This window comes from Stenella coeruleoalba (assembly GCF_951394435.1).
Source record: "Stenella coeruleoalba genome assembly, chromosome: 1".
NCBI lineage: Eukaryota > Metazoa > Chordata > Mammalia > Artiodactyla > Delphinidae > Stenella > Stenella coeruleoalba.
Genome location: NC_137169.1, coordinates 174,715,390 through 174,787,478, shown reverse-complemented (window position 1 = coordinate 174,787,478; position 72,089 = coordinate 174,715,390). Strand labels below are relative to the sequence as shown.

The window sequence follows — 72,089 nt, the reverse complement described above, 5'->3', positions numbered from 1 at the left end:
AGGAGATTCTATGCTGCCACTTGTTCCCCCGTCAAGTTCGAGTGACTCGGTTGTTTAAATCTTGTGGCAAGACACCTGGAAGCTATTTATCTTTTTCCTAAGGACTCATTCACAGGGTAAAAATGTAATAATGTTCATTTACCATCACTCTATTGCCCTGAAAACCAGATTGCTGCTAATTCAACGTGGTGCTGATTCAGTCATCATATCACTGAGGCAACATTCTTCTGCAATAGCTATTTATGTCCCAGCACCATTTGAAACACCCTTCAGATCTTTTTTGAAACGTTCGAGCCCCACAGAGGCAGCCTGATCTGATGAGAACAGTGTTGGATGTGAGTCTAAGGACCACATGTCTGAAGGTGAGCCAACCACCTTGGGGTCATGCCTTCCCAGCTCGAGTGATACTTGCCTTTTCTCCTCAGACTTGTTTCAGGACAAACCAGCTCACCTCAGCTCTGGAACCGTCTCCTGCTCACTACAGGCAGGAAGAAGGTGGAGAGACAGGTCAGTAGCTGAACATCTGATAACATTTGCTCCAGAATTGTCAATGGCCTGGCATGAGAACTCAATCATCCTGCACGGCTTCTCTGTGCGTCGGTTTCCCCAATCAAGAATGAGGATATTTACCCCACGTTGAAATGAGGCAAATAAATGATGGAATGAGGATAATTACACAGTAGTGCGTAATTATTAAGTGGGCTGGACACCCAGCCAGCATGAAGCCAGTAGAGGGGCAATACTGTGAGCCCATTTATACAATGAAAAAGTCCTTGGGTTTGCTTCCCCCCCACCCTCTCCTTCCAAGGTCCTGCTTCCTCCCCCTTCCCAGGTACCCCCATGAGAGTAGCTGATAAAATGCTTATGGAGGACTTCAAGTGCCTGGTAGATCAATGCTACATGAATAGAAAGTTTTATTATTATGCAAAACACCGGAGAACCGGCTTCCCCAGAAATCATCACACACCAGGCAGAGAATAGATGAAATAATTTCCTTTTCTTACTTCTGATCTCTGGCTGAAAGCTTCTCAGTCATTTAAGGAGGATTTAATCCACTAGTGGACTGTCCCCATTTGAGGACTGCAGGGCTAAAGTTAGTACTGACCTGAACATAACAACCACAAGGGGGAAGAGACCACAGTTTCTCTCTACTGCTGCAAACCAGTCACCTGCCAGTTTGCACACTTGTTCCTTCCCCAGAGTTTGGGGGACACAGTCTTCCACCAGGATTTCTCCTTTGAAATACCTTCAAGCCAAAGCAGGCTTAGGAAAAACTGCTCTCTGGCCCTTCTCCCCACCCTTGATTTTCACTGCTTTTCTTCAAAGGACCTACTCCTACTCATTGGCACAGGGCTTCACTCTCAGCAAGTTATACTGTAGCCCCTTTAAAGACCCTCTTGTAAACAGAACCAATTTTAAGGCTCTGGGGAAGAGTCTTGCTAGGGGCTAAAAAAGAACTTTGGAGGCTAGCGGACCTACTTTTTCCCTTCGAATTGCTCCACAAAAGTAGCTGCCAGTTCCAGCCTTCATGATAGTCCATTTTTAAAGGCTACGACTGTATGGTCCAGAGAGGAAGGACCACGAGAGGGAGTAGACACGAGGGATGAAGATTAACTGATTGAATTGGGGGTGTTTTGCTTAAGAGGGATCTCTCAAGGAGATGCATGGGTGTTTTCAAGTATGTGAATGCATGTCATTGCAGTTTGGTTTTCATGATAATCAACAACAGAAACTCATTCAAGCTAGCTCAGGTAAAACAGGATCAGTACAGAGCTTCTAAGGAGACTCCTAGGGATATCCAAGAGATGGAACCATAATAGGCTTGGGCCTCCTAGAAAAATGGTGAGAGAGTGGGTTTGAACTTAAGGTGGTCTAGACACTATAGGAGCAGAAGCTCAAGTGCCTTCTTATAGAAAAGTCACCTTTCACATGACTCATCTGGCCCCATCTGCTTCTTCCTCTAATAGCTAACAAATGCTTTCCAAGTGGCTGCATTTAAATACCATTGAGTGAGAATCTCAGTGGCTTGACTTACTTTTTTAAAAAGACTTTCTTTTTCTAGAGCAGTTTTAGGTTCACAGCAAAATTGAGAGGAAAATACAGATATTCCCCATACACCCCCTGTCCCCACCCATGCATAGCCTCCCCCATCATCAACATCCCTCACCAGAGCAGTACGTTTGTTACAACTGATGAACCTACATTGACACATCATAATCACCCTAAGTCCATAGTTTACATTAGAGTTCACTCTTGGTTTTGCGCCTTCTATAGGTTTGGACAAATGTATAATGACACGGATCCGTCATTACTGTATCATACAAAGTATTTTCTCTGCCTTAAAAATCCTCTGCGTTCTGCCTATTCATTTCTCCTCTCCCACCTCCAACCCCTGGCAACCACTGATCTTTTTATTGCTTTCATAGTTTTGCCTTTTCCAGAATGTCATATAGTTGGAGTCATACTATATAATTCCAAGTGTGTAGCTTTTTCAGTTGACTTCTTTTACTAAATAATGCGATTTTAAGCTTCCTCCATGTCTTCATAGCCTGGTAACTCACTTCTTTTTAGCGCTGAGTAATATTCCATTGTCCGGAAGTACCACGGTTAATTTATCCACTCATCTACCAAAGGACACCTTGGTTGCAAGTTTTGGCAATTATGAATAAAGCTGCTATAAACATCCATGTGCATATTTTTGGGTGGACATAAGTTTTCGACTCCTTTGGATAAACACCAAGGAGCAAGATTTCTGAATCATATGGTAAGAGTACATTTAATTTTGTAAGAAACCATGGACGGTTTCCCAAAGCGGCTATACCATTTGGCATTTCCACCAGCAGTGAATTAGAGTTCTTGTTGCTCCACATCCCCGCCAGCATTTTGTGTTCTCAGTGTTCCAGATTTTGGTGATTCTAATAGATGTATTTAATTTACATTTCTCTGATGATATATGATGTAAGCATCTTTTTGTGGAGTACAGGCTCTAGGCTTGTGGGCTTCAGTAGTTATGGCACACGGGCTCAGTAGTTGTGGCTCGCGGGCTCTAGAGGGCAGGCTCAGTAGTTGTGGCGCACGGACTTAGTTGCCCTGCGGCATGTGGGATCTTCCCGGACCAGGGCTTGAACCCATATCCCCTGCACTGTCAGGCGGATTCTTAACCACTGCACCACCAGGGAAGCCCCCATTTTTTAATTAAATTGTTTGTTTTCTTATCCTTGAGTTTTAGAGTTCTTTGTATATTTTGGAAAACAATCCTTTACCAGATGTGTCTTTTGCAAATATTTTCTCCCAGTCTGTGGCTTATCTACTCATTCTTGTGACATTGTCTTCACAGAGCAGAAGTTTTTAATTCTAACAAAGCCCAGCTTATCAATTACTGGTTTTTAGCAGACCACCCAAGTGGTAAGTTATAGTCTAGTTATAGATTGCCTGGCTATGAATCAGGGATTCATCTCTCATCCAATCAGCTATAGCAAGAGGGTGGGGTTAAGTGGTATTAAAAAAAATTGCCCTGCCCTGGCATTCTGGGCTATGAGCAAGGCAGCAACAAGTTTTTCTCGAAAGAAGCACAGAAGGATGGGCAAACTAGCACGGAGGTAATGAGCATATAAGAGGTACAAACTATTAGGTATAAAATAAGCTACAAGGATATATTGTACAACTTGGAGAATATAGTCAATATTTTATAATAACTATAAATTAAGTATAACCTTTAAAAATTGTGAATCACTATATTGTATACCTGTAACTTATATAATATTACTGTACTTCAATTTGAGAAAAAGCGAGCATAATAGGTCCTGGAGTCATACTGCTTGGTTTGAATTCCTGCACATCACTTCCTTACTGGATAAACCTTGAGCAAGTCACTCATCTCTGTGCCTCAATTTGCCCATCTGCAAAATGGAAAAATAAATAAGGTTATTGAAAGTATTAATTAGGCAATCCACATGAAGCACTTAAAATAGTGTCCAGCATAGAGTAGCACTCAATAAATATTTGCTACTGTTTTTCTTGCCAGTATAGTGCTTTTCCATAATGTGAATACCCGAAGAGCTTTTAAAATGCAGATTCTGATTCAGTAGATACAGGGTGAGACCTGAGATTCTGCATGTCTAATCAGCCTCTAATCAGGCGATGTCAATGCTCCTGGTCTATGGCTCACACTTCAAATAGCCAAGCTCTTGTACCCAGGACACGAGGAAGAAGGAAGAGACTATTTCTAGGGAAAAGAACTAGAATAAAAGTCTTTAACGAAAAAAGCAAACTTCAGCTCAAAATAAAAAAGAACTTTCTATCAAATAAAATCATCCTTAAACGGAATACATAGGCTGCTTTGTAAGAATGAGTCCCCTCTCTGGAAGCAGGGCGGACTTCTCCAAAGTACAGAAGGCAAGCGCCAAAGGCCCGTGATTCCTTTAGGGGCCCCCAAAAATGTTTTAATTTTGATTTCTTTTAAAATCATAAGAAAAATGTGTGTGATAATAATAAATATATAATAATGAATCCAGCCTGGATTATAGTCGGTTTTATTCCAGTGGAACCATAAAATATAATTTTAAATATTTTTTATGAAGCAGAAGGACTACAAAGCAAATATGCCTGGGACTCATGAAAGTGATAATGTGGCCCTGACTGGATGTTTTCACAAGGATTCGAGCATGAGATAAAGAATGGAACCATAAGGTTCCTTCCAACTTTAAGAGTCAATATTTCTTTAAAATTCTATGACCTTGCACTGGGTCTGCCAGTCACAAACCTCACACCAGCAAAAGTTCACTTCCTGCCTGTCCCACATTCTCACATAGAGACTAACATTGCTTACTTACCATTGTCAATGAATTAGCATTTTACAAGCCACCCCTGGAATTTATCGTCTATCTCTACCTTCTCCCAGTTTGCTTCCAAAATAAAGTATGATTTTTATTTTTACAAAATGCATTTGATTCCAGAAGCATTTTGCAGATATTTCCTCATTTATACATAAATCACTTTGTTGAAGGAGGTGGAGTTTTGCTTTGTTTTCACTTTTAAAGAGGGAAACGAAGCCAAGAAAAGATTGAGACCTGTGCTTTGAAACTCAGTGGGAGATAGAAAATATGTGTCTAAGATGATAGCTATGTTTATGATGATTATTTTTAAAGCTGTGGGTGTAAAACATAGATTAAGCACTCATCAGTCACTTAGGAAGTGATTCTCAACCATTGATACAAAATGGAATTATTTGTGTAGCCTGGATCCTCCTGCAAACATTCTCAGAATATCTAGAGAACAGAGCCCCAGACCCACATTTTGAAAAGGCTCCCTGTGTGAGTCCTGCCATTATGAGGGTTTAAAACCACTGTGTCACAGACATGAGGAATACTGCAGAAGCCCCGGAAGGAGAAAGTTCCAAGGAGGGAATGGTTTGGCTTCTGAGGCTGCACAGAGATGCAGTAATAATGAAGGTGGAAAAACATCCTTTGAATTGGAGGGGACATTTGTGACTTTGGTGAGAAGAGGGACCGTGGGCCATGGGAGTAAAAGTCAGATTATAAAACATTGCTTACCCTATATACAGTCAGCACTCAACAGATATCTGAGGAATCATAAACTTGACAGATGAATGGAAGATGAGGAAGTGGGCATGGAGTATAGACTTTAAACCAGGGGTTTTAATCTGGGGTCCACAGATTCTTCCCACCAAGGGATCCATGGATAGAATTCAGGGAATCCATGAACTTGAAATGGAAAAAAAATTGCATCTTGATTTTCACTCACCTTTAACTGAAATTTAGCCTTTCCTTAGATTATGATTGTAGGTGTCATACTTAGATGGTAGTCACAGCAGTGCCTATTACTTTGTCACCTATGACAAAGCTATTTTAATACCACATTACAGTTGATATAATGCTGCAAAATGTTGTTTACAGTCATCACTACTACTTTGACATTACAGGAGTCATTAGACCCACTTCAAGCTTTGGTTATTTAATATATTAATAGAAAACATATAATAGAATGAAAAAATAAAATATAAAATAAATACACTCTGTGCCAGGATAAGTGTCTAACTTAACTGACAGAAGTTTCCTTCTAGATCTTCCATCCTGAGCCCTCAGACGTGAGACAGGGGATATTCTGTTCCTACGCTACCCAAATGGTAACGTTATATTTGGTATCCTGCCAACTCTTTCTTATTTCTTGAAGGTGAGGGCTAAGGACAGGGAGTAGTGAACAAGGAACTCCGGAGGAAGGAGGAAGGAGAATCAAAGGCAACCCATAAATGCCAGGGGCTGACAACATCCACACTCCCGAATGCTGTATCTCCCTGCCCTACTCCAGCCCTGCTCCATCTCACTGTGCACTGTTCACTTCCCTGCCCAAATAGAAAAAGGCCACTGGAAGACAGAGCAAGAAGACAGCATCATACAGCACTCCCCAAATTCCAGCCACAGATGAGGCTCTTCTGGGCAGAGCTTTCACAAGGTCCCAGTGAACTGGGAAAATTAACGACAAGGTACTGAGTATGTTACAAAACTAACATATCCAATTTCAAAGAATGTTCTTTGTTCTGAAATTATGGCTTTTCTATATTTTTATATTAAAATGTCCTTTTGATCAATCAGTACTGATATTAGATAACACTTTGTTTTATATTTTAATATTCTTATTTAGTAGAATAAAGTATTGTAAAGTCCTGTGTCTATTCCCCAATTTTTAAAACTATTGTTATCATTCTTGAAATCCACAAGGCTGGAAAGCACTATCTTATGCATTCTGTTTGTCTAATTCACTCTTCTCCTTTTAGAGATGAGTTCCCAACAAGCAATGGGACTTCTGTGCCAGCACGTGGGTTTAGAAGCATACGATTTACAGCCTAGTTTTGAGACTTGGGTTTGACCCCTGCCTCCGCCCTTCTCTACTTGTGTGACCTTGGGCAAGGAACTTAATCTCCCCAAGCCTCAGTTTCCTCATCCATAAGTTAATATACATCACTTTGTATATTGCTAAGTAAAGTTGTTATTATGACTGTTACCACCATCATCATTTTTATTATTATAACTGAGTATCACCTGGTTAATAGCAGAACTTGTCTTCCACACTGGGTTTTGGATTCCACACTGGGCTGACTCCCTGTCCAGTAATCTTCAAACCATCCAGTGATTGACAATTCACACTTAGAGAATCTATGTCAGATCGTGTCTTCTATTTAGCTCAAGAAACATTAACCACTTATTTAATATTCCTGCCAAAACTGCGTAATCTGACTCTAGCCATGAGGGAGCATCAGACAAAACCCAGTTTGAAAGACCTCTAAAAAATAACTGGCCTAAATTCTTCAAAAATGTCAATGTCATGAAAATCAAAAAAAGGCCAGAACACCATTCCAGATGTACGATTTTGTATTAGATTCTGGACCACATAAAAAAGCATCACTGTGAAAAGAATTGTTTAAAAAATTATGGAAACAACTTGCAAAGTGTGAGACCCGTAATTAGATAATAGTATTCATTGTTAACTATCCTGAGTGAATATTCTTCTTAGAAAATATATGCCGAAGTATTTAGGGACAAAGGGGCATGGTTTCTGAAAGTTGCCAAGAGGTTTAGAAAAAATGTAATACATATATATAAGAAGATATGCTATATAAATAATATATATATGAAATATATATACAGAGAGAGAGAAAGAGAAAGGTATATATATAGAGAGAGAGACAATGATATAAACAAATTTGGCAAAACATTAAAAGTGTCTATTACATGTAAGTCACTATGTAGAACAATAACACCTGATATCATACAGGACTTTACAGTTTACAGCATACTTTCACATGACTTCCCATTTGATTGGATTCTCACTGAATTACCAGTGAAGTACGATGAAACCACGTCTGCACAAACTATGCGAGGGTACCCAACGTTGACCGGGCCCAACAAATAATAAGTACTCAAATTATTATTCTACAGCTTTTCTTCAGGAAATTAAAGCAAGCTTTCCTTCGTTATCTGTTCATTTTTCACTTCCTAAGGCAAGAAAGAGAGGGGAGGGCTCCCGACAGAAATGAGTAGGGGTGATGTTAACTCTCCAGATTCCATCATGATGAGCAGGGATTCGGAAAACACTCAGCAGGAAATTTAACCAGGAGCAGGGGCTCAAAACACAAGCACCCATAAACAAATGCAGCCTCTATCTTACTTCTGAAAAGATGAAAGGAGGATAGGTAGATAATGAAGGCAGTTAACACTTATCCAACATATCAGGCTCTTACTCAATTTTCAGAACAAATTTAAGAGGCGAGTAATAGTATTAACACCATTTCCTGGGTGAAGGGACTCAGGCTCAGGTGAAGTGAAGGAACCACTCAAGGTCACACAGCTACTGAATATCTTAACCAGCTGGAGGAACGAGTATCTCAGCCCAGGCTTCTCCAAGGTCTATTTCTTTCACCCTTTGCCACATAATGCAGCTCTTCGGTAAGGTGAATGATTGCCAATATTTTTTCCACTCCCCAAAATAGTGTTTTCTAAGCTGAAATAGACAACCATTGATTAAATCCAGCAGCCCTCATTAATCAGTTTCTTGAGTGAAAAATAAAACAGCAGGTTCCAGCATTTTTATTCTTAGCTCCCTTACTAGGAGAAAGGAGAAGGAAGGGGAAAGGAAGGAAACTAGCGTCCAAACCCAAGATGACTGATTCAAACCCATCTTTAGCTGCCCCTGGATTCCCACCCACACAGCCCTCGACCAGTTCCATGGCACCAGAACTTCGGCAACTCACTCCTGAATCCGTGCAGGATTTCCATGCCCTAGAACCATTTATTCCTCCACAGTGAGAGGGCCGTAGGATGTTGTGTCCCTAATATTAACAATGCATTTTCCCTCGATGGCAACTGGCTAAAATTCACAGGTGACGATGACAGTGCTCGGCCATGCAAGCCCTCTGACCACCTCACTGGCCCCTCACTTGTCCAGGTGTTCCTGCTGCTTTTGATTACAATACTAAGGTCTCGATACTCCTTCCTGCCGCCACACAAATGCCCGGTGATTCATTCAGAACTGACACCCAAGCCTTCATTGCTCACTGCTGGAAAAAGAATTTCGGAATTCTCTCTGGGAGTTCTAACGTTTCCCCATTTCTCTTTTGTGCTGATAAATTCTGGAGAGCAGTAGGGATAGCAGTAAGACATCCATCATCTCGTGGGATTTAGAAGCAGCGTTCTCAGCCAGTACAACTGCACACTGACTTTAACCGCTATCTGTGGATCTCAGCTTTCAGGAATATGGTCTGGATGTCACCTTCTTTCCTCCTCTACGCTAAATGCTCTAAGAAAGGCATTCTGAGTCTCACCATCTAAACCCCAGGAAAGGGGAAAGCTACGACTAAATCCCACTGACAACTGTAGATTCTGGAAGGAATGCAGAGAACTCTTATTTCGTTTGCTAAGGTAAGTGGAAAACACTTGGGTCTTAAAAGTCCATGGACCTTGAAAGAAGACAATTTAAGCTAAAATCTGAGGCCGTGAAAGTATTTGCAAATGTTAGCAAAATCTGTGCCAAACAAATGTTCTATCTTGCTGAATTTCACTAATAATTTCTGAATTTCTTCTAATAATGTTCACTGAGTATTTCCACATTTTCTAACATGACCCTTGGATTGCCAATAAGGCTAGTCGCTTTTTATCATTAATGGCAATCTGAGTTTGTGAGTCTTCCTAAAACTTTCAGTTCTTCAAAAACTACTTCCAGTTCTTCAAAAATAAAACTCAGCTGACTTAACCATCATTCTGTGATAATTACAGCTTTTGATTATGCGAGGGGATGGCTTAGAAATGGCGAGCTGCTATACCCTGCGTCTGACAGGACAAAGCAACCCTATTTCCTTTGCATTTAGCAAGTCCTTAAACTAGTGGCCTCCAAATATTTTTCACAGGCACCCCCCGCAAATGTTAAGCATGCTCCCTGTATGCTAGGCTGTAATAACAAAGAGACCCAAATATGTACAATGGCTCAAATACACAAAAGTTTCTTTCTTCGTTTGATAATAGCCTGAGGTGGACGTTCCTTGTGAGTGAGTGGCTACCCTCCCAGCAATGTTTCCGGGATGCAGGTTCCTTCCATCTTGTCTTCCAACACCCCCAGGACCTGGCCATTTTCTGCATCTAAGCCAGCAGAAGGGGAAACAGTGCAAAGGAGGCATGCCTGCTTCTCAAAATCCTTGGTCCATAACTGATATATAGCCCTTCAACTTACCTCCCGTTGGGGAGAACTGGGGACAGCTACTTACAAGGGGTTTGGGCAAGTTGCCTCTGGCTGGGCAGCAGCTTCCCAGCTTCTATATATTCTGGAAGGAAGGACAGATTTTGGTGAACAGCTAGCTGTCTGCCATAACTCTGTTGATTCTTTCCTTTATTCAGTCACTCTTATTTATTTATAAATGGTATACATATGTGTATATATGTATAAAGCACTGTACTAATATGTATACTGTAAAGCATACACAGAAATGTACATTAAAAAGGATGAGAAGAAAAGTTTAAATAGAAATTTTGAATGTTCCTCCTGCAGCCCATTGGGTTATTCTATGTCTCCCCTGGTCAGGATTCACCCCCTAGGTTTATTGCTCTAGACTCTAGGCAGTCCTGGAAGTCAGGCAGCGCTCTTCTAGAGGAGAGCTGTAGGAAATGAAAGACATCGCCCTCCCCTAGTCTTTCCCATCTTTGCAGATAGCACCACTCACACAGCTGCTCAAGCCCCAAACCTAGATATCATCTTCAATTCTTCACTGCCCTTTCCCTCCATACCCAGTCCCCAGCTGGTCCTGCTCACTCACCCTCCCAACCAGATCCAGAATCCCCACTCATTTCTCCACCTCCATGACTCCAACCCTACCCCAGGCACTATCATCTCTTATCTGGACTCTGTGACAGTCTCTTGTCCTCAAAATCCACCCTTCATGGGACAGCCAGTGTGATCTTTAAAACTTTTATAGACTAGGTGACTGCCCTTCAAACTCTCCAATGGGTTGATACTTCATATAAAATCCAGCCTCCATATCCAAGCTTACAAGGCATAGTAAGAACTCAATAAATATCTCTTAACTATTGTTGAATGTATGCATAGTAAAAAAAAAAAAAATGCTGGGCTTCCCTGGTGGCGCAGTGATTAAGAATCCGCCTGCCAATGCAGGAGACACGGGTTCGAGCCCTGGTCCGGGAAGATCCCACATGCCACGGAGCAACTAAGCCCGCACACCACAACTACTGAGCCTGCGCTCTAGAGCCCACGTGCCACAACTATTGAGCACACGTGCCACAACTACTGAAGCCTGTGTGCCTAGAGCCCGTGCTCCGCAACAAGAGAAGCCACGACAATGAGAAGCCCATGCACCACAACAAAGAGTAGCCCCCGCTCACCGCAACTAGAGAAAGCCTGCACGCAGCAACGAAGACCCAACGCAGCCAATTAATTAATTATTTTTTAAAAAGGTCTGAAAAACACATGCCAAACTGTAGTAATCTTTACTCTTAATTTGCTCAATGGCATCCTTCATAATTGAAAATAAACTTATTTACATTTTGTAAAGAAGAAAGAGGAGAGGAGGAGGAGAAAAAGAAGTGAAAGAGAACTTTTTCCAGTAATCTTAGAATGGTAAATTTACCATTGGAGTGGTAAATTCCACTCTACTGACCAATAATTCCATTATTCTTGGAATTACTATTTTCCCCCTCTAATTCAAGCAGATTCTAGCTTACTTGCCTTATAAGAGGTTAGCAGCAAAATAGAAAACAGAAAAGCTTTCCTTTCCTCCCAAATAGCAGAACCCATTGAGGAGAATAGAGTTTGATGAAAGAATAAAAGTCTCAGAGGGAAACTGGGGAGGGGGGGATTTCCCTCCAAGAAAAAGAAACAGGGGCTTCCCTGGTGGTCCAGTGGTTAAGACTCTGCACTTCCAATGCAGGGGGCATAGGTTTGATCCCTGGTCAGGGAACTAAGATCCCACATGTCGCACGGCACAGCCTAAATCAAGAAAAAGAAAAAAGAAATAGCCCTGGGTTAGGGGGAAGAGAGACAGATCTAAGGACCTTGGAGAAAAAGGCCATGTGAAGCCTCGGGGAAGCTGGGAGGCCGTGTTCTCACACAAGGCTCCCAGACGCCTCATGGGTTTCAGGGTCCCAAGAGCCAAAGGGGTCCTGTGGGTTCAAGACAGCAGTAGTCTCAATGGAACCAGTATAGAGAACCGTCCAACGCAATCTGTTGGCCCTGCATAAGACCTCAGAACCTTGACACACTCATGGGAAGTGAGAGAGGTTAGCCCAGAATGAAATTTTCTGTCAGTCCAAGAGGTTGGGTGTCCAGAGTCAAAATTAAGTTGATTTATGGAAACAAAAGAAATGTCGTATTTCTTGAATAGCTTTATTTGTGTCCAGAGATTTATACCCACTATCTTCTTACACGAAAAAGTGCAAAGGATTTATCACCTTTGTAATTAGCTCCGATTCAACGTCATTTCTATAATAATGCAACTCTTACTCATGTGCATTCTAATATGCTTTCCTGGAGCAAGAAGGTGGAGTAAAAGGGTTCTGGGGTGGTGGGGGGGAGATGATGCAGAATGCTGGTGCTGTCCCAGAGAATGCATCTCACGCGTGCACATTAGCTGGCGTATGTTTCAGTGGGCAAAAGGCTGAGAGCCGGAGCTCTATACCTGCCTCATTCCGACTTGATTACAGTTTGTTGTTTGCATCCCTAACCAGGCTTACGACGTAACCTCGGACAGAAGGAGACGACACGGCACGGCAGGTTTTCGACTAAGACTGTCTGGGATGGAACTCAAGCTCTGCCAACCCAGTATGTGACGTGGAGCGGGTTTCCTAATCCCTCTGTTTCCTCGTGGGGGGATAATAATGTTCTTACTTCGTGGGATTACTGTGAGGATTAAATGTGATAACAGGGTTAAGGTGCTTAGCACAGTGCCTGTCGCATGGTCAGTTCTATTCAATGATAACCGTTCCTACTAGCTTTTACTATAGTAGGCACTTGGAAAAGGCTGAGTGAATGAATGAATGAATGAATGACCTACCCTCCAGTGTATTAAGAACAGAAAATTACCCAAGAAGTATGGAATTGGCCAAATTATCCTCCATTCAGGGCTGTTCTAGGCCAAATACTGCTACGTTTAGTGTTGCTGCTAAGGCACGCACATTGGGCGCTTGTCATCTATCCTGAGGTGACGGTGAGATACTGCGTGGGACACACAGTGGCACTGGTGACCAACAGCCGACCCTGGCAAGAACTTCAGCCATGAGCAGGAATATACTTCCTGGTTGTCCCCAATAATTTTCTCCCAGAAATGCTATCTTCCGTGGGAATAAAGCTTGCAATTTTAGCCTCAAGTAGCATTAGAATAAATCAATTTCAAGAATAATGGGAAATCAAGACATTTGTATCTTTCTCCTGGGGATGTATTTAGAACCCTCAGCCAACAACTCAGCAGGGTGAACAGCTGGGCAGCAGCCATATAAAAAACATTCGGATTTTGAGAAATGGTGTTGACAAATTCCTTTCCTAATATCCTCTGGAAAAACCTCTGTGATGAACGAAAAATGATGCATGTATGATCAATGGCTCTGTGTTGCTTTCCCACCGAAACCCAAAACAAAATCATGGGATGTTCTCTCACGTGTCTGGGCCATTCATTGCCCATGCTGTTCCCTCAGCCTGGAATGTCCTCCACACACCCTCCTTCCCCACTCACCCCCATAATCCCAGCAAATCAGGGGTTAACAGCATGTGTTCAGATTCCAGCTCCAGGGCTTCCCTGGTGGCGCAGTGCTTAGGAATCTGCCTGCCAATGCAGGGGACAAGGGGTTCAAGCCCTGATCCAGGAAGATCCCACATGCCACGGAGCAACTAAGCCCGTGCGCCACAACTACAGAGCCTGTGCTCTGTAGCCCGCGAGCCACAACTACTGAAGCCTATGCTCCTAGAACCCATGCTCCGCAGTGAGAAGCCTGGGCACCGCAACAAAGAGTAGCCCCCACTCACCACAACTAGAGAAAGCCCACGCGCAGCAACGAAGACCCAACACCGCCAAAAATAAATAAACTAAATAAATAAATTTACAAATCCCAGCTCCACAGCTCCCTAGGTAGGTGACACTGAACATGTTATTTAACTTCTCTATTTCTCAGGTTCCTATGGGGATGATAATCATACCAACCTTGTAAGGGTTTTTGGAAAATTAAATAGGTTAATATATGGCAAATGCTTAGAACAGGACAGTTCATGGAAAATAGTAAGCACTACATAATTGGTGTCATTCTTGTTCTTCAAATCCTAGCTCCAGCTTGGAACTCTTGTGAAGGTTCTTTCATTCCCCTGGGCAAAGTAACATACCTCCTCCTCCATGCTTGCACTTTTCTCTACCGTAGTATCTATCACCTTCAATTACAACTGCCAATGCATATGTCTGCCTTGCCACTCTGCAAAAACGTGAGGAATACAAATGCCATCATTTGACCCTGAAAGTCTTCAGGACTTTCAACAGAGCCATGAACGTGAGAGATGTACAATAAATATCTGGTTAACATATGAATGCATTAGTTAAATGCTATTTAAGCTTTTCAGGCTTCCTATGCAGTCATTATTTTCCCCTCCTTGCATGAAACTGTTGAAGGACTGCTGTTTCTCGGGGTGCTTGGAAAGTCAAATGAGGTGCGGTTTTGAGTTTGTATGATAATCACTGGTATCATAAAAATTCATTCTCAGCACCATTAATAATGGTGGATTAATGTTATTACTGAGACAGCAGAATGACTCAGCCTAGCACGCTATCTCTAGAGATGAGGCTTAAAGTTTCCTCGGGAAGCTCTCAAGCTGCATCCCTACGGCGTTTCTGGGACATGGGACCAGTCGCAGTCCCGAGTGGAGATGTGGGAGTGGCTAGTCACAGACAATCTGCAAGTGGCCAGGACCTTGGCAGGAATGTGATCCAAGGAGACACAGAAAATAGCAAGCCCATCAAAGGCCAAGGGAATTTCCTCCTATGAAAGTGAGAAGGGGGTGAGGAAATACGTTTCCGGGCAGTTGAACAGAAAACATCCTGTCTGAGTTGGATGTCAAGAGAGCAACCGGGGAAGTTTCTGGCCATCTTGGGATGGCCGTGCGGAGCAGCTGGGAAAGCACCAGATTTGAAAAGAATCAAATCTCCATTCTTCCATTGCGTGAGCAAACTTTCTCCTCTTCAAAATGGAGAATCAAATGAAGAAAACTGCAAAGTGCTGGATAAACGTAAGAAATGATTCAGTATCGTTGGAAAAGGTCCCTTCACACAGAAACTCATGGGAAGGGCTCCCACCCTGAACAGAAACCCCTTCACCACTCTAGGGTCCAAAGAGATGTCTTTGCTTCCGTTTTACTTAAATTAGCAACTTTTTAAAAAGTTTAGAGGGACAAGAGGCTTAAAGCTTTTAAAGGGTTTATCTTGGGATAAAACTTTTTATTAGGAATCCCCTTTTTTGGCTAGTATAGCTTTGAAATATATGAAACTATATGGTATGATTTATGGCCTATGAAGTTTTTTTACCTTAAGAGCAAACATGTAAGATGCTAACTGCCAGGAGAGTGCATTGGGAGCTGTCTGCCTCTTGTTAACAAGAACTTATCTTGCACATCTCTTCCCAAATTCGTGTTTTGTGACACCACGTTGGTAACCTGAAATTAGCCATGGTGGATGTATTTAACCCTGGCAGTTGACAAATGCTATAAATTAGTTGCTGGGCTTTTTTTCTCTCCAAAAGTTGGCTGATCAGCACACCACTGACTGGAGGACTCAAGATTCCCCCAGCTATCACTCTCCACTCCAAATGCTACGAAAAGAAAACTGCAACCACACACACAAATATTAGACAGGGACACCACACAATGAGGACTGAAAAACAAAAACAAAATGAAAACCCCTGCTATATCAACTGTACATTCTTATCACATGAGATTCTGACAATGAGATGTCTTGAGTTTTTTTTAACTGAGAGGTAACTGTAATATGCCAGAGAATTTTGAATCAGCCTTATCTGGAGTTTCAAATGAATATACTCAAAAGACATATTACAGCTGGAATTCAAACACCTCAATTGCACATTGAGTATAATATAATGATGGAGTAGCCAGCTTTTCAAAATAGGTGATCTGTTATTTATTCCAGTTAACAAATTATGTGGTGTTGCATTTATAACCTTTCAAAACATAACGGTCAAATAAATGAATAGTCTTTGTTTTCTCTTACATGTTTTATCTGTTCTCTTAAAGTTTAAATAGATTGTTCCTTTTCTGCTACAACTCCAAACTTTATGCTATGTTCCCAAGGCTGTGACAGGGGAAGAGAATAATGCCTTGCATGTATAAGGAAGGCCCTTGATGCTTTTAGAGGCCTTTCTCACATGCAATTTTTTCAATGAATTCTTACATGCACCCTCTAAAGTAAGGTGTACCCATTTTCAGATGAGGAAAAAGATGTTCTTCATGATCATAAGAGCTGTGGACTCTGTACCCTATTGTCATTACTGCTACTGGCTATTGGACACTCACTGTCATAGCCATCAACACTCTGCCGCTAGAATGACTCCTGTAGGGGAGCAAAATTTGCCACCCCAAATTGTGTCTCTTTGGCATGAAGATTAATTTAGGCTGATTATTTTTGAAGCCCAAAAGACTCAGGAAGAACCACTGACCTTCCCCCTAACTGCCTAAAGGGAAGTAGACAGAGGACCTGTTCCAGTAAGGAGTTATCACCATAGACACCTATAGTATGAACTAGGGAGGAACCTGGGAAATTCTGTTCATACAAATTCCTCTCTTTATCCCATTGTCTCTGCATGGCCAAGCAAACATTTATTTATCAAACATTTGCTTTTCTTTTTTTTTTTACATATTTTTATTTATTTATTTATTTGGTCACACTGGGTCTTAGTTACAGCATGCGGGCTCCTTAGCTGCAGCTCACCAGCTCCTTGGTTGTGACATGCGAACTCTTAGTTGCCACATGCATGTGGGATCTAGTTCCCTGACCAGAGCTCGAACACAGGCCCCCTGCATTGGGAGCATGGAGTTTTAACCACTGTGCCACCAGGGAAGTCCCAAACATTTGCTTTTCCAACTCCATGTATATTGCCTTCCTCCCCTTTGTAGGTCCAAACCACTAACCCCAACATCCTCTTTTGTCTTTAGCTAAAGATGGTATTTAAGATGAGGGCTTTGGCCATTTTGGCGAGTTATTGAGTTTTCCTGGGTCTCTTCCATGTATACATGTTATTAAACTTTTGTTTGATTGTCTCCTGTTAATCTCCTGTCAATTTGATTTTTTAGACCAGCCAGAAGAACCTAGAAGGGTAGAGGAAAATTTCTTTCTCCCTGACACTACCAAACTGCCCCTGCTTCTCTGCGTCACTCTTACAGTCACAAAGCATAGGACAAGAGCTTAAGTCTCATGTTAAAATTTCAAGCAAACCAGTATCTGGTCTTTTTTTGGCTTCTGCTTTAGGTGAAGATCTTCCACCTAGCAAGACTTACAAAAAGGTAAATTCCCCAAACATATGAGGGAGTTCAAATTCAGGACAGTAAATATGATGATGATCGTGGGCATCTATCCTATTCACGACAGCCTATCATCTTTTGAGTCTCCTTCCTATATTTGGGGAAATATCCAAATTCTGAGTCATCATCACTCCAACAGAATGCGGGACTTCCCTAGTGGTCCAGTGGCTAAGACTCCCCACTCCCAATGCAGGGTGCCTGGGTTCGATCCCTGGTCAGGGAACTAGATCTCACATGCCACAACTAAGAGTTTGCATGCCACAACTAAAGATACCACATGCCACAACAAGTATCCCACATGCCACAATTAAGACCTGGTGCAGTCAAATAAATACATAAATTTTAAAAATTTTAAAAAAAGAAGTCAGAATGCAAATTTCCTGCCTCCCTTGCAGCTATGATTCAGGCACATGCTTTAGTTACTGCCAATCAGGGATGCCATCATAAGATTTTGATTCAGAAGTAAGCAACAAGGAAAGAAGTTCTGCATGGACATTCCATCTTTGCATCTTTGCTGGTGAGGGCGAGGCAGAGTTGTCTGGTTTTTCATGGTGGCAGCAGCAGTGGTGGCTATTTCCCAGGGATTGCGATGGTGATTTTCTGATGCAGAAGTAGCAGCTGTGGAGCAGCAGCAATTTTCCATTAGATCTGTGGCTTGGTTTGTGGCATTGTTCCACCAGGCTTATCTTCAAGCCAATTTTACAGTCCACTCAACTCTTCTATTATTCATCCAATATTTTTTAAATAAAATGCTTTTCCACTTATTCAGCAAGAGTCAGCTTCTACTGCTTAGAGAACTCTAACACAAGAACAATTATTTTTCTATTTCTCAGATGTGGAAACTGAGGCTTTAAGAGGTTAAACTGCTCAAGATCACAAAGTTAATCAGCAACAGAGCAAAGATTTGAACCAGGATTGTCATAATCCAAAACCCACATTGTAAACCAGAAAAGTTACAGCACAAGGACGTAAAACTGATGAACCAGAGTTACTGTTGTTTTTTAAAGTTAGAATAAATTATAGAAATACCTAGTTCTAACCTGAAGTTCTGAAAAATAAAGTGTAAAAGCAGAGGTCACAACCCAAACCTTCTGATCTGATGTGTTTTACAAGGTACCTCTCATCTTCATAATTCCATCATATTTTTGCTTTATACGTTTCAAGATGAATTTTTAAGTGCAGTTGAGTTCAAGGCATACAGGGAAGCTATTATTGTTTCTTGTATCCCACACCTTCCTTCTATATCCAATGCCCATCTTACCAAAGTATATGTTTTAGTTCTTTAGCAAGAGTCTAGTTTTAAAATTATTTATCATTAAATGCCAATATTTTCCCTCATTCTCGAATGATAATTCAGTTGGATATAGATTTCTAGGTTGAACATTATTTTTCATAAAAAAAAAGGGTGGATATGGATAGAACCTCTCCCTGCCTCCCTAATGGCTTTCTGATATAAGTGATGTGTGTATTTTCTGGACAGTGCTTTTAAGGAAATGGGCATGCATGCCCCTTCTCCCTTCCCGGCAAATTCACCCGCCACCACGACCCCTGCCTAGGATACAGACCTGAGGGCCAAGGCTAAAGAAGCCACGTGGGATCCTGAAATAGAAGCCACAGATTGAAAATAGCAGAGCCACTTTACCAGTCCTTGACATCTTTTATGGGAGAGAAATAAGTTTCTATCTGTGTTTTAGGATGTCTTTTTTAAAAGCAACTTCTATTATGTCTTAACAATTGTACCTGTGTTCTCTCCACCCTCCCCTTTCCTTATGTCTTCCGTGTGTGTGTGTGCGTGTGTGTCCATGCATGCACCACCTTCTTTTTTAAAATTTTATTGAAGTATAGTTGATTTACAATGTTGTGATGCATCACCTTCTCATTCTAACCTCCAATCCTGCTGTTCACGTTCGTATTTTTCTGCCTCATTATTTCTCTGTGTTTCATTCGGGGTGACTGCCTTAGTTCTTTCTTCCAGTTCACTTGTTCTCTTCAGGTGTCTAATGTGCTATGTAACATGTCCCTTTGAGTTTCTAATGTCAACAAGTACATTTTTAATTTCTGTACTTTCCATTTGGTTCTTTTTCAAACAAACCTATTCTTTTCTTCATAATAAACTATTCTTTCATTCTATTCTTTCCTTTATGTCTCTGGCATTTAAAAGAAACCTATTTCACAATTTTTCAAAGTTAGCTCAATTCTTAAGTTGCTAATTTTCCTGTTTATCTTCGGGGTGCCCTTCAGGGTGATTCATTTCATTTGGTATGTCATTTTTTATTAAGACTTCACCTTCAGCAGGGCTGTTTATCCTAATGGATCCCTGTGTGTTTAAGTTGAAGAAATACCCCCAACACATTAGTTTGTTTCTGGTGAAATTCTGAGGGTTCTGGACCAGTTTTTATGGTAATTTCTCAGGTTGACATTTCTACGTCCCTTAGGTTGTATAAATTTAAATTCTATGTTTATTCATGGTAAGGCCTGGGAGGCATTTACATTTTCCCACCCATGGCCCCACCCACGAGAGTAACTACAAGCTTCCTGCTTCTTCACAACAGTGGTCAATGTTTTCTCTAGTCCCTCCTTCACGGATGAGGCACCCTGCGTAGACTCCAGGATTTACTGACAGAACTCTGTCACAGGGTTGTCAGACAAAATACTGTACACTCAGTTATTTTTTTTTCACTTTTTATTTTATATTGGAGTATAGTTGATTAACAATGTTGTGTTAGTTTCAGGTGTACAGTAAAGTGATTCAGTTATACATATACATGTGTCTGCTCTTTTTCAAATTCTTTTCCCATTTAGGTTGTTGCATAATATTGAGTAGAGTTCCCTGTGCTATAGATTAGGTCCTTGTTGGTTATCCATTTTAAATATAGCAGTGTGTACCTGTCAATCCCAAACTCCCTAACTATCCCTCCCCCGCACACTTCCCCTCTGGTAACCGGTAAGTTCTTTCTCTAAGTCTGTGAGTCTGTTTTGTAAATAAGTTCATTTGTACCATTTTTTTTTAGATTCTGCATATTAGCGATCTCATACGATATTTGACTTTCTCTGTCTGACTTACTTCACTCAGTATGACAATTTCTAGGCAGGATACTCAGTTAAATTTGAATTTCAGGTAAATATCTTTTACTTTACATATGCACCATTCAACTTTTGGGACATACTTATGCTAAAAAAAAATATTCATTTTTTTACGTGTAACTCAACTGTAACTGGCATTCTGTATTTTCATTTGCTAAATCTGACAAGCTTAGTCACAGTGCCCTGCCTAAACCTGGCCTGAGGCCACATATCCTGTCTCTGCATGGGTCTCAACACCCCAGCCCCCAGATTCTCGGACCCACATTCAGGTCCAGCAACATTTAGCTACAGTTATCACACGGGTTCTGAGTTCCTTTTTCATACTGAGAACTAGACTATTTCCCTTACTTTTTGAATACTGCTTGTATATCTTTTCAATTGCTGCCATGTTTTATCCAGCCTTCTACATACAGGTAGTGGGAGAGAAGGCTTGTCCATGTCAGCTGTCTGCCATTTGTCAGAAATGCTTTAATTACTTGCTATATGCCACTCATCCTCCAGCTGAGCACTGTGCAATGCCACCCAATGGAAAGCCTGGAGCACAGAGGGTTAATTAACCCCAAGTAATGGGAAGACAAGGGAGTGTGCAGGGACAAGTCCTCACCTGTACTCCAGGGATACTGCTCACAGAATTTTTCCTATAGGATGGATTCTTCAAAAGGGAGGCAGACATGCCCCAGTTTTAGCTAAGGTTTGACTTCCCCCAAACCTGCGTATCCAAGGATTTCCTCTATATTTGGGAAGCATAAAAAAGGAAGTAAAATTCTGACTTTGCTGTGTTTTATTTTCACTGGGCCAACTGAAGATGAGAAGCTAGATGGTGAGGTAAAAATAGAAAATTACTAATGAAAAGGGGTTCAAACAAATATATTTGAAGACCTTAGTCAAAACCTAAAAAAATGTAAGACACTGAGTCATAGGATGAGAAAATAAAGAACTTTTGTATTGAAATGTTTCAGAGAAAGGCCCCTTTCAAAATAGTTCCAAATCAAGTCCTTAGAATAGAAAAAGAGTATTTTGTTTTCACTTTAGACATGGAAAATCCCGTGGACCAAAAATTCCAAAATCCTTTCCAGACATTGGTTTTCTTGTTCAGTGATTCCACATCCTCATGTGGGTTTCAAGGCAGTGCCTGATTTGTCTTTGAGCCCACATTCACCAAAGATCTCAAGTTTAGGCTTCTGACCTAATCTCCAAATGAAGTTTTACTTTCTGTTCTTGTGTTCAAGATAAACATTTAAAATACAACTTCTCAAACTCTGTTTCGGTGCTTTTTTTTTTTTTTTAGTATTCCAGACATCTTAAAAATTGATTCGTGTCCTGGGCTTCCTGCCCCGCCTCTGAAAGGCTTTGCTATTAAAACCTCATGTTGTGTGAGCCTTAAATAACGTGCGTACCTCTAAAATATCTCCTACCTGATGTAAGTTCAAGAAATAAGGTGTATATTCTGCTAAATAGGAATTGTTTCTAATTCAAAGGAGAATGGAACAGTGCTTCTGATGCTTGTCTCTTAGCCCGGAACTCCTCTGTTGCATGAGTTCTTCAGTTCCAACACCTCCACTTCCACTTCCAGCTGCTAGGTCTGTAGGAATCCCTATAGGATAGGCCTGCCCCACTCTAAGAAAACTCACCAGATGACAGTCCAGAGTATGACTACTCAAACTCTCAAAACAAACCAAATCAGAGGACCATGGGATTTTAATACATGTCTTACTACAGAGCAAACCGTGTAGCTTGGGAAACATTTGGAAATTACACAAAAGCATAAATAAGTGGAAATTCCATATATCTTCACCACTCAGGTAAGTTTTTCTGCATAAAACATATTTTTATCAAAAATGAAATCAGGGTTTCCCCGGTGGCACAGTGGTTGAGTCCGCCTGCCGATGCAGGGGACATGGGTTCGTGCCCCGGTCCGGGAAGATCCCACATGCCGTGGAGTGGCTGGGCCCGTGAGCCATGGCCGCTGAGCCTGTGCGTCCGGAGCCTGTGCTCCGCAGCGGGAGAGGCCACAACAGTGAGAGGTCCGCATAAAGAAAAAAAAAAAAAAAGCAATCATATTCTACAAGTTTTAGAATTTGCTTTTTTCACTTACCCACATTTTGTAAATATTTCCACTATATTAAATATTTTTCTACAGTATTTTAGTAATTACACATGCCATTTTCTAAATGTGTGTTAATTTATTTCATCAGTCCTTTATTTGAGGGCATTCAGGTTATCCCCAGCTTCTCTCAACTTTGTGATAATTATCCTTGCAGAAAAGTTATTCTTGCAGTCGGTTGTGATTACTTCCTTAGGATAAATTCCCAGAGGTGAAATTGACAAGCTGAAGCAAATGCACATTTTCAAGATTTGAGGTACACATTGCCAAATTACCTTCTAATCGGTTTGTCAGTCCCCCCAGTAGTATTCAAGAGTATCTCTTTACTTGCTTTAAGGAATCTGTGTAAACTAGGAAGTGATTATCTATTATGCAAAAGTATTCTTCATTAATGAAAAGGACTTACAACATAGTTTCTTTAAACACTGAACTCTCCTAGTGTATGTAACACATTATTCCATTTAAAATAAGTTTCAGAGGACATTTTCTGTAACACAATTAATAAAGAAAATAAGGCCTTTCTCAATTTGATTTTTTTTTTTTTTAATGGAGAATGCCACCTGTCAAAGAACTCCTTCTCTTTCTGTCCTCGCCCAGACTGAGAGGAGATGCCTGGTACAGCACAGTTATTCTGCTCTTAATCCGTCTTCTATTTCATATTCAGTTTCCCATCATGCACTGGATAAACACGGCAGCCTGACATGATGAGAAGCCTTTCCTGAAGACTACAGCCCACACTCATCCATCCCTTCACTGAACTCCTATTATACTTATTGTCTGTACCACACAATTAGCACTTTATTATATACTGTCTTGTTCTCTAATTGCCTACACCACACAATTTAGCACTTTATTATATTCTGTCAGATTCTGTAATTGTGTCATGTAGCTTTGTCTTGTCTCTCCATGTAGATTACAAGCACCAGGGTGGCAGGGACCCTGTCTGGTCTTGCTTCAGCATTTCCCACAGCACCAAACAAACACTGTTCCAAGAACAACAAAGTGAGCCTTTGACAAATGCTGGCTGGTTTACTGGTTGGTGGGTGGGTTGGGAGACTGGTTGATCTTCTAATGGGCTTTAAGCCAGCATCTGAGTTATCTAGAACGTGGAGTAGAAAACAGAGAAGGTGCTGGAGAACAGAACACTTGGCACCGTGGTCATTCCAGCCACTATCCTTCAGTCCAACCTGCCTCATCACCTAGCAAGTCATTTCGTTTCTCTCTACCTAAGTTTTTCTATGTATATAGAACAGGGAAACCAAAACATGTCACCAAACAATACCATTTTTAAGATCACGTGATGGTTTTCATCTGAAGATTTTACATGATAGCATTCTCCCATTGGGCAGGCATTGCCGTGTAGAGGAAAGAGGTCATGCTTTGGAATTAGAGAGACTTCTTATGAGCTGCGGGATCGTTAACAGATTGTTAAATAAATCTCTTTCTCTCTCTCTCTCTCTCTCTTTTTCTCTCTCTCAAACTAAACTCTCATTCTCATCTCTGAAATTATTTCAATGACTGTAATTATTTGTGATATTACCACTGAGTGTCAGTAAGCCTGCTGGAATATTCTTATTTTTTCCAATTTCTGCAAATGCTACACCTTGAAGGAAGTGTTAAGAATGATTATTATCATAATAAACATAATGAATACCTCTGTTTGTCTCACACACCAGTTGAAGAGTGTCTGCCTTTGCCGTGAATCATGGTTTTGCTTCTCAGAGAACAAATCATATAGTTATACAATTTCTTTCTCTTTCTTGGTTGAAGAATCGCTTATGCAGTGGTCTATCACATGACATCAGACTTATTCAACTAAATAATAAGCGAAGAAACACCTGATACCCAGCATTAACAAATCCATGCCTCAGTCTGTCACTTTCACCTCCCGCTATAAACATGTAGGGGGAGGAGCATTGAGTTAACCTTATTTCTCTGAACTAGGAATGATACAAATAAAATGTTCTGTCCCTGTGTATCATCTGCTTTTCCCCTTCTGATCAGTATGTTTTGCCATACTGTGCCCTTTCCTGTTTTTGTCTTTGTTTTTTCGATTGGCAAGTACACAATAAAATGTAACTAGTCAAATAGTTGTTCAACATGTTATTCTCTTAAAACAAGATCAGTTTAGGACTTCCCTAGCGGTCCAGTAGAGGAATTAAGAGCCCACACGCTGCGGGGCACAGCCAAAAAATAAAACGGAAAAAAAAGATCAGTTTAAGCCTCTCTGAAAGTGCTGCTCTAACCCTGGCTCTTCTCCACCTGAGAACGCAAGGAGCCTAAAGAGCTTTGAAGGGCTACTTTTGTAGGCTAGAGGACACCCTTTAAGAATAGCTTTCCTCCGTTTGGGTGGGTTGCCTGAGTCTCCCTTTGGTAAAGATGAGCTGTTTTCTTTTGGGTATCTGTGCTAAATGACTGTGTTCAATTTTTCTTTCAAAAGTATTTTTCAAGGTCTACCGTGTAAACAGGCAGGGTCTGGGTGCCGGGGAGACAAAGGTGACTACCACACAGTTAGAAACTCATACTTGAGGAACCCACAGTCTGACGGGGCCAACCGTTAACTACCACACAGGGAGATAAGTGTGAATAGAATGTGTGTGGTCAGGCTGTCAGCTTGAGCCCAGTGGTGCCCACCACTAAGAGTCAACTCTGTCTGATAAATCTAAGGGAGCAGTGGACCTGGTTAGGAGCTGATTAGACTGAAGGGAAGGGTTGGCTTGAAGATGCTTTTATGACACCTTGGGGGTGGAGAAAGGATAGGAAGGAATAGTCCTGGGGTGCGGAAAGGGGCATGGGAAAGAAAAAAAATCTTCTCTCCAACTTTGGTTCCCTGCCTAAGCTCCGCAGACTCATGTCTGAGCCTGTGGATGGAGAGCCTGCAGGTAGAGAGGGAAGGGGCTCAGTGAGACACTGGGTACAAGTCATGCCGCTTTGGGACCTGGGTGAAAAACGGTGGTAAAATGGAAGAGGAGGGGCTTCTCTCCATGTCTTTAGGCCCCAGGAGAGAGCAACTTTGGCTGACAGTGGCTGTGACAGTGGCTGAGATGAGACACTGCCCCCCAATGGCTTCATGGCAGGGGACACCAACAAGGAGCTGCAAGTCTCCCAGGGAACGATGGGAGGGAGCACAACAGAGGTACCACATGCCTCCCAGGAACACTGGGGGAGACCTGGAGGGAGGGGTGTCCACTCCACAGGCAGGTGGAGGCACAGCCAATGCAATGTGAGTCATCACCACTAAGATAATAATCATTACCAGCAGTGCTGCTGCATAGGTAAAACTTCATTAAACACAGGTCCTACACACACAAGTTGTATGAACACAAAAAAGTGCTTATCTCCTGGTCACAAGATTAAGCAGAGTGATACCTACACTAGTTAGTAATGGGACTGAGGTCTGGTAGGTGGAGAGATAGCAGGTCCAAGAAAAGTAACAAAAGGAGATTCAGACACCAACTTTGGGGATGGGGGTGGGAGTTCCGCCAGGCAAGCAGAGGGGCTTATGCAAAGCTCTGGGTGGAGGAGTTTCCCCGCAAGATGGAACTAATGAAGATGGCCCCGAGGCTGTAGACAGACTGGAGTCAGATGACTAGACAGAAATGTCCAGAACCAAATTCTAAGAAAAGACTTACCTTCTGAGCTGAACAAAATGAAATTCTATCCACAAGTACATGGTTCAATTGAAAGAAGAAACAAACAAAAATTCCAAACAGTACTAAAAGGCATGTTGAAAATTAAGTCCCTCCCTCCCTCAATCCCCTTTCCTAGGAGAAACAGTTGATAGCTGCTGGCATACACTAGTATAATCCACAGGTGATTAAAATATTTAAATATTTCCCTTCAGGTTGGTAAATAGCCACTGTTTTGAGCCCATGGAGTTGTGGCCGCCCAGAATTTCAACCAATCATTAAAGAGTTAAAGCTTAGATACTAGGGGGTCTCCAGCATCCCTCCAACTCGAAGGCCAGCAGCCATCCCTGTCTGCCAGTGCTGAACCAGTTGTTAAGTATTCTGAACATCACTGTTATCCTTCTAGATAACTTATTTGCATATACAGGTATATCCCTACAAACACCTTTACTTCTTTTAATACAGATGGAAGAATTGAATACGGTTCTGTGTTTTGCTTTTTTTACCTACTTTGGTCACCTTTACATGCATGACCAAATATAGACTGTATGTATTACTTTCAGAGCTAACATAATTTAGCTATAACTAACCTGAGAAATGGGGCACAGGAATAAAGAGTAACACTTTGGAATAACTTATGGGAGCTTTCCAGTAGACCCAGAAGAACTTGACCAATGAGGACAGTGGAAATACCACTGAAAGCTGGAATCTGAGAGTGCTGGACCAGGATAATGATGCCCTGACGGCTTGGATAGAAAGAATAAGGAGGGACAGGACCAGCAAAACCTCCCCAAATCCCCCTCCAGAGGCCATCTGGGCTCCTGTCCCTGCTACCAGCTGACAGAGGGGGCCTAAGCCTTCCTGAACCTGAACTATTAGCACCTAAATTCAGATATTATCCAGAATCAAACCAGCCTTGGGTAAAAAATTTTGAACTGCACTTACCTCAATGAATTCCTTCCAGGGAGTTTCCTTTCATTCAAAAGGTACATATAATAAATTTTCATAAAACAGCCGAAATGTATTTCTCCTAATTGCTCCATCTTCACCTCAAATGCTGAAAGGAAGCATAGAATGTTTTTTTTCCCGAGAGAGAAAATACTTATAGACTTGAACCAGATTTTTAAGTATCCTCTACATAACAAAAGGTCAAGACCACTGAATATACCTCTTCTTATAGTCATCTTCATCGTCAAAACCCAAAGGGCTAGTATGTGGGGTGGGGAAACAGAATTTTCCACGTCTAGTTTCTGTGTTTCTATACAGCTTTTTTTTCTCATTATTTTTTATATTAATGAGAGAAACAAGGATTAAAAACATTTAAAATTAAAGATGTAATCTGCATAGATTTGGGGGAAAGGAGGATGGGGAAATGGGAGAAAGAAAAGATTAGCTAATATTTTTATTGTTTACTGATATTCCCAGAAACTTTCAGTCCAGAAAGTATTCATTAAAAGCAATTTCTGCTGATAGACTGCCATCTAGTGGTGAGTTTTTACCTTACGCATAATATAAGCTGCTACTGGGCTTCGGGATGCTTTGGAAGACATGCTTATTTCTCTTTGAGATCTCTGGGGAACCTTACAGACTATTGTCACAAGTAGAATAGACTCACTTGTGTGTTTCCCAAAGGCCTAAGGTTCATGTGGGGAACAGCTAATGCAGGCTGAACATCCTTCAAAAGGAAGTCTTGCCTCTGTAATTATTTGAATATTGTCGAAGAAGCCCAGCCAAGGGCTTCCCTGGTGGCGCAGTGGTTGAGAGTCCACCAGCCAAGGCAGGGGACACGGGTTCGTGCCCCAGTCCGGGAAGATCCCACATGCCGCGGAGCGGCTGGGCCCGTGAGCCATGGCCGCTGAGCCTGCGTGTCCGGAGCCTGTGCTCCACAACAGGACAGGCCACAACAGTGAGAGGCCCGCGTACCGCAAAAAAAAAAATAAAAAATAAAAAAAGAAATGGGGGACAAAAAGAGGCCTCCGTGCCCTGGAGGCCCACAGGGCCCTGCTCGGTTTCACTCAGAGAGTGGTCAGCTGGGGAGGCATGGAAGCTCGTCAACCTTTCCCATGCCTTGCCCTATGCATCTCTTCCATCTGGCTGTGCCTGAGTCGTATGCTTTTATAATAAAGCGGTGATTTAGTAAGGAAAATGTTTCTCTGAGTTCTATGAGCCCCTCTAGCAAATTAATCCAACCCAAGGAGGGGGTCATGGGAACCTCTGATTTACAGCCAGTTGGTGAGAAGCACAGGTATCAACCTGGCTCTAAAGTGGCAGCTGAAGTGGAGGGCAGGACTGAACCCTTGTGGAATCTGATGCTCTGGGTTAACAGTGTAAGAACTGAGTTAAATTACAGGATACCCAGCTGGTGTCAGGGAACTGCTCCTTGTCAGTGTGGGAAAACCCCCTCCCTGACACACATACATTCAAATTGGTTCTAGAACCTTTCAGCAACCTCCCAAGAAGGTGAGGGCAACCTTTCTGGGAAACCACCCTTTACCTCAGTCCAGGAGCCTGGCTCCGCATCCTGCTCCAAGGATGGAACATGTGGCCAATCTGATCAATTACAGGGCTCTAGATCCCCCAAGCTCTTTCCTCTACATCCCCGAGTTTCAAACCTGAGTTGTAGTGAACAAAATATGATGTGGAACCCCAATATTTTTAAAAAACAAAGGAGAGTTGAAGGGAGTCAATGCCTCCAAACCCCACACTCCTGGCCTGCAGGTGGACGGACACTGTGCTCTCTGCACTGTGGGAAAAACAAAGTAATAGGAGCCAGTGCCTGCTTGGAGCACCATCACAGTGGTGTTAGGGGGCAGGAAACAAAAGCACGAAAAGTTAATAAAGGTGATTAAATAATACTGGATAACAAGAGATGAAATGTCACAGAGCCCTTGCCACTCATCAGAAAAGTGTCAGAGGACTTTAGGCCAGCAGTGAGATTTTATTGTCTCTCCCTTCTAAGGCCTACTCAATTGTCTAAGACAGGTGTCACCTCCCCCGCAGGAAGACTTTCCTGAAACACTCTCTTGCCTCATCATGCACACACTTACACATAAACACACACCCACTCAACTAGCCCACTGAGAGTCTCCCCTCAGGGCTTCTTAGCATCTTTGCACAGGTCTGTATTTTTTTTTTTAAATAAATGCCTTTCCCACAATTCACAGTAGAGGCTGTGAGTTTCTGCAGGGCAGATAGTGGATACTGGGATGTGCACCGCCCCCCATTCTAATGAGACTCTTTCTACCCTCCCCTCTTTCTTTCCATCTCTCCTTCCAAGGGTGTCAGCCCTCTATGACAACCTAAAGGCTCTCCCCACCTTTTCCTGCTCCCTCTCCCCAAAAATCTCCTGCACAGCAACTCCCATTTTAGCATCTGCTTCTTAGCAAATCCTAACACATTATAATAAGGAACTGCTGTGTACTACCAAATATATATAAACATTTATATATTTATATAAACATGTTATTTATTTATAAAATATTATATAAAATATATTCAGAATACTGGCTTATTGGCTGACAATATTAACCCTAATGGCTTATATCTTTTGGGTGTTGAAATACTTAATTTTGCATATATTAAAATGTGACTGAAAAAAAATACTAACATTGTCCCCTTGGAATATAATATTCTTTTTAACACTACAAAACAAATAGGTGTCACTAGGACTCTTTCTTCCTTCCTTCCTTTTTTACAGGATAACAGAATAGCAGTTAATAGTAACAGCTCCCAGACTACTTGAAATCAAACTACGGCTCAACCACTCACTGGGTCTATGGCCTTTGGCAAATCACTTAACTGTCTAAACATCGGTTTCTGATCTATAAAATGGGAGAATGCTTCCTCATCTGTAAAATATGAATTAAAAAAATAGTACCCACCACACAGAACTGTTTTATGAATTCATTAATGAATTAATTTCTGGTGCTGTGTGCAATGAAAGAATTATCCTAATGGATATAAAAGCACTTTGCAAACTAGAAAGCACTTTGAGAAATTCATTTTTTTCTAAATGAAACAAGCATCAGCCATTGCCTTTTATGGAAAATTGAGGTTAATTCACATCAGCAAGAGAAAGCTGAGGACTTGTTTATGGCTGTGTTTCTGATTAACACAGCACTTGATATTAGAAAATAAACTCTTGACGTTCCTGCAAGTGGACCACAAAATACCTGTTGTTGCAGGGCCCTGGACAGAAGAAAAGTTAAGACGGAAAGGAGCCCAGGACGCGGAAGTGCTAGGAAAGGCCTAGCAGAAGAAGGGGGGCTGCAGCTGAGCCGAGCCACGGGTGAGCACGCGCTGCGGGCACCCAAGTGCAAGTTCAGACGCTCGCAACTATCAGGAAGCTGCGACTGCGCGCCCATGTTCATTCAGGCGTTCGGGGGGCCCCCTCAAAAAGAGGGAACTCCACCTTTGCCTAACGCTTTGGGAGCGCGGGGCGACGCGGGGCGGCGCGGGGCGGCGCTACAGCCCCAAGGCCCCGGGGCGGGGCGGGCACGTGGTGCGCGGTCCCGGCGATAAAGAGCGCGGTTGGGAGCGCGGCGCGGAGCGGCGGAGGTGGACCAGCGGCGTCTGGGTGAGCGCGGCAACGCAGGCGTGGACTGACGGACGGACGGACGGATGGAGACTGACCGACAGCCAGGGAACGGGGGTAGAGGGCCGGGGCTCTGGACTCGGCGGTGGGCGAGGCGCTGACGGCCGGACGCAAAGGGCAAAACAGGGGAGCTGGGAAATGGAGCCTGAGGAAGTGTGAACGCGACACCTTCCCGGCCCGGGCGAGTGTCTGTACGGATGGGGTGGAGGGACCCACTTCCCTGGATTCTGTCCAGACCACAGAGCCGGGCCCGAAGGATCCTTTTTTCAAAATGATCAGAGGCAGCCACTGAGGGGAAGAGAGTTTAGTGATTAAGTGTGATACAATCCCTTCATTTGATGGGAAATTGTATTTCTGCATGTTTGTTTGTTTGTTTAGGTTCTCTATTTGTTTCTTCCTTTCCAAGTATTAATATTTCTCTCTCGAGTAATTCCTCATGCCCAGAGCTGCATCCTCCTCCTCCACCTTCCCCAGAGATTTTTTTTTTTTAACTTTTTCCTTTTAAGAGAATTTGACTTAGGCAACCTCAATTCTTTGCACTAAGGGTCCTTGTCTGTGGATAAAGGTGTAAGATTTCGAGAGTAATAGGCCCTGTCCAAGTGTTTCAGTAGTAACATTCTAAATTCACATTAATCCTTAGGCTGGAGAACATTCTATTTGTGGGTTTTTTTGTTGTTGTTTTTGTTTTTTGCGGTACGCGGGCCTCTCACTGTTGCGGCCTCTCCCATTGCGGAGCACAGGCTCCGGACGCGCAGGCCCAGCGGACATGGCTTACGGGCCCAGCCGCTCCGGGGCATGTGGGATCTTCCCGGACCTGGGCAAGAACCCGTGTCCCCTGCATCGGCAGGCGGACTCTCAACCACTGCGCCACCGGGGAAGCCCTCTATTTGTTTTTGATACAAACTATGACGAATTTGAAAGCATAACATTACCCAGTTTTTATTTAAAACTCGAATTTACAAAATCTGGACCATTCTCAGTTACGGTTGTTGTGATTTTTTGCCCCATCTCTTCCTGTAGCAGTTTCACAGTTTACAAAGCCAGCAGCCTTTGCTCGTTTACTTGGTGTATTGCTCTGTGCAAAGACAGATTTTTGAAGCTGTTCTTGCCCCCTGATGGCTTACACTCTAGACGGACGAGCCAAAACTACCTTGCTAATATATCTCTTATGTAAAGTTTTTAATGAAAAGCAAATGTTTGAGGGAATTCTGAAGAGTAAGAAGTTATTTTCATTTAGGGCATCAGAGAATGTTCTCTAGTTTTTAAGGTGAGTTCTGAAAGTTGGTTATACTGAAGGAGCTGAAGTGGGAGATGTTGCCATTCCGGGTGGGAGAGCCGGACAAGCCAGCACAAGGTAGGTAGCAGTGGGGACCAACTGGGCTAGTGCACTTCAGGTGTGAAGACATCTGTATGGAGACCCAGACCATGGAATTTGGTATTTGTCCTGTGGAAGCCAGGAAGAAGTTAACTGGCCTTTTTCCGGCAGGGCAAAAGCAAGATCAGAAATGTCTGAGCTACTGGGCGGTTACTCTGGCAGCCTGACTATTTTGAAGAAGAGAGTTGAGATTAGGACAGTGACTCCCAGGCCCCGTATCTTTAACCAATCAAACTGTATTTAAGTGCACTTAATTTGAGATATATGGATATCTATATCTATCTATCTATCTGCCAGTCCAAGCTTTTGACCATCCTAAGAATATCCTTGTAACTGCTCTAAATATGAAAGAAATGCAGCCAAAACACAAGAATATGGAAATCTAGGGTGTACAGCCTAGTACTTTTCAATTTAGGAGACTTTTAATGTGGAACCTAGCTCTCTGGACTCTTATCACTTGAACTTTCTTGAGTCCCTACGGGCCCCTTGGACATGGAGTTGTGCCCAATGGTCTAGATAAGAGGTAACAAAGGGTAAGTTAGGAGAGGGGCAGTAAGGTGGGAGAGAAGGATTGCAGGGAAAGAAGATAACAGTTGGAACTGAAATGACTTAGACTCTGAATAGAAAAGAGTAGCCAGGGTTGGGGAGGGAGATACCAGTGGAGCTGAGATGACAGGAAAGAGTGTGCTGATAAAGGAATGCTACTTGCTAATGTCCTGTGGTCAGCAGACAAGACTTCATGGAGGGGACTGAACCTGTACTTACTATGTGCCTGGCACTGCTATTAATCATTCTACAAGAATTAAGTGCTTTAATTCTCTCAGCAACCCTGTGAAATATGATGCTTGTTATCCCCATTTACAGAAGGGGAAACTGAAGCACAGAGAGGTTAAATAACTGTCCCAAAGTCACCCAGCTGGTAAGTGATGGAGCCAGGATATAGGCCCAGGAAGTCTGTCTCTAGAGCTGGTGCTCTAACCCCTCTACTGTAAGGAGCAAAGGAAGAAATTGTTTAGAAGACCAGGTGGCAGGTTCGCTTTGGGCTCTCGAGTTGAGGTGCATGCAGGAAGGCCAAGGGAAGATGCGCAGCAGGCACAACATCAACCTCATTTGATGCTCAGACCTTCCTCTGGGGTAGACTGGGCCTGTGTTATTGGCCTTGCATTTTCCCCATGGGCCAGGTGATTACATTTCTCTTCCAAAACTTCCAACAGGAGTTAGTCTCATCTTCAAACTAGGAAAAGTCAGAGAAACCCTAGTATCCTATATATCTGTTAAGGTTCCCCTTTATTGCCCTTCAGTACAGAGCAAAGCTACTTGGAGGATTTGGGCTTAATTTCAGGAGCAAGCCTCACCAGGGATGTATCTGTTTATAAGGGGAGGTATCATCGTTGGCCTTTCACAAAAGCAATAAGTTTTGCCACACTGTACCCTTTCATGTTTTTGTCCTTGTTCTGCCCTGTTTCTAGCTTCAAGGGCTCACCTGAGCCAGGACTCTTGGGAGATACAGAAAAAGTAGAAGGAATGATCTCTACTCTGGAAGTTTATACTCCTATTTGGGGAGATGAGATTAACAGTTATAAAGAACAAACAAAATGAGATAGTTCATAATTATTACATTATGTGGGTAAGATGTAAGTTGCTAGTGGGCATTTGTGTTTTTAAATGTGCCAGGGACCTCAGAACTATAATATACCCTCTCTTGTATTTTCTCTAAGCCAAACATCTTTTGTACAATTGTCACCAAATACTGTCTGATTATATTTTATTTTCTTCTTCAATTGTTAGACTTTGCATTTGTGGCTTCGAATTTTCATGTCCTACAGCTCAAAAAATAACAATTCTTCTATAACTAGTTAAGTGGCAGAGCTGTGGGTTGAACCAGGCAGTCTACCTATGGAATGCAGGCTATTAACCAGGATGCTCTGTTGCCTCTCATTGCCCGTTGTGGGCAACTTCTTGGCTTTTTTTACGCTGGTTGTGGACAGGTACACTCTCTGCCAGGTGGTGAGGGATGCTTTTGCCTCAAATGAGTGTTGCCAGGTTCACTGTCTCAGAAGCGATCTCCCCATCTGTGGAAGTCGTCATCAAGCTACAATCTGAACACCTCATTCAATCACCCATATATTCATCACTTTTTAATTGAACATGAGATTTCCAGCAAACCACTCAGTGCAGAGAAAACAAAGGCAAATGAAATCTGTTTCCTGTCCTGGGGGAGCTTGGTCTAGTGGGGGAGAGGTGAATAAATGTTTGTGATGCGATTTACTAGAGCTAGGAAAAAACAGGGAAAAACTGGTCAAAACCAGCATATGAAAGGATAGTTAGGTAAATCTGAAGATAGTCTTGTAGATCACACTGAAGCCTTAAGACTTAAGTACTGATTTTAGGGGAGATTCTTGCTTAACAGTATGAAGGTATAGAAAGAGATAAGAACGTCTCTTTTCTCCTGACCGTATTTCAACTTGAGCAATAAGTAATTTTGTATATATTCGACCTCACTGAGTTAGGTTCATATTCTTTCTTCTGCTGTTATTCACCCCTGCTCTCTGAGGTTTCAGATTGCCTCAGTCATCCATATAGATAAAACAGGAGGCCTTTCCAATGGTATTTTCCCAGAACATTGCTCTCTTCTTGTCTCCAAATTTCCTGTCTTTAAAATATCGTTTCCTTCTCTATAAAATGAAGCTGTCACATTTTACATTCTTCTCATTTGCTCTGTGTGTTTGTATACTTGTAAGCATTTTTCACAGTTTGAAACTTTGTGGGAACAGACTTTGCCCTGGAGTTTTATCATTAATTGACATTCCTAGAAGAAGGAGAGGAATTACGCTGTATGTTTTCCAGACTTTTTCAGCAGCTCAATGGCCTCCCCGAAGAAGAAACTTCAAGGTCTTGTTGCTGCGACCATCACGCCAATGACTGAGCATGGGTAACTATGGTTTGGGACTAAAGGGATCTCCCTCCACCCCAATGGTCAGAAGGTCTCTATAGCAGCGGTCGATTAGACTCTGCAGCTTCTGCCCCTGCACTGTCTCTGACCCCAAGTCAGACAAGAGGTCCCTATATCACAAACAGTGCAGAAGGAGACGAGGTAAGATACGGCAGCTTGCCTTCCTCCCAGTGTCTGTAGCCCCACAAAGCAAATTCTTGCATTTCAGCAGAGCCCTGGCCTTCCCAAATAAGGCCAGTGGAGTTGGGTGAGGAGAATCTCATTTTAGCAGGATTTGATATCAAGTTCTGGCCTCTAGATCCTGTCTCTAGACTGTCCGTGGACGTGATGAAATTGTCCTACCGTGAGGAAAGTGGGGAAGGTAGCTGCCAGACGGCCCCCTTAGGCATGTCCTACAGTCACATTTCAACATTGGTTAAATGTTTGGGAGCTTGCAAGAGGGCGGTAACAGCAGATGATTGCTGAGAAATTGTTACCCAAGCAAGCATTTTCCAGTGACTATTATGGCGGTCCCTTTGCTGGTACCAGCAGTTAGTGGTCATGTGCCCCGGGCGTCCATGAGCAATATATAACTACCCCCTGGACATTGCCATTAATAAGTTGGGGATTCATCCAGCATCTGGTGCTAAGTGTTTTAACCTGTTAGAGGAGTCAGTTTGCCAAAACAGTCAGAATTCTGGCTTCTTCAAGCTTCTCCTTTCTTCCTCTATAAAACTTAAATGTAGTCATACCTACATCATGGAGTTGTGAGTATTAAAATGGGATGATCCATATAATAGTGTTTAGCACGGGGGCAGTATGTGCTTAGGTCAGTAAGTTTGAATTGCTATTGTGGCATAAGAAGTAAACAGAAGATGAAGTATTTAAGGTATCTTTAAGGCTTTTACATTTTTGGTCTTCTGTTACTGAATTTTGTAAACCTTAACCCTACCCCTTTAAAGTAGATGAAATTTCTTATGACTTTTACCATTCTCATTCAAAGTTGACCATATCACAGTTTTCCTTGAGATCATTGGAGTTCAAGACTTCTGGCTTCTAAGATTCTTGAAAAATCACGTCTTTACTCGGTCTAAATAAAATTCTTGCTGAGATGGCATGTAAATCATTCAGTGGTTAATAGCAATTTTTTTTTTCTGTTGCTTCTCCATTTCCACAAGCCCTAAGAAAGACTAAAGTCAGCTCCTCCTCAGTGTGTCAGCCACTTGTTGGGCAGATAAAACAGAAGGCATGTGATTGTATGAGCAGACAGGATTTACTTCCTGTTATGGAGTAAGATCCTGTTTGCAAGCTCAAAACACTACATCTGATTGATGCTACTTTAACCGTTTTAATCAGACTCCTCTTAGCCTAGAAGGGGCTTCTTCTAAGTCTTGTTTGTTCATCTGGGACCTGCGGAGTGTCACTGTGCTTTCTCTATCCTGCCATTTTTCTGGGACACCAGGACCCACGCGTATTAGATATAACTAAAACGACTCTGCTTTTCCGGATCCTTCTCTGTTTGCCAAATACCTCTGGCCCTGTTGCCTCCATTACGCAATTTCCTCTTTCTTCATGAATTCTCTTCTCTTCTAGGACCCTCACTTTCTTAAGGTGTGAAATAAAAATCCTTTTTTTTTAATAAGGGCCTTGTACGAATTTAAATTAAATCAAAATGTGTGTCAGTACATGGCACATAGTAGACATGTAAGTTTTGTTAGTTCCCTTTTCTCTCCATCTTTCTGCTCCATCCAAACATTCCTATAGGTATGAAGCAGGTTTGGAGTACCCACCAATAGCAGGTAGCCATTAACCCACTTGCCCACAAGGGAATCTGCATTTCTGACATGTTTCTAAGAGACAGGACAGAAAGAAGAGCCACATGGAATCTAACACCTGGAAATTCTGCCTGGGGACCAGCCATCATAGGAGTTTTCCTAACCTGGCTCTTAGAGTAAACCATGGCCTCCATAATTCAGAATGGCTGAACATTTTTTCTTCATAATTCTAATGATTCAACTCTGAATATAAGTTGATGTCCTAGAGTGGGAAAGTTGTCAGCAGAAACATGGTTAAAAAGATTTTAGTTAGAGTATCTGGGTTCTTGACCCCCAGCTTTGATACCACTAGCTGTCTGACCCTGGGGAGCTCTTGTCAACTTGTAAATTTCTCTCATTTTTTATGAAGAGACAGAGTTCAACCACATTATCTCTAAGGCCCATTCAAATGCTAAGAGTCTGAAGTCCTCTGATGTTAAATATTATTAGGGATATTATGGTGATCTCCATTAAGTAAGAATGCCTGAGTACCTGCAACTCCAATCTATCCTCCACACTGTAGTCCAGTCCTCATAAATAAATCTAATCATTTGTTAGATTTACTCTTTAAGAGTCTGAATTCCCTTTTGTCTAAGCCTTGCTACTCGTACAGACCATGGACCATTAGCTCCAGCATCACGTAGGAACTTGCTAGAAATGCAGAAACTCAGGCACTGCTGCATACCACTGAACCAGAACCTGCATTTTAACGGTGTCCCTGGATGATTCTTCAGCACATAAAAGTCTGGGATGAACTGGTCTGAAGGTTAAAGCCCAGGAGCCTGGGCTGACATAGGAAGTCCTTTACAGTCTACATCTCCTGCCACGTTTCTGTTTCCCCAAACACCTCATGCCCTTTCTTCCCTCTGTGCCTTTACACATTGTTTCCTCTGCCTTTTTCTGCCGTCACCCTCTCCATTCTCTGCTCCAGTTGAATACATCTATTCATCCGTCAAAACCATCCTCTGGTGATTCTTCCCCATTTTCCATAGAAAGCATTATAGAGTCCTTCGTCTGTGGTCCCACAGTATCCTGTGCCTACCTTTTCACATTACATCACAATTATTTATGAGAGTTATTACAATAACTGTTGGTTACGTGCCTGTCTCTCCCAACAGGCTATGAGCTGCTTAACCTTATGCAGATATTTATTGGGTACCAGACCATCCACAGGGACTGAGCACGTATCTTATTTATCTTTGTATCTTCAGCATCTAGCACGGTGTGTGGTAAATTTGGTTATTTCATGAGTGAATAATTTTGTTATTTCATGGGGAAAGGAAGCTAATACTGTTTGGCTAAAGATTATGTGTCAGTCTTCATGCTGGGCATTTTAATGGACATATTCCACTTAAATCTTGACAGCAACTCAGTGAGAGAGAGCTGTTATCTCTATTTTTGCAGTTGATGAAACCAAGATCCTAAAGATTAACACATAGCTGGAAAGGAAGGTCTATCCCATCCCAACTCACATCTTTTTCTACACTAGAGTGAAAGACTTGCTTTCCTTAGTTGTTTCAAGAAATCACTTTCCTTTGGGTACATTCACAGTCGTTAGAACAGAAAGTCCATTTCAGATTGGCCAAAATATCTAGAAAAAAGTTGTGCTTTCTCCCTCAAATGCCCTTGACTTCACCATGGGAATCTTCACAACACCCTCTAGTAACAACAGACCTGTTACCCAACCAGTCAGAAAGGGCCTGGCCTGCTGGATGCGGAGTTGTATAGATTATTGTCTTTGTCACTATTCTGGGAGACTAAATGACCCAGATTTCCAGAACAGGATGTTTTCTACCTCTGGCAAGGTGGGGTAGGTATTGTCCCTGCATGCTTCTCTGCCAAAGGAATTTTGAAGTAACCAAGTAGTTATTTTGCCAGAAAGGGCACATAACTTCCATCTGATTTTGAATGGTGAACTATACATATAATAGCCAAAGAGATAGAACATCAGATTTTCTGATATGCATGCCAGCTCATGCCAGTTATGAAAAGAACCTGTCCTGTTGATGCGTGTTCTCAAAGTGAAAGTCTTTCACCGTGTGTGATGCACCGGGAGAAGAAATGTACAGCAGTAGGGATTTTTCTCTGAAAAGCTGCTTCAGAAAAATTCTATTATCCATATACGCGAAGAGAAGAGATATAATCTACATGTAGTTTCACCATTCACCTGCTCTAGGCCTCGATTTGTGGCAAAAATCATTTGATAAACGTCCCCCCCTCTTACACAGTTTGAAAGTAAACTAAATGTCCAAGAATAGAGGCTTAGCTAAATTAATTATGTTCTTCCATACAATGAAATGCTGTGCAGCCAGTATAGTAACAATATCTGAGAATGTGGGAAAATATCCAATTTGGAATGCTAAGTGAAAAAAATATTACAGTACTATGTACAATATGACTACATTTATTTAAGAAAGTACTGTATTTGTGAATAGAAAAATATCAAACTAATGAGAGTAATAATCTCTAGGGAGATCCTGAGTGGTTTTTTTTTCTCTTTTATTGTGTGTACTTTCTAAAATATATAGCTTCTGTAATATGAAAAAAGATAAGTACTTTTATTTTTAAAAAATCGTGGTCCTAAGACAAAGAATCTGAACCAATGAAAACTGAAATTAAGACATTGCATTGGAGTTAAGTATGATGGTCCCGTAGTTAAGACTTCCCTGATGGGCCCGTAGTTAAGACTTTGCGCTTCCAAGGCAGGGGGCGCAGGTTCAATCCTTGGTGGGGGAACTAAGATCCCACATGCCATGGGGCATGGCCAAAGAAGAAGAACAACAACAAAAAACAAAACTGAAGCGTTAAAAATCTGTTCACGTTTACAAAACAAAAAGTATGAGAATGTCTACAGCAAGCATGGAGTTTGGTTCTGGGCCGCTCTCCCCACAGGTGCTAAGAGGTGTTTGTAGCGCTCACGAAGGAAGAGATGAGGCAGTGGAAAGCCAGTGGAGCCTTTCCAAGTGAACTGGCCTATGCCATCTCTCACCTTCCAGGAGCAACAAGCCCCAAACGGCCAGCTAGTGGGGAGAATAATTACCCAATCTCATTCTTTCCACTCTCTGTGGTGACTGCCCAATAACTGGTTCAGTGCCTGCAAGAATGAACATAAACCCAGGCACCCTAGGGAGGTAGCGTAGGGTGGGAAAATAGGGAAGGGAGCAAAGTCCCCAGAGAGAATTAGCATCCTCTTGCCACCCTAGCCCTGCTGTTTGGGGTGCCTTTGTGACAAATATGGTAACACCTCTGGGTGATTTCCCTGGGCCCATTTGTGACTGGAGCCCTGAGCATCTTCTGTCAAGGGCTGCAAACCTCGTACCTACAGTCAGGCAGGTATCTGAAATCCCTGAGGTGACCCGGGGGGCTTCTGTGCCTCCAAAGCAGACAGCCACTGCTCTTCCCAGCCAGTTGGTGCTGTATGGAAATGCGGGCCTGGCCTTGTTAGATCATCGGGTTTTCTTTTTTTTATTATCTAAGTTACAGGTGTACAATATAGTGATTCACAGTTTTTAAAGGTTATACTCCATTTATAGTTATTATAAAATATTGGCTATATTCCCCTTGTATAATGTATCCTTATAGCTTATTTTATACCTAATAGTTTGTACCTCTTAACCCCCTAACCCTAAATTGCCCCTCTCCCCTTCCCTCTTCCAACCGGTAACCACTAGTTTGTTTTCTGTATCTGCGAGTATTCTTTTTTTTTGGTTATATTCACTAGTTTGTTATATTTTTTAGATTCCACATGTAAGTGCTATCATACAGTATTTGTCTTTCTCTGCCTGACTTATTTCACTTAGGGTAATGCCCTCCAAGTCCATCTGTGTTGCTGCAAATGGCAACATTTCGTTCTTTTTTATGGCTGAGTGGTATTCCATTGTATATATATCCCATCTTCTTTATCCATTCATCTGTTAATGGACACTTAGGTTGCTTCCGTATCTTGGCAATTGTAAATAATGCTGCTATGAACATTAGGGTGCATGCATCTTTTCAAATTAGTGTTTTTGTCTTTTTCAGGTATATACCCAGGAGTGGAATTGCTAGGTCATATGGTAGTTCTATTTTTAGTTTTTTTGAGCAACCCCATACTGTTTTCCATAGTGGATGCACGAATTTACATTCCCACCAACAGTGTACAAGGGTTCCTTTTTCTCCACGTCCTTGCCAACATTTATGTTCTTATTGATGATAGCCATTCTGACAGGTGTGAGGTGGTATCTCATTGTGGTTTTGATTTGCATTTCCCTTGTCTGGCTTTTCAAACAAAGGTGTTTTTTTTTTTAACATGAAAAGAAATGTTAACGTTGTGAAAGTCAAACAAAACACATTTAGGAGCCATCCCTTTTCAACCTCTGATCTCTGTAAGGAGATTTGGTAGTTCCAAAAGACCATAAGTCCAAGGACATTGTGGGGGGCTCTGCCACTGCCCCAGAATTCCACCATTAGTGCCACTCCTATAGGCTAGGGACATTTTATAAGAAAAAGCAAACTGCTTTCTTGAAGGAATAGATGATGTATCACCCATTAGCACCCCTAACCTGAGTGCAATTATCGTAGCTGTCATCCAGCAAGGCCTAAAGGAGTGGGGGAGAGGGAGTGAGTGTAGACAAAAGCACTGCTACACTGACGCCATAAAATAGCGTGGAGTTCTCTGAGGAAGGAGAAGGAGCTGGAGGGTTCACATGCTGGCCTGGATCTGCCTGAGGGTGTGGCCAGCTCTCTAGAAGGAGGACACCAGAGTAGGGCCAGACAAATAGCAGCTCTCAATACAGTCAGAGGGAAAGAGGATCATAGGATTTCACCCTATTTATTCCAGATCCACCTTGTCCTTGAAGTCTCCTTCCCAGCCTCCCTAAGTGGAATTATCAGTCCCCTGCTGAACCTCTATACTTTCTAACCAGTCACAGCCTTTGTCGTATTTTTCTCAATATTTTAGTTATTTATATATGCTATTTTCTTTGCTCAGTTAATATGGTAGTGAAATGTAAACACAACCTGCAAGCGTGGAGATAATCTGCTTTTAAAGCAGAGATTATGGGTGTTTCATCATCACTGTAAATTCCTGCATCACGGCTCCTTCACTAGCCTTTGTTGAGTGTCTGTGCTGTGCCAGGTGCCGATGAGAGATTGTAAGGTATAAAAGGCACAGTTCTTACCTTCAGGAAGTTCTTGCTCCAGACTGGAGGGCGGGCATAAACAGTTTACAAAGTGATGTTCATGATAATAGAGATATGAACTTTGCTGAGGGTGTGAGGAATTTGTCACTGAGGAATAATAACAGCAATAATGATTGAGCCTTTAACTGAAGCCAGGTGCAGTGCACTTGTGCTGGACTGGCCGATAGAGTGCCACTTGGTAGTCCTTGCTGAGTTTAGAGTCCACTTTGGGGATACACACATGCACCCCAAAAGACTAGATGTCTTCCTTAAGGACTTCTTTAAATGGAAACAAGCTCTCTAGCTTCCCTTTCCAAATAAGAAAACATTAGATTAAACCAAAAGAAAGCACATCAAAGTGAGTACGGTGCCTACCAGGCCTCAATCATCTGGAGCTCTGCAGGCTCCTCCTTGCTGAAGAGGCCAGGCCTGCTCTCAGTGTCTCAGTATGTGGCCAGGGTGGGACACACTGAAAGTGTGCAGGAGCCACTGCGTTTGAATCTGTGACTCCAACACAAGCTATTGCCCAGAGGCTTTATTTCCAGTTTCCAATCTGCGATTGGGAAGTTACTTGCATGAGTAGAGGGACATCATTGGTCAAAACCAAAGTTAGTGTCACACAAACAAAGCCCCAGCGAATCGTTCCTGCATCTCAGGGCTTGTTCCAAGCGGGGAAGAGCTGATGGAAGCAGCAAGGGGCTAGTGTGGTGTAAAGGTGTGCCTCCAAGTGGTCAGAAATATCTGAGGCAGAGAGATTTCAAGAAGTTGAGCGGCTCAAGCTGACCTAAATGAAGGTCCTGAGGTGGATTGTCTAGGCAGCTAACTCCCCCATCTTGGAGTCTTACTCAGTGAGACTGATAAGCGAACATTCGGCATTTGAGCAAGTGGGACAGGGAGGGGCAGTGTTATGATATTTCAGGCATGAGCCATTATGGAGAGAGTTTGCTCCCCTTGCAGGCCTTTTAACTACATTAAAACCTACTTTTTGAGTGTTGTGGGCAGTGGTTGCCTATCCGTTCTTTGTTTTTATCTCTATTGTTCCTATTCCCTTTGACATATACAGTTTGATGTCTTTGTTTTCTATATGCATCAGATATTTTGGTTCCATTTTGTTTTTTAAGGAATACAATAAGTAAAGATGAAAAGAATGTTAATAAGGTTAAAATTACATTAGGATTCTCTGGCCCCGCTGACTAAAATGCAAAAGTACTAGCCAGCTAGTACTGAGTGTTCTTGGCAACCATGCAGTCTGCAACATGTAACACACTTGCCCCACCATTTTCCTTTGTATTTTCCTTCTCCATCCTCCATCTTCCCCACCTGTATTTTTTTTTAATAAATTTTTTAAAAAATTTATTTATTTTTGGCTGCATTGAGCCTTCGTTGCTGCGTGCAGGCTTTCTCTAGGTGCGGCGAGCGGGGGCTGCTCTTCGTTGCGGAGCACGGGCTTCTCATCGCAGTGGCTTCTCTTTTTGTAGAGCACGGGCTGTAGGCGTGCGGGCTTCAGTAGTTGTGGCTCGCGGGCTCTAGAGCGCAGGCTCAGTAGTTGTGGCACACGGACTTAGTGGCTTCGCGGCATATGGGATCTTCCTGGACCAGGGATCGAACCTGTGTCCCCTGCATTGGCAGGCGGATTCTTAACCACAGCGCCACCAGGGAAGTCCCCTCACCTGTATTTTGATTGAGAACAGGTCACTTTATCTGATCTGTGAGTCAGTTTCTAGATTTTTAAACTCAATATGATTTTAAGTATCAGATCTTTGCAAGGTCAGTACTCTTCAAACGGCACAGTGCATGCAGATCACGTGGATATCTTGTTACAGTGCAGATTCTGACCAGGAGAACTGTGCGGCCTGGGACTCTTCATTTCCAACAAATTCCCCCAGTTGCTGATACTGCTGTTCCGCAGATAACACTTTGAAAGGCAAAGTGATGACAAAGTTCCTTTTCAACTATTATCCCCCTTCAGTTTAACACTAACACATATAAATGGCTTTAAGCCTTCATTTATTGTGACAAATATTAAGTGCTAAAATTTTTAAATTACTAAGTTTGAATTTTCTTATTTTGTAAGCCTAAGAAATGATTGCTTCTCACCACATGGAAAATGTTAAGTTCTTGTATAACCATGCCCTCAACCATCACTCTGCCCCCAAAGGGCAAAAGATAATTACTTTTTAAGTATTACTTGTGATGAAGTTTAAACATAAAACCTTTGTGGATAACTAATAGTGCTTTTCTCACATAAGTGAGGCACATAGGGCTGAGTAGAGAAACCACCAGACTCAAGGGAAGAAAAAAACCCAAGCATTATTCAGAGCAGGCTAATAATTTCAGACTGGTTAGGTGGATTTGAATAACTGTTAACACGAGAGAGCAGTTTATAATTGTGGGGATGAATTGAATAATCTAGAAAAGAATAAATACACATTTTTTTCTAATTTTTTTCTTTATGTCTTTCAGAGAAATCAACTTCTCAGTCATTGGTCGGTATGTGGATTATCTTGTAGAAGAACAGGGAGTGAAGAATATCTTTGGTAAGTCATCTTTAGAGAGATACATATCTCTACATATCTCTAGCTCAGTCCTTAGAAAGTAGCTGTCACCAGATTACTAGCTAGGAGGTCACAGTGTTATTGTGTCACAGGTTATGGTTGAGCCTGGCTAAGCCATGTAAAATTTGTGGATTTGTAGTCTCATCAATTTTAGACCTAAAAGATGATCAAGAGATGATATAATTGGGTAGTGCACCTGAGATAGGCTGGGACCTGGGACCCTTTACTGGAGTGCTTACACCGGGACAAACGTCTCTGCGAGCAACAGACTACAAAGAAACTCTTAGGGAGTAAAAATCACTACACACATGAGCAGTGGGGGCAATTATGAACAATAAGATTCAAAAAGGCCACAAGCCAGCTGCCACTTCTAAGGTACTGCGAGCATGCCGGGTACCGCGTGATCCCTGCACCCAGCAGCACCGAGGGGGTGGGTAGAACACCTAAGCTACGCCTCCTGCCCAACCCACAGGCCCGCCCCTGTTGTTACCCCTTTTAAGGAACCAGCTCGCCACCTTGGGGAGCGAGCAAGGACACCTCTTTCTTGTTCTCCCTCCCTCATGCTGCAGCAGGAACCTCAGTAAAGCCTTGCCTGAATTCCCATCTGGCCTCTTATCAATTTCTATTGATTAAAGAGTCCAGGGACCCAGGTCTATAGACAGAGGTCGTTTTAGATCTGTAGTGCACACCATTGTCTTCATAAGTAACTGCCACCTATGACCACCTTGACATCCCAGTACTGAACGGTATTGGTTTTCCTGCCATTCAAGCCCAAATATAGAACTGCCTGGCGTGCTCGGAGATTTGCCTGAAACATGGGCAGTTACCTCTGTCTCCATTTAAAATACTCTCTGTCCCTGAAAACAATGAGATTTGTAAATTACAAGTCATACTTAACCTTCCCACTCCTTTTGACAAGGTGAGGATGGAAAAAAAGGCTGAGTCTGAGGTGGAAATGGAAACATGGCATCACCCCACCCACCCAGCTTCTGTCCTCTGGTGTTTCTCCGTGTCCCTTCCTCTCGAGCAGGGATTTCTGCCCCCGCACTGCCAGCGTTGGTGCTGGAAGCACGAAAGGTATCGGTTGGTCCCGCTGACTGACTCTCTGTTTGGAACAGTGAATGGCACGACAGGAGAAGGCCTGTCCCTGAGCATCTCAGAGCGCTGCCGGGTCGCGGAGGAGTGGGTGACAGAAGGGAGGAACAAGTGAGTGGCTCCATCATGATAAACACCTGCATCTGCGAGAGCTGCGTAGACACAGCTATACCCCAGGTGACACAGCCTCCCTGCTCTCCGACCACAAATCAGGCCTGAGGTCAGCTTGTGGAAAGAGGAGCTGAGGCAGAGGAGGGCCCTTCCCTTCCGTGTGGAAGGGCAGCCAGACACACCCGGCTCTCAGAGATCCCATCGGGAAACTGGGAACAGCCTCTTGTTTTATCTACCAGGCCAGTCCCTCCGGTTCCCTGTCCTTGGCCTGAGGGGGTGTGGAGCAGGGCCCTGGCGACTGGCTGCTGAGCTCCTAGCCCTTCCGCTGAGCAGCTCATACTCCTTCCCATCTCAGGGTGGGTCCTGGTGGTTCTATCAGCCTGTTGCTTCCTTACAGTTCTCTCTGCATGTGACTCAGCATGCTTTTTGTGGTGCTTCCTCTTGTAGTCTTAGGGAGCTTTCTGCATCCTCTAAACTTCAGCGAGTTAATGTATTTGGTTATAACACTCAGTCTGTGCCACGGTGAAACAAATAGGACAGCATCAATTCAGTAAGCACGGCAATTAACCAAGCTTGATTTGTGGTCTGTTCTGCACTGTTATGCATCGTGTGTTATGCACTGTGCTGGCGCTGGAGATATAAAACGGGATCTCTGCCCTCAGGTTGCTTACCATCCAGTGGAGATGTCAGACCATGAAAACTAACACTGATCCTTCCGATAAATAGTGTAAACAGGGATCAGAGAAGGGTGATTGACGGTGTCTTAGGTGGAGGCAAAGATTGGAGGTAAGTCTCAAGTGAGCCTGGAGCAGAGGTGGTCAGTGCAAAGCCCCTGCCCACTTTGGGGACCCTTAAATGGCTTTAGAGCAACTTGGATACTCTGAAATTATACGCCAAATGTGACTGCGTGTCCACATAGGCACCTTCTCGTGATCTTCAGTTTTCAGCTAATTTTCAGTCAGATCCTGGGCCTCAAACATTTAAAGACCACAGGCAGAGTGAGGAAAGAAGAAGGCTAAGGGTAAACATCAAGAAAAGCACCAGAACCGGGAGGGATAGGGAAGTGGGCGCAGACAGAAAACCTTCAGAAGGGTCAGAGGGAGGTGAAGAGCAGATCCTGTCTGCTGGAAGGAAGGAAGTGTGCTTCAGAGAGCGTCGGGGGAGTGTGGAGATTAAGAGCAGGGCCTGCAGAGCCGGACTGCCTGAGTTGGGTCCTGAGTGTGCCTCTAAGTAGCTCTGTGAACTCAGGCAGCTCTTAAATGCCCTGTGCTTTGTCTGTGAAACAGGAATACTAATAGTACCTATCCTATGAGGCGCTGGTGAGGATTCAAGCAGTCTACACATATAGTACTAAGTATTATGTAAGAATTCACTGTAACTATTTGCAGTGGATGCTGTGTTCGTTATAACATTTGTTATAATCATTATTAGATGCTGTGAGAGTCAGTAGGATTGAGAAAGTAGGAAATGACCAGCTAACCTCAGAGAGAGCAGAGCCAGTTGGTTCATTGTCACGGAAGCAGCTGCCCTGAGGTTAGAATGCCGCAGACACATGGCAGGGGAACCAGTGAGGGTAGCTTATCCTCACCCCAAAAAATTTGCTGCTGAGGAGAAGGAGAGAAGGAATCATGGATTAGAGTGAAGGAAGCAAGATTAAAAGAAGGGTAGTTTTTTTTCTCTTAAAGCAGGGAAGTAATGAGCACGTTTCCGCGCTGAAAGGACAGTGCCATTGGAGAAGAGGTTAAAGGGAGTGGAGAACTGATGCCTTTGATGGCAGGTCTCCACGGGGGCTTGAAATAAACCCAAATGTAAGCAGAGTAGCTTTAGGAGACAGCTAAGAAGCTGGGAGGAACGCATAGAAGGTAACACAGCTAAGCGCAGAGGTGAGGAGGAGAAGGGAGGGAGTCTGTGTGTGGAAGAATCTTTATCTTTGGTGTCTTGGAAGCGAGGACATCTGCCAAGAACAAGGGTTTGGGTGGAACTTAGAGCTTGAGGAGAAAAGTCAAGATTTGGAGCAGCCGCTGCAGTGACTAGGAAAGGGAAGTAAGTCATGGGGACCAGAGGCTTTCGGGACCCTCGTCCTCCTGAACTGGGAAATCACAAGTTTGTACTAAAGCCACAGACCCAGCAGCTGGGTGGAGAGGGGGAGGGAATGCATGATTGTTTTAACCTAAGCCAGGAGACAGGGGTAGTGAAAGGTTTAAGGAGGTCATGCAATAAAGCTGCTGGTGAGGGGAAAGCAGACCAGCCAGCCACCTTTTCTCCTCTCAGAAGTCTTCTGTTATCCTTAACAAATGCAGACCTGATCATAGCACTTCCCAGCTAGGTCCCATTTTACCGAAGACAGAAGAAGTCAAGAATCACAGGAGGGCTCAATGCTTGGGCCTTAACGGGGATGTGGTGTCTCCATCCCATGGGGGCAGCATGTGTGTCACTCTGAGTCCCTGGAAGACTCGCCAGCATGACTGCATTCACAGCTGAGTTTTATTGATCCTACCCTCAGAAGACCAGTCTAAGTGTGGCCTCTTCCCACGGGGCCCCGTGGAGCACCTCCAAAGATGAACACTGAGGTCTCAGAGAAAACCTCACTCGTGGCCAAATTCTGAGGACACACAAGATAGGAAAAAACTTTTCACAGTGAATTCCTTTCTCGTATGGCTGGTTCCTGGTTGTACTCTTTGAGGAACCTCTTTATTTTTATCTCCAACCAAAAATATCTCAGCTTTACACCTATTTTCATGCACATTGTCACTGTCAAATGCAGCATCTCTAACAATGCATAGTCAAAATAAGGTACTTGACTATTGATTGATTGATCAGTTATTGCTTTCAAAATCCTGTTGCTTATATACAGCAGAAACTAACACAACACTGTAAAGCAATTATACTCCAATAAAGATGTTAAAAAAAAATCTTATTGCTTAGTTGAACCTTAAATTTTATTCCCTGGACATTTTTTTAAAATCCCTGGTTAGATTAATTTTAAGTATACCACTGTAGAATTCAGTAGTCTTGAGATTGAGATTAGTCAGATATTAGCTAATTGCTAAAACCAGCACAAACCAAGGTAGCACAGCTCTTCCGTGTTACTATAAACTTCAAGTGATGCAACAGTGTTTTCTCTTTTGCAGGTTGGATCAGATAGTAATTCACGTGGGAGCACTGAGCTTGAAGGAGTCACAAGAACTGGTATGTATGCGGGTCCATCTGGGAGAGACCACTTGAGGGGCCTCCATCTTTATGCTTGAGTTAAAATCAATATCATTTTTGCTAAATATTGGATGCTGGAGAGTATAAGGTGTAGGACTGCAGGGAAGCCAACACAGAGCCACAAAGAGAGTAGCCCAAGGTGATAACTGCTGTAGCAGAGCGTTTAATAGGAGACAGAGGCACCTCTTCTTTTGGGCAAAGTAAGGATGGCTGTGGAGCTACCTAGTTTGCAGGTAAGGAACAGAACTTGAGCCAACCTAAGTTTTCTCTAGGAAGTAAAAGGCAAGGCCATCTGCTGGGCATAAAGGAGATGGAAATGGGGTTCAGAAATGAGAAGTGGTAAAAACTGAGAATTGCTGCCTGGAGAATGGAAGAGAAAACTTAAACAGAAAAAGACTGTCCCCACCCATGTTTATAGCAGCACTGTTCATGAGGTCGAAGCAACCCAAATGCCCATGGACAGATGAATGGATAAAGAAAAGGTGGTATATACATACAATGGAATGTTATTCAGCCTTAAAAAGGAAGCAAATCCGTCTTGTCACATGCTACAATAGGGGTGAACCTCCTTGAGAACATTATGTTAAGTGAAGTAAGCCAGCCACTAAAAGACAAATACGATATTATTCTTCTTATACTATGAGGTATCTAAAGTAGTCAAATTCATAAAAACAGAATTAGAGTTAGTCCCGCTAGGGACTAGGGGGAGGGGGAAAGAAGAGTTGTTTAAGGGGTATAGAGTTTGTCGTCTGCGGAAAAAGAAGCAGGCTGTAAAACAAAGAAATGCGTTTATTAGGGGTCCTTTTTTAAAAGTTGACGTATAGTTGATGTGTTAGTTTCTGGTGTACAGCAGTGATTCAGTTTTATATTTATATATATATAGATACAGATATATAGATATATAGATTAAGCAGTTATTGCCTTCAAAAGTCTGTTGCTTGGTTGAACCTTAAATTTTATTCCCTGGACATTTTTTTTTTTTTTTTTTTTTTTTTGCGGTACGCGGGCCTCTCACTGCTGTGGCCTCTCCCGTTGTGCAGCACAGGCTCCGGACGCGCAGGCTCAGCTGCCATGGCTCATGGGCCCAGCCACTCCGCGGCATGTGGGATCCTCCCGGACCGGGGCACGAACCCGCATCCCCTGCATTGGCAGGCGGACTCTCAACCACTGCGCCACCAGGGAAGTCCCCTGGACATTTTTTAAAATCCCTGATTAGATTAATTTTTAGTAGACCACTGTAGAATTTAGTAGTCTTGAGATTGAGATTTTTTTTTTTTTGGCTGCGTTGGGACTTCGTTGCTTCGTGGGCTTTTCTCTAGTTGTGGCGAGCGGGGGCAACTCTTCGTTGCGGTGTGCGGGCTTCTTATTGCGGTGGCTTCTCTTGTTGCGGAGCACGGGCTCTAGGCACACGGGCTTCAGTAGTTGTGCTTGTGGACTCTAGAGCGCAGGCTCAGTTGTGGCACATGGGCTTAGCTGCTCCACGGTGTGTGGGATCTTCCCAGACAACGGATCAAACCCATGTCCCCTGCATTGGCAGGTGGATTCTTAACCACCGCGCCGCCAGGGAAGTCACCGAGATTGAGATTAGATATTAACTAACTATTAAAACCAGCATAAACCACAATAGTGCAGCCCTTCGTGTTACTATAAACTTCAAATGATGCAACAGTGTTTTCTCTTTTGCAGGATCAGATAGATATATATACATACATACATATATATATATATATATATATTCGTTTTCAGATTCTTTTCCATTATAGGTTATTACAAGATATTGAATATAGTTCTCTGTGCTATATAGTAAGTCTTTGTTGTTTATTTTATATAAAGTAGTGTGAATCTGTTAATTCAGCATGGATGGACCTAGAGAATATCATACTAAGTGAAGTAAGTCAGGCAGAGAAAGACAAATACCATATGACATCACTTATATGTGGAATCTAAAAAAATGATACAAATGAACTTATTTACAAAGCAGAAACAGACTCACAGACATAGAAAACACATTTATGGTTATTTGGAGTCTTAGAATTTCAATTCAGGGAGCACAGATTCCAGCAACCACAGAACAGTGTCCCCTCTGGGAAACAAAAAGCAGGAGTTTTTAAAGGAAAACAGAGAAGCACACTTAGTTTCCAAAAGTTTTTTGTGAAGAGTTGTGACTGGAAGGTATGTATTCTTTTTTTTTTTTCCTGTTACAATTTATTGACTCATCAAGTGTGTTTCACTTGTTATCAGTAAAGGCACACTTCTGCACAGTTCCGCCGGATGCCTTCCTAAACAGAGAGCTTCTTCTTCTTTTTTTTTTTTTAAGTCAGCAGGGTCAGCACAGTCACAGTGTAACAGGATGGAGCCCTAAAGTTTAAAATGGAGTTCCTGCTGACAGCTCCTTCCAAAACTTTCAGATCTGCAAGATGAAAAAGTTCTAGAGTTCTGTTTCACAACAATGTGAATATGCTTAACAGCAGTGAACTGTACACTTAAAAATGGCTAAGATGGGGAATTTTTTTTAATTTTTATTTTTTGGCCGCACCGCGTGGCTTGCGGGATCTCAGTTCCCCGACCAGGGACTGAACCCAGGCCACGGCAGTGAAAGCCTGGAATCCTAACCACTAGGCCACCAGGGAACTCCCAGTGTTGTGTTTTTCTTGGTCACAATTTTGAAAAATAAATTTAAAAGTAATTAATTTTTTTAAAAGGATTGCCCCAGTGGTGCTAAAAACCAACCAAAGTTGTAAGTCATAAATTTGTCATACCACCACTCCACACAGGTGTGAAGATTTTCTTCTAGGTACACTTTTCAACCAGAACATAGGAACAAGAACACAAAGACTGGATTGCTCTGGGGTTAGAGATGAGCAGGTTAGGTGGAGTAATATTGTGGCGAGGGAGGAAGGAGTTCAAGTTGCTAGCAGAAAAGTAAACCATGTGGTAGTTTTGAGGTCTCTGTGAATCAAGTAAGAAAAGAAAGCACAAAGATGTTGTAGCTTGGACTGTCGACTGAAAAAAAATGTACAACCTAAAAGTTGAGAATTATGTTTTATTCAGCAGACTTACTGAGGACTTAAGCCTGGGATACAGCCACTCAGCAAGCTCTGAGGGACTGTTCCAAAGAGGTAAGGGAGGAGCCTGGATGTATAGGAGTTTTCGGCTGGAAAAAATATATATATATATGGTTGAACATCAAAAGATTATTGCTAATCATAAAAACACGCATCTCAAGTTAATGATTTTAGTGTTTCCTTGTATGGTAAGGTGCAAGAGATTGGGCTTATTGAAACCATTCCTTTGATATGCATGTTTTTCTCCATCCTGAGTTCCCCTTAGGTCGCACCGTCCTGGTGCCTGCAGTGGCTGATGGCTGTTCGGCCGAAGCATCCTCTGTTTACTGAAATGGCAGGGACATCCTTTGTCCACAGAACCATGTCCTCAGAATTTAGATATTCTAATTCCAAAGAGCGCAATGACTTGATCTAACCCCAACATCTGCTTGTGGGTTTTGTTTGATTCTGTTTCCTATTAACTGAATTTAGAAATGGAATGTATACTGTATACTTGCAAAACCTCAATTCAACACTCTTAGGCAAGCCACTAGGGAAGACGTTACTAGGTGATTGCTTAGTAAGCCTAGAATCAGAACTTGGAAACTTGATTTATCCTTTTTACACTTGATTTGTTCTTCTTAACAGTAGCTCTTTCAACTATGGTAGTGTAAAGGAGGAAATTTTTTTTTCCCCTTCTCTTTTCAATTGCTTTCTTCTATGCATCATGTGAGTTTTAAAATATTGTCATGTATGACATGACAGACAGTGTCAACCATGGGGTTCAACACTAGAATAGTATAAAGATAATCTTAGTATAGAGATAATCCCCTGCTATAGGGATAATCGCCTGCTGTGGGATAATCTTGCCAAGGAGACAGTAATATTGGCATCTGCTTAGACATAACTCTCCATTGGATGATGCTTGAATGGGCACTGCCATCGACTGTCTCTGAAGTGGTTTCTCTTCCTTCCTTTCAGCTAAGGTTACCCTACTGCTCTTGTCCTAAACAAGGTGCTAAATAAATGATTCAAATATATCAATTCCAATCCTGTGTCAATAAAATCCTATCCAGTGTCTTGATTGTTCTTTGGACTATATCCCAATCTCTTTTTGACTCTCCTACTTTACTTCTGCAGAAAGTTAATCACATCTATTAGATATAGATATCACTAGCTTAAGTCTCAGAAGAAAGCCGTTTTTCCCTTTTAGGTAGTGGGGCATGTTTCAAAGCAATCACCAACATCTACTGAGTCCTGCTATGTGCTCAGCACCATGACTGACCTGAACACAAGAGTCAATAAGATCTGACCTCTGCCCTCAGGGAATTCACTCTAGTTGGAGACCAGGAAGATACACAACTACCTCACCATGTATTAGGTTTAAGTACTCTACTTGAAACAGATAAAAAATATTATGAGGGCCCAGTGGGAGGAAATGTTCACTTTTTTCTGAAGGAATGTGAGTAAATATCAGAAGAGTAGTGCAATGTATCTTCTGTGATATGTATAATCTTTTTCTTCTCAGCCTTTCTCAACTGCATCTCCAATCTGTAATATAAATTTTAAAATATGACTAATATCTTTGGAGAGGAAAGACAGTATCATCCAGTGGGCTGAACACTAGAAGAGAAATGACATCTGCAAGTTTCTCTATAATTAACAGTTATAGTTTATCAAAATGAACTGCTCGGGCTTCCCGGGTGGCGCAGTGATTGAGAGTCTGCCTGCCGATGTAGGGGACGCAGGTTCATGCCCCGGTCCGGGAAGATCCCACATGCCGCGGAGCGGCTGCGCCCGTGAGCCATGGCCACTGAGCCTGCACGTCCAGAGCCTGTGCTCCGCAACGGGAGAGGCCACAACAGTGAGAGGCCCGCATACCGCCAAAAAAAAAAAAAAATGAACTGCTCATGTCTCCTTAGCAAGTTTTTTTTGTACTGACAAAGTCTGCAGAAGAATAAGATTAAATACACAGCTCACCTCCACCAGGGGTCTCTACTTTGCAACACCTGGGATTTTCCTGGTAATGACATTTATCATTAAATGTGGTAGTTTTCCACTCTCTAGGTGTACATCGGTTGGCAAATTTGAAGAGTTTGTTGTTAACCTCTAGTATCTAAGCTGTAGGTGACTATAACAAATCGTTTACTCCAGGATGGTTGTGAAATTGTGATCTATAACAAGAAATAGATATTTGGTCTTTGTCCCATTTCTGGCACAGAGCTCCAAAACCCTCGAATTCCTGGAGATAAGAACAATAAAGGTGTCTCTTGTTATGTTAATGCGGTGACTTTTAGAAAGTACCTAAGGATGGGGGCTGGTTGCCAAGAGTACCAGGCATGAAAATTAGGGGTTGGAACTTTCAGTTAGAGTTGATATGATCAGCCCTATTTGAACCAATCCGCAATGGCCAATGATATAATCAATCATGCCTACGTAGTAAAGCCTCCATGAAGACGCCAAAGGACAGACTTCAAAGAGCTTCCAGTTTTGTGAACTTGTGGAGATTTGGGGAGGGTGGTGCACTCGCACTGAGAGAAGACATGGAAGTGTTGTGCCCTTTCCCCATGCCTTGCCCTATGCATCTCTTCTATCTGGCTGTTCCTGAGTCATACCCTTTTATAAAAAGCCAGTGATCTCGTAAGTAAAACGTTTCCCTGAGTTCTGTGAGCCTCCCCAACAAATTAATTGACCGAAGGAGGGGGTTGTTGGAACCTCTTATTTATAGCATATAGGTCAGGAGCACAGGTGATAACCTGGCATTTGAAATGGGGGTAGGGAGCTAGTCTTGTAGGACTGAGCCCTTGACCTGTATCTCCAGATAGATAGTGTCAGAGTTGAGCTGAATTGTAGGAAACCCAGCTGGTGTTTGAGAATTGCCTTTTGAGGTGGAGAAAACCCCACATTCACACACATCAGAATTGTGACCAATGGTCGTCTTTCTTCTTTTAAAGGCCCAACATGCAGCAAAAATAGGAGCCGATGGCATCGCTGTCATTGCACCTTTCTTTCTCAAGCCATGGAACAAAGGTAGGTAGATAGGTCAAAACGCACAGTGCTGTACATGGTCTGCTTCTTTATGCCTTCATTCCAAATGGTTGTATTTAACTCATGAAGGTAAAGTATTATGGACTGGAGGCATGAAGTTGCAATGGTACAGTAGTTCTCCGGAATATTCAGCCTCCCTGGACCCATAAAAGAGAAGAAAAGACTCCATTAAAGGACTTCAGCTCTTTTGTCAAGTAATCTGAGTAGGTCATCCACCAAGCCCTGGGTCAACCTACAGGTGCCTGTGTTTGGGTCAGGTGTCCACTTTTGGCCAATCAGTTGCATAGAGTGTCAGAGTCACATGGCAAAGCATGAGACCATTGTTCTCAACAAAAGAGGAATATAAGTAATGGGCATTTTGAGACTACATGTACTATTCAAATTTGAGTAAGTGATGAATTTGAAAAGAGATTTCACAGAAATATCCATTGTCTTCCAAAATATCAAATTATTGTTTTCTCTATGGAAACTATTTGTGGTTTCCAGGTATACTGAGTCTTTTTAATCCTTTTGATTAGCAAAAATGCAGTACAAATTTTAAAAGGATTAAAAACAGACAAAATGTTATTCGCATGCATGATTAAACAAATCCATAGCTAAATGTATAACAGGTCAAAATTGTCATGAAATATTACCTGTTATCAGTAAAATAGTCATTAATACTGGTAAGTAATTTAAATACTGCTATTTGGGAAATTTAGAATGAACATTTTAAAAGTTTTTTTCAGATGGTTTTAAAAAATTTTGCATAAGACAAATGAAAAATAACAGTACACAATAATTTTGTCAAAATATTTATTATCACAGTATTCAAATGTGTTCATAAGCTTCTCTCCCACTATTCAGTGGCATCCAGATGTAGGCAATTCTGCTGGATTTATTTATCATCTGTAGTAATGTTGCTGCTGAAGCTCAAATTGGATGATGTAGAAAATCCCAGTTCCTCAGTAAACCAGAGTGAACTGTCTTCTGATATATCTGAATTTCTCTCCAAAAGGGAAAGGTACCAAACTCTGGTTGAGATGTGCCACTACTTTTATGACTTCCCATTTGGAGCAGATGTTGTTTATCTTTTTGTTGTAGAATTTACTGTTACAACTTTATTCTGATCCTAACGCAAAGTCTTTGCTGTTCACTGACCACACTTACCCTTCTGGGTAAGAGGAAAAGGATCCTGCCTGATGGGCTTCTGATTTTTGTAAGAGTATTTCATGAGCTTCTCTTAATATGTGGGAAGATTTGCACCAGTTTTTTAATAGCTCTTTAGTATGGTAGGAAACTGATCCTCTTATTTTGGCCTTTCTACAGAGAGGAAAATAAAACTTTGAATAAAGTGAATTGCAAAGACATTGCAGTAGCAGTCTCAGAGATGGTAAGAGTGGTCAAGAATTTTTGGCTTCCAGAAAGGATGGTTGCATTTCATTAGACGGTTCTTTTTTTTTTGGCTGCGCGGCCTGTGGGATCTTAGTTCCCTGATCAGGGATCAAACCCATGCCCCGTACGTTGGAAGTGTGGAGTCTTAACCACTGGACCGCCAGGGAAGTCCCAAGGTTCCGTTTTTACTGGGGAAAGCCAGTGTTTTACACTTGTTCACACCATGACTTTTCCTGCTGTTCTTTCAGATGTCCTGATTAATTTCCTAAAGGAGGTGGCCGCTGCTGCCCCTGCACTGCCATTCTACTACTATCACATTCCTGCCTTGACAGGGGTAAAGAGTAAGTACTGCTTCTTTTCATGTTTCTTCACCTTCACCTCTCACATCGTACCCTATTTCACTAAGAAACCCCAACTCCACCCCACCTCACCCTGTATCACGAAAGCATAAAACTGTTGCCTAGATGGTTCCAACAGCTCCAAAATAAGTCACTCTTATCAAAAATAAGTCAGCCCTTATCAATCATTGACACCTCCTTATAATGGAAGATTTTTAAGTATGAAAGATGAATTGACCCCTATGTACTTGTAGCAGACAACTTGTGTCTGTCACACACACCCCTCCGTCTTATGTGGGAAGACATAGCCTGTAAGCCCCACAAAGACAGCGATTGGGTCTACTTTGTACCCTACTGTGTTCTCAGCACCTGGCACACTGGAAGGTACTCCGATCTCTTCTCACTTTTCTTTTAGGTTTTCTTTTATCATTATCATACTTCCAGCAAGAAGATTGTTACAGTTAGATGAAATTTATTAGGTTGTTTTTAAAATGCCATTCCTTTCTAACTTCCTTAGAAGAAAAAATAGAAGTTGTGCTTTATAAATATCCATCTATTGTCTTCAAGGAACAGAAGATTTAGGGTTACAATTTGATAAGTACAGAGGAACTAGGAGGCAAGGGCAAGTGATTATGTTCAATATGTTCCATCTGCAGCCAGTTGCAGCTGAGAGCAGCCCCTGGCAGCTCAGTGCAGATGTGTGGCGCTAGATGAGATGTTCTCTGTTATTTTCTGGGGGTGTACCGGTGAATGAGACATTTATTGTTTTGAACAGTTCGTGCTGAGGAGTTGTTGGATGGGATTCAGGATAAGATCCCCACCTTCCAAGGGCTGAAATTCAGTGACACAGATCTCTTAGACTTCGGGCAATGTGTTGATCAGAATCGCCAGCAACAGTTTGCTTTCCTTTTTGGGGTGGATGAGGTAAGTTTCCCCCTGGTATATCCCAGCGGGTTAGTTTCCCTCTGCAACACTTGATGTAGCCGCTTATATAGTAGCATCTTTTCTCTTCTCTTTTTCATGAAAGTTAATACTCTTTGTCTGTTTCTGATCAGCAACTGTTGAGTGCTCTGGTGATGGGAGCAACTGGAGCAGTGGGCAGGTAAGCAGGACTCATTTTTCCCAATACTTATTAGTGTAAAATCCCCCACAGAGGCAGTCATCACCTGCACAGTTGTATTTCTTGCAAGTACACCTTTTCTAATAGAAATTGCCTTTCTTTGCCACATTCTCTTAGTGAAAAGGAATGAACTAGGGCTTAGCACTTTGTTAGCGACTCAGTCACTCTTATAAGAAGCATCTGTTGCAGTTAGGGGTGAGGCACAGAAGCTGAGAGCATGCACAGAACTTCTTTATCAGAAATTATTTGGTTACGAATAACAGAAAGCCATTCAAACTAGCTTCTGTGAAAGAAGGTAAGTTATTATAAAATACTGGGAAATTTCATAAAACCCAAGGGGAGGAAGTGCAGTGAGGTCTCAGAGAAGATGAGAACCTAAAACTGCCAAGCTCTCAACAGCCAAGGCAGACCGTTCTCCACCTGTGGTCCTTTGGACATCCCTTTATTTGCCTTTCTCTCCAGATGGGCTTTCTCTGCTTCAGCATGCATGTGGCCAGTCATGGGACCCAAATGGGGCATCTCAGGATATCACTGGATAGCACTGCCAAGTCAGGTGTCCATGTAAGGTCCAGTCAGCTGCAGCTAGGGAGGTAGAATCAGTGGCCTGATGTCTACTCAGCAGAAGGCCTAGGGACGTTCAATTTGGCATGTCCACTGCACATGTTAACCTACTTCAGTAGCAGTGTGCCTGCAAGCAGATTGACTGAACTATTTACATTAACTGAAAGTGTATTTCCTCCCTGTGGAAAAAGTACAGGGGAAGCAAAGTAATACTCATAGCATATCTTGGTGAGCATGGCTTTGACGAAGAGTAGTTGGGTTGGATGTAATGGTAAGTAATGGTTTGGTCACTGAGCCAGGATGCCTGCAACATCCATCATCACTACAGGCCATTTCCTCCAAGGAAACCTGAATGCCTGGATCTGCTGACCTTGGAAATTCTTTTTTTTTTTTTTTCTGGCCCCCATACTAGGCATTTTTATTCTGTCAACAGAATCTGAAAGCAAAGTACATTTGATTACACTTCACTTCTCCTTAATTATGATCACATTCCTCTCTAAATGAGGATACTTCTGAGACCCCTGGGATTCAAATTAGAGTATTCTAAAACCCCTTAGACATTCATGCACATATTGCGACTTTGGGTGTTTCACATCTGCAGGTAACTTATCTCAATGATTATATTTTATTCTTCCCTACTTTTTTACGAGAAGATAATGTGAACTTCACGTTCTCAGAATGCCTTGTATTGACTCCAGGGACTACACTTATGAAGTACCAACAATATTCTGTTCCTGGTACACCAAGATGAAACTCTTTTCTGATCCTGAGTTACTGTAGGAGAAGTCATTAGAAACTGGGGAAACATCTTTGTTCTGAATTTCTAGAACCTTCTGCCTTGCTGGTTTCTCTAAGAACTCAGTGATTAGTCTAAGATATTTGTCTTTATTGGTAGAGTTAGAGATTCTTTTTTAAGTCAGCAAGAACATTTTATGATATCAAATAACATTCTCATCTCCATTTTTTTCTGAAATGTAATAGAATAAGCAGTATGAAGGGATGGTAAGCTTCTCGACAACTTTGTTGCCCTTCTTTGAGACATAGTTTCTTCACAGCAAAATGGAAACCACACCTACCTCACCGGGCTCTGAGAGGATTAGACATGGTTTATGTCAGGCACCCGGAATACAACAGTCAATAAATGGTCCTTGTATTATTATTATCCGTATTAATATTATTACTAGAAACTAGTCTCTGGGTAACATATAACTTGGCAAAGAATTTAGGTAATCTGCTAGTATTTGCCCCTTTTACTGTGGCGCTACATTCACCCAGTTCCTCAGCATAGGGTTTTTGGGACCCACTTCAGGTACTACTTTTTTTTTTTTAATTTTTATTTATTTATTTATTTATTTTTGGCTGTGTTGGGTCTTCGTTGCTGTGTGAGGGCTTTCTCTAGTTGCGGCGAGCGGGCCTCTCACTATCGTGGCCTCTCTTGTCGCGGAGCACAAGCTCCAGACACGCACGCTCAGCAGTTGTGGCTCACGGGTCTAGCTGCTCCGCGGCATGTGGGATCTTCCCAGACCAGGGCTCGAACCCGTGTCCCCTGCATTGGCAGGCAGACTCTCAACCACTGCGCCACCAGGGAAGCCCTCAGATACTACATTTTATCCACAGTTCTTACCTAGCGTTGCACCTCTGTGTGCGCCCTGGGCCAGGTGTTGCCCTCAATCACTCCTTGCCAAATACACCTCTGTCTTTCACTTTTTTTCTAACTTTACCCTTTTCCTATTCTTCTCCCTTTTCTTTATTCCTTTTGGTGTTCTCTGCGTCCTCTGCACTGCTTAGTGTTGCTGGAAAACTCAGAACTAAAGATACCTGATCCTTTAATAGATTAGGGCCTAAAAATAGACTTCTGGAAGGCTTGGTAGATTTTTCCCTTTTGAGCATTAGAGGGGTTTGAGGAGCTGGACCTTCTCGCTCGCTAAGTTACTGATCCTGAAGATGTGCTGTTTTCTTTCCAGTACCTATAACTACCTGGGAAAAAAGACAAACCAGATGTTGGAGGCTTTTGAACGGAAGGACTTCTCCTCGGCCCTGAACCATCAGGTAAGCTTTCTTTTCCCTTCATATAAATCATAGCCTTTTTTCTTTCCCACTTGAGAATTCTTATTTTCTCTCATCAGCATTCCTACCACACCTGCCCTCCTTAAGACTGCCTAGCTGCTTCTTTCTGTATTTTCCTTCTTTTTCTTACTTTTTCTTGTTTAAAACCAAACCTGTGCCCATTATCCATGTTTCCTGCATGTCTCATCAGGACAGGCCCCACACAGGAATGACTCCTTTCTGTTCCTCTTAGAAATGATCTTATTTTTAGTCTACATTCAAAGTATTTTTATGACTGTGAAATAATGGTGATAGATTTTTGGGGAAATGACCACATGCCATCCCCTTGAGAACTTCACACCTGAGTCACCAGAGTATATAAGGAAGCTATGAGGCTGGTGATCTACAAAGGGGAGACTTAATCCAAAGTCAGAGCAGGTCAGTCCTCTTTGCCCTGGAAATGTGCTGAGAACTGAAAACATTCACCAGGCAGGAAACAAGAGCTGAATAGATGATCCAAAAGGAGACACTGGCTTTGAAACAGGAAGAGAAAAGCAGCAGGATCTGAAGTGTTCCAGGGAAGACCCCTGGGGGAAATGGTGGCTGCTGTTAATGTTACAGGGAGGACAGCCTAGCTGTCCAGAGAAGGAAGAGCCTCACCGAAGGGTAGAACCAGCCCCACAGCTGGTAGTGTGTATACGTTAGGTAAACAGAATAAGGTGGAAAGAAATAGGGTAGGCACTACAGAGAAACTTCTGGAGGCCGAGAGGCCCAGGAACTTTCAGGATCATAAAAGTGACTGAGAGGAGTGTCCCAAGAAAATGAGTGAGAATGAAAGGCATAAGCAAGATCAGGGCAGGTGGTCAGTCCCAGTAAGTTTAGATAAGGGATCTTTTGAACAGGACAGGCCACCATCAGTGCAATCAGAAATTACAGAGCAGAAGTCGCAAAGCATCCTGGAGGTTTGAGGGAGTGACCTGAGCTCCAACCAAGAAGAGAACAGGAGGAAGCAGTTGCCAGCAGTGATTAAATACATCCCTACCCTTTAACCCTGCACACTGAGCAAGCCTAAATCTACTTCCTACTTAACTTTAAGTTTAAATACTTATTAATATTCACCTTTATTCAGCCCCAGACCAGGTGAAGCTGAAAGCAGGAACAGCATAAGGACTTAGGAAGCTATGTCAACTAGATTAAACATTGGCAAGACTTTGGCTTAAATTAAGATATGAAGTCTGAATTGTGTGGACTCTGCCATCTCTTTTCTTTTTTCTTAATTAGTTTATTTATTTATCTTTGGCTGCCTTGGGTTTTCGTTGCTGTGCGCGGGCTTTCTCTAGTTGTGACAAGCGGGGGCTACTCTTTGTTGCAGTGCGCGGGCTTCTCATCGTGGGGGCTTCTCTTGTTGCAGAGCACGGGCTCTAGGCACGCGGGCTTCAGTAGCTGTGCCATACGGGTTCAGTAGTTGTGGCTTGCGGGCTCTAGAGCGCAGGCTCGGTAGTTGTGGTGCACGGACTTCGTTGCTCTGCGGCACGTGGGATCTTCCCGGACCAGGGCTTGAGTCCGTGTCCCCTGCATTGGCAGGTGGATTATTAACCACTGCGCCACCAGGGAAGTCCCTGCCATCTCTTTTCATATACGATTTTCTTTTTCCTAAATTTCCCAGAAAAAATTATTTCTGAAAATTTCAACCTGTTCTGAGCTGAATGATGTGAAAATCATAGGATGGCGTAAACTGTGAAACAGCTCTGATACGGAACCTTTCCACTTAGTGGTTTCTTTTATTGGTTGATTCAATTTCCATCTCTTTTTCTTTTTTTTCTTTTAGTCCTACTCAAATAAATCATCTCACCCAAAACAGTATTGGTAAGCAGTTTAGTTTACCACATTCTGTTTTTTCTTACAGAAAGCAAGTGTGAGCAGGTCTCATTTACTCACTTATTAATATACCATGGGCTGAACTGAATATATAATTTCAATAAAACTGGTCTCTGCCCTAAAGGAGTTTGCAGTCAAGTGAAGAAACAGAAAAATAAAAAGTTAGGGCTAAACTTACTCATTCTCATGGACTTTATTTTTGGCTGTGTTGGTCTTCGTTGTGGCGGCGAGCGGGAGCTACTCTTCATTGTAGTGCGCGGTCTTCTCACTGCAGTGGCTTCTCTTGTTGCAGAGCACGGGCTCTAGGCGCGGGGGCTTCAGTAGTTGTGGCACACGGGCTCAGTAGTTGTGGTGCACGGGCTTAGTTGCTCCACGGCATGTGGGATCTTCCCGGACCAGGGCTCGAACCCGTGTCCCCTTCATTGACAGGCAGATTCTTAACCACTGTGCCACCAGGGAAGTCCATCATTCTCATGGCCTTAAATGCCATGTTATATTTACAAAGTGAGATGACACATGTACAGAGATATTCCTTACAGCATTGTTTATACTAGCAAAAGATAGAAACAGCCCAAATATCCACTCATAAGGAAATGGTTAAATACATTATGTTTGAGTTATTTAATGGAATTATATACAGCCCTTTAGAAGGATGAGATACTTTTATATGCACACATCTGGAGAGATCTCCATGATACATTAAGTGTAAAAAAAGCAACAAAGTAGAGACTTCTGAATGTAATGTGCCATACTTTGTGTGTTAGGGAAGAAAAGAACATGTGCATTTCTGTTTGTAAGGCTTGATACCAAAATTTTATTCTGCATTGACTTTTTTATTACTAGTATACAATTGATTAAAACAGCATAAAAGTAAAATGTTATTGAAAATGCATCTCTTGATGAGATGAATGGGAATCTTTTTTTTTAAGAATTGCTTCATGAATTTGTGGATGAATATTCTTTAATGCTAGGATGAGTTAAAGTTCAGCATCAATACTATTTCTGTATTTTGCTTTTATAGAAATAAGTGCTGTGATACCCTGTTTATATATATTAGTAGATAAGAATGGAAGAAACTTTGGTATAGCAATGTCACTCAGTTCTTCGAGCAGTTTTTGAGTCATATGCTTGATCATTTAATGATTTTCAACTGACAACCTGAATCACAACATTAAAAGCAAAGTTGAAAGGAAAAAATTGAAAACCCTATGATTCTTTAGAGGACTTGTTATCCATTAATTAAAGGACTCACTCTGTCAGCTCTCTTTGTGGATGCCAATGCCAACATTTTGATTTGCTCCTTTATTTGGTTCCCAGAGGTGTCCCAAGGCAGTGATATAAGAGGTATGTCTTTATTTTTTCAAATGTAGGAGAAGGACTGTGAAAAGGGAAATATAAAAGGACAAGCTACACCTCCATTATGTGCAACTTCTTATTCTGATCAATTTTAGAAATAGCACTTACGGAAGTTGAGGGTCTAGAAATGGCCATAAATCTTAGCCTTGACCAAGTGCCCCTGAGGTATCTTGGAAAGTACCCTAGAGGTTAGAGTACCCCAGTTTGGAAACTGCACCAGCTGATAAGTTTACCTCTGTAACCTAGGTGGGTAATGGTTGCCTTCCCCATCCTAACTCTCTATTGTACAATTCCTTCATTGGAGCTTCTTTTCTTCATGGGCTCATTTCATAAAAGCTTATATATATGAAAAGATCCTACCTTATCCTGGGTAGATCTCAGTCATCCTCACTTGGCTGTTCTTCTCCACTCCAACAGACCCTCAGAAGACTAAGGTGTGTGGACTTTTTAGTTTGGGGTTTCTGCAGTTTGACCTCTAAATTCTTTAAATTATCACAGTTTAGTAATTACTGACTATAGATTTGTTTGTTCCTTTCCAGTTTTGTATTCAGAGATTTATCAACTTTGTGGTCAAACTAGGTAAGTTTCCCGCTTTGTCTCCTACTGGAGAGTGTAAAGGAAATAGACTTTCTCTGAGCGTTTCAGAGAAGGTGATGAGGGACTTTCATCACTTTCTCTGAGGGTTCAACAAGAACACCTTTTAATCAGCTACAAGCAAAGTTTTATTCCTAATACTAACTTTCAGGGCCAATCCTATAAAATGGTGAAGTAAACCTAGTTGGAAGGTCTTGGCAACCTTCTACAAATCTCTCTCCTCCATCTTAGCACTTTGTTCACCTCCCCACTCTGCTCACACACCATTTTTTTAACCCCTTCTCTCCTACACCATCAACACTCCCTCCCTTTACTTGCCTCTGCTCATTAAAATTCTACTACCACACTATAACTGATGTAAGCCTAAGTGTTTAGAGGAAGGCAGTTTGAATACAGATCTTACTAAACTGTGAATGACTGACAGCTCTCCCAAGAGTATCTGCAATTTTAAAAGAGTTTATTAACACAAGTAAGCTTAAATGGATGGAGGTTTGAATAATATGACAATGTAAAGTTTGAGGGAAATACAGTGAATTTGAGTAGAGAAACCTCTCCACAGTCTCCTAAGTCTTATCCCATAACAAATGATAAATGCCACTATTCACTCCACTTCCGCAAGAGACTGGCCCTTCCTGAGGACCTGGGTCAAGTCCAGGAAAAGTTTTAGGTTTATTCTTGGCAGACCTCCTACCTTCCTTTCAGAGCCTTTCTGCCTCTTCCTGGCAACCCCTCCCAAGCCCTAAGCACCTATTATGTACTGTGCCCCTCATTCTCACAGGGTTTTCAGCCAACTCTTTATCCTTCAAAGACAATGCTTCCCATTTGCTTTTCCACTTTGATGATTTTTGTCCTATTTGTGTACCACCAGTACTATTATTACCTAATATCATTCCCTTTTCCTAAGCAATACTTCTCACAAAATCGTGGGTTTAGCATATGTTCCTAAAATGCATTAAAGTAGATTTTGAACTACTACTAGTTCTATAGTTTTTTAAAGAACTAAAAGTTTACCTGTACATGTAAGATCACTTTGCATACCAGCAGTGATTCTGCAGTAGTTTTGTAAAGTATAGCTGTAAGGTATTAGCTGAAAGGATTTACTCTTTTGCCAGATTTTTGGCATTTTAAAAGAGGCCTTTTGAAGACAGTTTTTATGATCTAAAAGAACATATCTTTAAAGAGCTCGTTTCAGACTTCCTTGGGGGTTGGAATTTTCATGGTTTAGTCAAAGAAAGACTTTTTTTTTTTCTTTCAGGTTTTTTGAGATAAAACTGACATGCAGCACTGTATAACCCTGTTTCTGTTTTATTATGTTTGTTCATTTTTTGTTTTTTAGATTCCACATATAAGTGAAATCATACAGTATTTGTCTTTTTCTGTCTGACTTATTTCACTTAGCATAATACCCTCTAGGTCTATCTGTGTTGTCACAAACAGCAAGATTTCATTTTTTTATGGCTGAGTAATATTCCATTGTATATAAGAGAGACTTAATCTTAATAAACATGATAAAGCCTTATCATGAAGGTAGCTCTCAGTCTTGCACCATTCATAATAAGCCTAGGAGGGCCATTTTGCATTTAGCAAAGTATATTCTATATATTTAGCCAAGCTAGTATTTTTCTTCCCAATGCTCAATTGTTACTGTAACCAAATTACCTTAGTAAAAGAAAGTTACTTCTCATACCTTTGATCCAAGAGCAATAGCCAGTTAAGAAAACAAATATCTTCCTGTGCTGTATTCTGGATTACTTCCTTAGATCTACCTTCAAAATCACTAATTCTATCTTTAGCTATGTTTTCTACTGTTTAGTTTTACTGATTATATATTTTTAATTTCCAGCATTTCTTTTTGGCTTTTTCTCCCAGATCTTCCTGTTCTTTATTTATATGCCCTTCTCTTAGCCTATGGCTTCTATTCTTACGTTTATCTCTGTGAAGCCTCTTTCAGAATTTTGTATCATCTTTTCTCAGGATGTAAAATTTGTCAGTTGTGCATTTGCTGTCTCTCATGCAGCTTCTTTTTCCTTGTGTGCTTTGTAATTTTTAACTCTGATTTCATCTTCAGAGACAGCTGTTTTCTGGAGAATCCATCGTACTCTAGGTTGTGAGTTGTCCCATCAAATGATTTTACATTTGCCTCTGCTAGGACACTATAGTTTCATCAGTTCTAACCAGTCTTTAGGTATATTTCTTAGTATGGTTCCTGTACCAAGCACAGAATGCAAATATGGATCCAGCATTCATCTATGGCACAGGCTTGGGATTTCATTTATATGATTTTTTTCCTTCCACACCCTGGCAGAAGTCATGCTTCCTTGCCTCTCAGACCAGTGGGCCAGTTTTTTTTTCTATTTCTTTTCATAGAAGGTTGGCTACCAGTTTTATATGGGGAGTTTAATTCCAGCTCTTTGCTGTGTACAGACTCAAGGCTTCATCTTGCATTCCTGCCCTAGTCTAAAACAGCAGCATTGAGTCATAAACTACCTTAAATAGTGCATTTCTCAGGTACTTCTTAGATTTGTTTGAACTAAATTGTGACCTAGTGACCAAGTCCTACATCATTCAATACACAACAGTGTATCCCTGAATCAGATTATCCTCATGGACCACTGGCTTCAGCAACTCCTTACTACTCTGACCTCTTTATTCCTGATACTTCTCGTTCCTCCTTCTTGCTTCTGAGGTTGACTTTGAGTCTCACTTTGTTTTGTTTTACAGTTTGTCAATTTGTTCAAAAGTTTCCAGCATTTCTATATGTTTAAAGCAGGAATAGGGATTTCCTACATCTGCTCAGTCTGCCATATTGACAAGAAATGTTCCCATCGTTTAGTTCCACTTTATCCTGTTATAGTAATCACTGTAAGAATATGATCTCTTCTTTCGAGTGTTTGTGGCAAAGTGGACAGTGCCAGCCATGTTTCCTCATTTATATTTTCCTGTCTAGGTTTTGGAGTGTCGCAGACCAAAGCCATCATGACTCTTGTCTCTGGGATTCCAATGGGCCCACCCCGGCTTCCACTACAGAAAGCCTCTAGGGAGTTTACTGATAATGCAGAAGCTAAACTGAAAAGCCTAGATTTCCTTTCTTTCACTGATTTAAAGGATGGAAACTTGGAAGCTTGTAGCTAGTGCCTCTCTATCATATCAGGGTGTGTACGTTGAGATATAATCCACTTTGAATACTGCATTCATTTCTCAAAAACTTTTTAGATGAGTTTGAACTAAACTTTCCTAGCAAATGAAATCTTACATCAATCAACAAGTATTTAAATACCTACTATGATCTTTTAAAAGTTTTAATTTATGAAGGGGCAAAAACTGTAAAAGGAGTTATGAGCCCTAAGTCATTCAATATGTCACAGAATTTTGGTGGAGAAGTTTTTGCATAAATGGATAATATGGAATCAAGAGGAAAATTGTAATTGATTAATTCCATCTGCCTTTGGGAGCTCCCATTATCTTGATTTCTGGTTGTTAATCCTATTTTAAAGTTTTCTAATTTTAAACCACCATAATGTACTTTCATTTTAATAAATATTCATTTGGAATCTAGGACAACTCTGAGCTATTGCATTTAGGCAGACATGCTAACTTTAATGCCAGATTACAGTGAGACTCAACTATGCACAACTGTTAACAAACCAGTTCACTTGGCTGCTCAGTCTAACTCTAGAATATCTGCTTTCGGATTAATTGCGATGTCGCAGTTTTCCCCCAAAACATTGGGTTAGGTGAAGACTTGCTTCAGTTACTATAACTAAAGGGCCATTAGGGTGGTTTTCACATAACAAAGGAAAGGCCTTCCCCAAAGATGAATTCAAGTCTCTAATTGTTGCTATAGAGAACTTCTCAAAGTTTCAAAGAGCTCTCTGCTCTGGGCACCACAAACTTCCCCTTTCCTCACTGAGAAGAAAGTGTCCCTCAACAGTGCCCTGAATTATTGGAAATGAAAGCCAGCATCCCTTCTGCCGTGAGCCCAGGGGCTACTTACTGTTATTTCCCAGTCACATTTTCACACAGTCACTTTTCAGTGATAAGAGATTTAGGGAGGACCTAAAGATTTAACTTTAACTTTCTCTACACACCTTCTTTACTTTTTTCTTTTTCTGGACTATATAACTGGCTGCTCAGTCTCCTCTCTAACAAACCCTGGTACATGCCTTCCAGTAACAAAGTGTACTGATGGTCAATCCTTAGTGATTTTAAACTGGACTATCCAGTCTAATAACTACCTAAGATTTTATTTTGTTTCTTATCTAATTAGTCTGCTCATTGGCAGAGGAAAAGTATTTGAAATTCATATCAGTTTACTCTATTTTTTAATTTTTAAAAATTAAAAAAGTGTTTGCAAAATGAGAATTTGAAATGATCAGTGGATTTAATTATCTTTGCTACCCTTCTCTTTATATCTCCTCACTCCTTTTTTGCCCAGGAATAAAACACACTGTTTTCTCATATTTCTCTCACCTTTAGGAGTAAGGTGTCTGAATTAGAAATTGAACCACGGTGGCTTATGTGAGCTTATATTCTACCTCACTGAAACTTTTCTCTATAGCCGTTAATTTCCTGAAAGAAGAACAGTGAGGTTTTTGTTAGTCTTTGGTTCTGAGGATGTCATATCCCTACTTAATGATACTAAAGCCAAATTAATTTTTCAGTGAAGATAAATATTGGATATCCACTAAGCAATGAACTCTGCTTTTCTTTTTTTGCTCTTCTGAAATTAGTGCTTAGAGGGCTTTTAACATGATTAATGAGATCTTGTGAACACAAAGTTAGTTAAACAAAATGACCAAGGGCTGAGTTTAGCTCTATGTATTTTAACATCCAACTCCGTAGAAACAAGGGACTTCTCTGGTGGCACAGCGTTTGGGACTCCATGCTCCCAGTGCGGGGGGCCTGGGTTCGATCCCTGGTCTGGGAACTGGATCCCACATGCATGCCGCAACTAAGGAGCCTGTGAGCCGCAAATAAGGAGCTGGCCTGCTACAACTAAGACCCAGTGCAACCAATCAGGGAAGCACAAAAGAGAAAACCATTCTACAATTTAATACATACAGTGTCGTTAGTGGTTTTTTACAGTTTGCTTTTGAGGATAATCTACTGAATTTTTCTGCCAGTGACATTTCAGAGTGAAGTTGTCTTCAGGAGTAGACTTCCACAGAGAATCAAGAGTATAACAGTCCAATATATTTTACAGGTGATACCTGACAGTTTATGAGTAGCTGCAGATCACTTTTTTCTCCATTTTTTCCCCAAAGTCTTGGATGATGAACAGGAATCATGACTTTCACCACCACTATAGTGCTCATATAAAGTTTTAGCAGCTTTCAAAATGGAGTTAGGAGAATTCAGGCCAACAAGTTGGCCCAGAACGTATTTCTTTAGTGGTTCCCTTAGCCATCTGGTTACCTGGATGAGTTTGAACATATGGATGTGCCAGAAGCTCAGGAGTGGATACCCTCTGTTTAGGGTCCCTTAGTAAACAACACTTTAACACATCTTGAAGAAGGTATAAATGGAAAATAGGGAAAGGTGTTTAGCAACGTCACTGGCAAGCCTGTGCAGAGTGCACCAAATGCAAGTCACATCACACTAATTTGTTTGTGTTGGCCTTCTAGAGGAAGGAAAACCATTAGAAAACTTCCAGGTTTTTTTTTAAAAAAAAAGAAACAAATGAATGTTATACAGCAGTGGGTTGCTAATAATGCCTTTAAACAAAGGTAACATTTTGGAATATTATGAATTTATTGTTATCTTTGAATTTAGCATTTAATGTCAAAACTACAGTAATGATGTGAAATATCTTATTTATCACAGTACTAAAAGCTGATTTTTAGCATCTTTTCCAAAGTGGAAATCTGAGATTAGTTCCTTGGAGATGGTTGGAAGGTCGAAGTGATTTCAGGGACTGGTTTTGTTACTGAGTCCAACAGCACCTCTTAGCCAGTGTTATCCATAAGATTTCAGTCCAAGGAGTAGTAGAGAGTTGGGTTCAATATAGTATGAAATGGAAAACAGTATAACATGGTTTTGTGGGAGGCAGGGTTGGCCTTATGCTTCTATGTCTGACCTCAGGCTGTGTGGGTTCAAGTCCCAGCTCCACCACTTACTATCTGTGTGACTACAGCGTTATGTTTTTAAATATAAATTTATTTATTTTATTATTTTATTTCATTTACTTTGGGCTGAGTTGGGTCTTTGTTGCTGCTCGGGAGCTTTCTCTAGTTGTGTCGAGTGGGGGCTACTCTTCATTGTGGTGCACGGGCTTCTCATTGCCTTGGCTTCTCTTGTTGTGGAGCACGGGCTGTAGGCACGCAGGCTCAGTAGTTGTGGCACACGGGCTCAGTAGTCGTGGCTCACAGGCTTAGTTGCTCCGCAGCATGTGGGATCTTCCTGGACCAGGGCACGAACCCGTGTTCCCTGCACTGGCAGGTGGATTCTTAACCACTGCGCCACCAGGGAAGTCCCTACAACATGTTATTTAACTTCTCAGCCGTTCATTTATCTCATTGATAGCATGAGAATTATAATATCTATCTTCTGGGGTTATTATGAGGATTACACATATGAAGAAGGTCTCAGAATAGTGTCTGGCACATCTTAGGCGCAGTGAAGTGTTAGTTATTGTTAGTTTTTATAGCTATCCAAGGCATTCAGTGTATGTTCTTTATACAACAGAGAGAAGCATTACATTGCTGCTAAACCTTTTAACTCAATAGGTGCCAAAATAAAGTCGAAAATGATATGAAACCCGAGAATTGAAATTTGCATTTATTATTACTGGAGTCCAGGTCATAGTGCCACCCTCAGATTTTTTCGTAGGTTGGGAATTTCTGACTGTGCTTCTAACAGCAGAGGATGGGGAATGGAAAATATCTGTGGGTTCTTGAATGATCCATATATCACTATTTGGAACAAACAAAATGAGAGAATGACTTTTGCTAAGTGATTTCAGAGGAACAAGCAGGTCAAAGAGGCATAGATGAAAAAAGTCATCAACATTGCAAGATTTGAAGTATTTATGTGTGTATGGGATAGGAAGGTATGTGACATGACTTTTTGTTTTAAAAATGACACTCTTGAAGCAGTGTGATGAGTAGATTGGAAGATAGACTGGGAACAGGTAAACCGTTAGGTGGCCTATTGTGATAGGTAACCAATGGTGGAGCCACTAAGGAAGTGGCAGCAGGGATGGAGGGGAGGGAATGGAACAAAAAATATTTAGAAAGAATCAACAGAACCTAGATATGGAAGATACAGTTGGCCCTCTGTATGCGCGGGTTCCACATCCAAGGATTCAACCAACTACAGAAGGGAAATATTAAAAAAAAAAAAAAATTCCAAAAGGTTCCAAAAAGCAAAACTTGAATATGCCTCATACTGGTAACTATTTACGTAACATTTACATTGTAGGTATTATAAGAAATCTAGAGATGATTTAAAGTATACAGGAGGATATCCTATAGGTTATATGCAAACACT

The 72,089-nt window shown here is 41.9% G+C and overlaps 1 protein-coding gene across 2 annotated transcripts; it reads left to right on the top strand.

Moving 5' to 3' along the window:
* Nucleotides 1-31,465: 31,465 nt before the first annotated feature.
* NPL (N-acetylneuraminate pyruvate lyase) lies at nucleotides 31,466-71,558 on the top strand. 2 transcript variants are annotated; one of them, XM_079905536.1, is made up of 11 exons: nucleotides 31,466-35,298; nucleotides 44,735-44,808; nucleotides 45,945-46,032; nucleotides 49,164-49,221; nucleotides 55,241-55,316; nucleotides 56,957-57,049; nucleotides 57,822-57,970; nucleotides 58,102-58,148; nucleotides 60,692-60,776; nucleotides 64,547-64,586; nucleotides 67,549-71,558. In XM_079905536.1, exons 1-11 carry the CDS (start codon nucleotides 35,231-35,233, stop codon nucleotides 67,731-67,733), a joined length of 963 nt encoding a protein of 320 aa, XP_079761662.1. In that variant the 5' UTR covers nucleotides 31,466-35,230; the 3' UTR covers nucleotides 67,734-71,558. The 2 variants fall into 2 exon arrangements, with proteins under 2 accessions (XP_079761662.1, XP_079761661.1); XM_079905535.1 differs by lacking the exons at nucleotides 31,466-35,298; nucleotides 44,735-44,808 and having other exon boundaries at nucleotides 45,548-46,032.
* The last annotated feature ends 531 nt before the right edge of the window (nucleotides 71,559-72,089 follow it).

Coding starts and splice junctions, on each gene's coding strand:
- NPL (XM_079905535.1), top strand. CDS start 45,752: ATGGAAAAAAAGGCTGAGTCTGAGGTGGAAATGGAAACATGGCATCAC. Junction 46,033..49,163: donor GTGACAGAAGGGAGGAACAA/GTGAGTGGCTCC, acceptor TCTCTTTTGCAG/GTTGGATCAGATAGTAATTC. Junction 58,149..60,691: donor GCAACTGGAGCAGTGGGCAG/GTAAGCAGGACT, acceptor TTTTCTTTCCAG/TACCTATAACTACCTGGGAA.